This window comes from Talpa occidentalis, unplaced genomic scaffold, assembly GCF_014898055.3.
Source record: "Talpa occidentalis isolate TD23 unplaced genomic scaffold, MPIMG_talOcc4v2.1 talOcc4.16, whole genome shotgun sequence".
Taxonomy (NCBI): domain Eukaryota; kingdom Metazoa; phylum Chordata; class Mammalia; order Eulipotyphla; family Talpidae; genus Talpa; species Talpa occidentalis.
This window is the reverse complement of record NW_023601653.1, coordinates 55231800-55292747: the sequence shown is the minus strand read 5'-3', so window position 1 is coordinate 55292747 and position 60948 is coordinate 55231800. Positions and strand designations below refer to the sequence as shown.

At 38.5% G+C, this 60948-nt stretch overlaps 3 protein-coding genes and 1 non-coding gene across 8 annotated transcripts; 3 read left to right on the top strand and 1 right to left on the bottom strand.

Annotated features, from left to right (window-relative positions):
* Positions 1-1133: 1133 nt before the first annotated feature.
* PYROXD1 (pyridine nucleotide-disulphide oxidoreductase domain 1) lies at positions 1134-34579 on the top strand. 5 transcript variants are annotated; one of them, XM_037514255.2, is made up of 15 exons: positions 1134-1263; positions 2995-3075; positions 6906-7025; positions 10282-10410; positions 12463-12536; positions 15112-15272; positions 15991-16091; positions 17090-17225; positions 18020-18132; positions 18720-18842; positions 23147-23284; positions 23928-24220; positions 24991-25039; positions 25875-26004; positions 31059-32991. In XM_037514255.2, the coding sequence occupies exons 1-12, from the start codon at positions 1174-1176 to the stop codon at positions 24174-24176; spliced, it is 1515 nt and encodes a 504-aa protein (XP_037370152.1). In that variant the 5' UTR covers positions 1134-1173; the 3' UTR covers positions 24177-24220; positions 24991-25039; positions 25875-26004; positions 31059-32991. The 5 variants fall into 5 exon arrangements, with proteins under 5 accessions (XP_037370152.1, XP_037370151.1, XP_054552376.1 ...); XM_037514254.2 differs by having other exon boundaries at positions 24907-25039; XM_054696401.1 differs by lacking the exon at positions 31059-32991 and adding an exon at positions 33524-34579 and having other exon boundaries at positions 23928-25039.
* Positions 5881-5959, top strand: LOC119248507 (small Cajal body-specific RNA 18). The gene has a single exon (XR_005125939.1). It is a non-coding gene; the product is annotated as a small Cajal body-specific RNA 18 (non-coding RNA).
* Positions 24834-45185, bottom strand: RECQL (RecQ like helicase). The gene is made up of 15 exons (XM_037514251.2): positions 45088-45185; positions 43246-43293; positions 42167-42364; positions 40830-41009; positions 38548-38654; positions 37228-37426; positions 34656-34822; positions 33636-33717; positions 32241-32389; positions 32043-32160; positions 31428-31566; positions 28042-28133; positions 25870-26089; positions 25493-25622; positions 24834-25024 (listed from the first exon to the last, which is right to left on the bottom strand). Exons 2-15 carry the CDS (start codon positions 43259-43261, stop codon positions 24881-24883), a joined length of 1941 nt encoding a protein of 646 aa, XP_037370148.1. The 5' UTR covers positions 43262-43293; positions 45088-45185; the 3' UTR covers positions 24834-24880.
* Positions 45186-45300: 115 nt separating this feature from the next.
* Positions 45301-58244, top strand: GOLT1B (golgi transport 1B). Its single transcript, XM_037514250.2, has 5 exons — positions 45301-45464; positions 51216-51307; positions 52645-52823; positions 53953-54034; positions 55811-58244. The coding sequence occupies exons 1-5, from the start codon at positions 45440-45442 to the stop codon at positions 55847-55849; spliced, it is 417 nt and encodes a 138-aa protein (XP_037370147.1). The 5' UTR covers positions 45301-45439; the 3' UTR covers positions 55850-58244.
* The last annotated feature ends 2704 nt before the right edge of the window (positions 58245-60948 follow it).

Genomic DNA, 60948 nt, shown 5'->3' with positions numbered 1-60948 from the left:
CACAAGAGAATGCTGGGGCAGGAAGGCCTGCCAGTCTCGCCACCCCCTGGCGCCCCTTACTTCCATGTGTTAGGGGGAAAAGGATGTCCTAAAGCTAATTCCATACAGGCTTTGTGGACTCCACCCCCACCCCAGGCCAAAGCCAAAGACACTGGGAACTCCAAATCCCATCACCACCAAAGGTAAGGTGGCTGGGACCTGAGGGTGGGGTTAAGCAGCCTGGTTGATATAAAAGGCAGACACGCGGGCTTTGGGGGATCCCCATTTTGGCTCTCCACCAGCTCACATCAGCCAGCCAGCTCTGAGAGTGACTCTGGGTTTTTTCAGGTCGTCGGATTGGGTAGGACGCATTAAAGACTTTATTTCCCTATTTTCTCCCTGAGTTGTACATTTTCCTTATTTCCTTTTCCCTTGTAAATAAACCTTTTATTAACCTTTTGTGTGTGCCTGTAATAAAGTATTAATAAGTCCCTTTTTAAGCGCCGCGGGTGAGGACCCAGCCAAAAACCCCGTTAAATATCGGTGCTGCTCTATAACACATGTACCTGGTAAAATCCCCATAAAAGCCTGAAAAAGCCACCGAGGGCTCCAGGACTCCTCCTTAGCCCATCTGCTCCGATCATAGAGATCCTGCAGTGTGCCCTTCCTGCTGGCACTGCAGTATTGCTTTGCTGTAACAGGTCATGAAGAAAGAACTTCTACCAGCTTGCAGGTGAAGGGGTGGGGGAAGACTGATATTCCTGAAGGCACTTTGCACCTCTAAGAATTTAAGAGCCGAGCCTGCACCTAATGTCTCATAAAAAGAATGGTTAAAAACCCACAGCAGTTCCTGTATTCTAAGAACGCTCTGGGCCATGAGAAGAACACTTGTCTGTGTTTAAACAATCTGACCCGCCTTTCTGGGACGGTGCTCTTTGCTCTGCCTGTAATTTGTTTCCGTCTTTAGAGAAGTTCGGTGGGAAAATTCCTAGCAGGTGCCATGTCACAACGCGGAGCCCTGGAAACCACCAGGCGGCGCTGTGCTCCCGAAGCGCGGCCTAGGCCCGAAAGGCGAGGCGGTGTGACCTGCTGGGCACCCGTAGCTCGGCTTCGCGAATCGCGCCGGAAGCGGCTTCCTCCCCGGAAGCCCGGCCCCTGGGACGCCGCCGGGGCTGATGCTGGAAGTCGCCAAACATGGACGTGGACGCAGCGCGCGAAGTCCCGACGGCGGGCAATTTCGTGGTGGTCGGCGGCGGCATCGCGGGGGTCACCTGTGCCGAGCAGGTAGGGCGGGGGCGCCGCGGCTCCGCCTCTTCGACTCCGGGCTCATCCCTGCCCTTCCGGCCCCTCTTTCGCCGCTGCCTGCGCTCCCCCGGTGCCTTGCTCCCCAGAAACTGGGGTCACCTCGCCAGCTTAGACTCAGACACTGGGAGGAGGGTGGCGAGCAAGTTGTTGGGGGGCGGCTTGGTGGGGAACCAGGGCCTTCCGAGCCAGATCCTGGTCGTAATACTGTCAGAGACGTGAGGGCTTAGGACTAGAATGTGCCATCTTAGAAAACTCAGCCCCCTCTCTTGATTAGCTGTTTGACTTCGGCTGCCAGATGGTGCTGAGTCCTTAGTGCAGCGTAACTTAAGAGAGAAAGAAACCCTGACATAAATTTCCCAAACTTTGAACTCGCAAGAGCGTGGACATGTCACCACTAGTAATATTTTGTAAAGCAACCAGCAAGGGGATAAAATGCAACTTGGGGACTGGGTTGTTTTATTGACTTTAAGTGAGCATAAGCAATCACTGATGTCATAAGAGGGCAAAAAATTCAGAAGTTTTTTTTTTTTTTTTTTTAAGTCTTATTGAAGTAACATTGTATAAGGTTCAGGGGAATCATAAATTAACATCTGTATATACAGTAAGTCCACTCCTTTTTTTGACATTTTCGGCCTTTGGATAGGTATTTTGCATTCATTCACCAAGTAAACCCTTATGTTCTAGGCACTATGGTAAGGGCTGATTAAACAGAGCATAGTTAGATATAACAGAGCATAGTCAGATATAAACAGAGCATAGTTCTTGCTTATTAGGGACTCGCCTCTAGTGGGAAAGAGATGTAAATAAGCCATTACATCAGTGTGTTGCGTGTGGAGGTGACGGGAATGAGTTAGGGAGGAGTTGCTGTTTGAAAAGGAGGTATCGGTTTGTCTCAGTATAGAAGAATGAGTCAAAGTTCACCAGGTAGGTTAGAAACACCAGCCACCCAAAAGTATAATGACAGGTGAAAAGTATGGCAGTGACTGGGAGCATCAAAGCTTAAACCACATGCTGCTTGGGGAAACTAATGCAATGAGGCCAGAAGGTTGACGGAAACCCAATCATACAGGGTCTTATATATCATGCTAAGAATTTCACAGGAACTTACAAGTAATCAAATGATTTTGAGATGAGGGCCATTGTGATCACATGAAAATAGCTGAAAGGCGATTAGTTATGTGTCAGGGGCAAAGATACCTGTTTAATATGAGCTGGGAGGTTACTTTAAAAGTAATTTTAGTAGCATAATGTTTTGAGAACCTAGTCTAGCAATGGAAATAGGAGATCATTACAGAATGTATAGATGAAAGATAACAAATGTGATAATATTATGAATTATTAGTAAATTTGGATAATATGATACTGAAAAGAAGCCGATGGGACTTCCAGAATGTGAAGGTGAATGAGCATGCAGTTTTAATGGTGTAGTAGAGAACAAATAGAGATTGGTGGAGTTTAAGAACTGAACTATGAGTTAAAGTGTTGTCAAGAACTTAAAGGAGAGGTGGCTAGAGGAACGTGATTAAACCAAAGCAAGATAAACTTTGAAATGTTAAAGTAATAATTGAAGATGCTTTGTCTTCCCTATTTTATATCTGGTTGGACATTTGGAAGGGAAAGAATAAATAACATTGTCCCTATCTCACTCTCCATGCCCTGTATACTAATACCTAAAGTTATTTTTCATATTTTTTTTCTTACTTAAATAAGTTGGCTGTCCAGTTTCCATCAGAAGATATCCTCCTGGTAACAGCTTCTCCAGTAATTAAAGCAGTTACAAATTTTAAGCAGGTAAGAACCTTTACATAACTTTCTTAATAATAACTGTTATACCAAAAGAAAATACAATAACTTGTGGGAAACTGCTTAAAGTAACACATAGTCTTTTGCTAGTCCTTTTTTGCTGAATTCAAAGCTCAAAGTTTAGAATTACTCAGATTGCCAAAAGGACTCAGAATGATACTGAATCACTGTTCAGAAAATCATAAATAAGATTCTTTTGAGGAAAGATGCAATGCTCATCTAAATATGAATGCAAATATATATGCATGTCTTTATAAATATGTGTGTGTTTACAAATTAGAAGAAAAGAGCTTCTAGTTGAGTTTGCACTAGCAGATAATCAGTTTCAGATAAGTATTAAGCATTATAGAATCTTTCATGGTTCCATATTATATTACATATATTATGACATTTGAGTAAGATCTAAGATCATTTGAGTCACACATTATCATAGAAGGGGATCTGCAAACAATTTTTTAAAGATTTATTCATGTATACAAGAACCGGGGTACGGGCCAAAAATGCGGGAGGGTGAGAGGATTCACCAGAGACAGAGTGTGGAACAGAATAGGCAGACTGACTAAAATACACTGCTGAAAGGAGCAGCGGGTGAGACAGGCGAGGTCTGCCGCGCCATGTGGGAATCTCCCTGCCAGCCGGGATGGAATCCACGCTGCAGAGGTTGTGGACAGCTTCACAGCGCTGCACTCAATCCGCTGTGCCAAAGGGGAGGCCCTACAAACGTTTTTAACCCGGTACTTCACCTGCTTAAAAGTTTTGCACTACTCTTCTAATATATGTGCATTTATAAATTATATACATGTCCACATTGTCCTACAATTATGAATATTACAATGCCTGTGCAAAAATAAATTTAAAATGGAAAACAAATCTTCCCACATCTCAGTAAAGACTAATACCATAGTTTTTGATTTAATACGAGCTTTCCCTTATAATATTCTGATAATAGAATATAACTTTCTCATGCTATAAACCCCCAAAACCAAGGTCATTTCATGCCTTTTGCTGCTCCTTTATAACACTTAGAAATACATACGATATCTTAGTACCTGGTGCAGCCACAGGAACAATGGGATTGAAAGACCTAAGCACTCATGCTGGCTGTTCCTCTCTTTTAAAAAAGTATATATTCTGTTGTATACACTTAAAGGCACACACATAATGGTGCAGGGCTAGGTCTTACAAGTGTCTTTTCAGGAGATTTAATTCAGCATAGCGATGCAGAGTTGTAAGCCTTTGGTTCAGTTTTTGCCAATTTGTGCTTGGGATGTGGTGACATGCACTGAAGAGGTGTGAGCCTTACCCTCTAATCATAATAGAGTGTAGAAAACCCAGTTGCCTCATTTAAAAAGGATTCATTTTTAAGTACCCATTTCTAGTGTATCATTGGTGACTGGGACCATTTATACTATTTTGAGGAATGAATGGAAGGTAACTTGAATATAAAATAAATCAACTTTTCTCTTTTCAAAATAGGCTGCAAAGAGAAAAAATTAGGGTGGCAGTGAAAAGTATTTAGTTTTATTTTTTTAAGGTGGAAAACACCTTATCATGTTTACCTGTTGAGATTAAGAAACCAGTGGGAAAGGCTGCAGGTGAAGGACCGACAAGGAATGCATAATGAGAAAAGCATCCTGAGGAGGTGAGAGGCCAGGAGTGTGGAGCACAGGTGAGGGGATTCACCTTGGGAATGTAGAAGGTGGACAGTCAGTGGAGAAAATGCTGTAGGATTTGTCAGTATCTCGAGTCTGGTTGGGATAAGAGGGGTATTGTTTGCTGAGAAGGAAGTGGGTAGATAGACTATATTTGGGGTTAGTAACAGTGTGGAAGATTGTGGAAGCTGTCCCTGGCTGTGCTCACTGCACTGACCTTAGCAGGGACCATACTGCAACTTTGTTCCAAGGAAGAACAGTGTTGCAGTGCTGGGTTGCAAGATGATTTACTTTTTTTCACAGAACATCAATTTCCCAGGAAACAACAAACTGGGTATATTTGGAAGATGGGTCAAGTAAGCCTTTCACTTCACGGAAAGCAACTGGCTGTATTTGTTGCCAGAATGAGAGGACTAGAGTTTTTAAGCAAAAAATGAGTATTTTGGAAAACTATTCTTCACTGTGAGCATCATGATACTTAAACAATTTCCTGATGAGGTTGTGGGGGAGAATAATGAATGTGATTTTTCCATACTGTAGTGATAGGAAATGTGTCCTGCGCACATGTGTGGTGCTCCCAGAGCCATTCAGAGTGCAGCACAGATGCCGGTGTCAGGCTACACATCCACCTGACCTTTAACGACCACACCTGTCACACAAAGGAGGCCGTACCACTGTCTAAAAAGGTTGCCTGTCTGTGAGAGGCCAGACTGCCTTTGCATGTTCCAACCAAAACAGTGCACTGCTGCAGTCTGAATGCAGAGCAGAGGTGCAGCTTAGCTTCTCCTAAGGCCGGCCTTACAGAGATATGCAGAAATGTAGAACAGTACCCTTCTTCTCACCTAATTTTTTTCATGAAAAATATATGATGACCTGTGGGAGCACTGGGTGGTGGATGGGGACTGGTAGGTAGGAAGTGGGCGAGTGTTGTAGGGCAGGGTGCCCTTGGTCCCCAATCCTGCCCCCAGTGAGCCAGCAATATTTTCCTTACATGATTGTTCTACTTGCTAGGGGTCTGAAAGGGTTATGAAAATGTAGCAAAGTAGGGTTAGGGGACTTGGGGGTTAGGAATAAGGGGGAGAATATCAGGCTAGAGATGAAGGAGACTTAGGGAGGCCTCAGCAGCTGCCACTGTAAACCCTGGTTGATGATGAGACCACTGCACATCTGAGTTCACAATCTGGGAACCAGATGATGGAGTGGAGCTTGGACTGAGACCAGGATAGATACAGACAATCTGTTTAACATGTATTAGATTTATTGTTACTTTCAAGTGAATACGAAATATTTAAACTTTTTATCATTTTAATTTCTAATGTAGCAAATGTCACTGGGTTTAACCATACAAACAAACTCTTTGGGGGATCCTCAGTCATTTGTGTGATTATAATAGGGTCCTAAGATGAAAGGTTTGAGAACTGTTAGGGCCACGTAGTAGGATTTCCCTGCAGTGTTTAGGGAGCAGGCAAGGGCATTCTGCAGGGTGTGGTTCTTCTCTAGTTATTGGTGTAGGACTAGAGAAAGCAGGTTGTGGATCTACATTTGGGAGTTTGGGGCAGTTAGTTGTTAAAGATAAGAACAAATGATCCACTGTAGAGTCTTACCTGGATACAAAGGAAAGTGAGTCCAAGAGGATGCCGATGCCTTGAGGATAGGAAAGTTCAAAGACTAGATCACATAAGGTTAGCTAATGGGCTAGAAGGATGAGGCAGTAGGTACACTGTTTGATGAAAGTATAGAAGTAGGTAGTCTTAGCATTTGTTTTATAGGCCAGGAAACTAAGGCTCCGGGACTGACCTACCTAGCCCACAAGGGGTAGAACTAGTGTTTGAGCTCAAATCTTCAAGTGCCGCCTCCACTCAGTCTAGTCTAACCACTGCAGAAAGTGCAGGTGACAGGCTTTCTTGTTTTATGAGCAGGGACTAAGTACAATAATTCATCACTTGGCACTGTTGATAGATTCTTGGAAACCACAGACAATGAAAGCAAGTGTTCCAATAATGGCATTTCATGGATTATTTTACCGTATTACATTTTCATGGGGCAACATGGAGCTACCTGTTAGTTGATGACCTGCTATAGGCTATAAAAAGAAATGAAAGTATTTTTATTTAAAATTGATGAAAAATTCAAGGATATATTTTTTACCTCTTTGATCTAATGCAGGTTTCTAAAGCATTGGAAGAATTTGATGTTGAAGAACAACTAAGTACCATGTTAGAAAATCGCTTTCCCAATATTAAGGTTATAGAATCTGGCGTAAAGCAACTGAAGAGTAAAGAACATGTAAGAGACTTTTTTTTCTTTAATGACAATTTGTTAAACCTTGGTGAAATTTTTCCTGTCTTCATTAGGCCCTACCTGTACTATTTCTAGCACCCAACTCTGTAGTATGCATAGTTCAGTTACACTGATGCCTATTATTAGAAACATTTGTCCTTTTTGTGAGTTTATTGGAATTATATATTTAGTTGGTTGAGCATTTTAGGTTCCACATTTCAAATGAGCATTAACATTTATGTTGACACTGGAGCTGGGAAACAATAGCATTAACGTGAGGAACTTTCTTCTAGGAGCACTCGGTGTCATAGGTAATACAGACACGTAAACATAATTAAATGGACAGTAAAAAGTGCAGTCATTGAAATATTGTCAAAGCTCTGATATTAGGATTTTAGGAAAGCTTCACAGAGTAACATTTGAGCTGGGTTTGAAAGATAGGTGAACCAAGAGTTCACCAGGTGGAGGAAGACCTTCTAGGAGAAGGAGACTGTGTGTTCAGAGACCCAAAGGAAGTAAAGGGGGCTTATGGAGTAGTGAAGTTGTCACATGGATCAGGATGAAAAGAAGTAAGGAGACTGCCAGACTAGGCCAGAAAAATAGGTAGATTGAGAAAAGTTTTCTGTCTCGTGCTAAGAAATTTTATCTGTTTGGTAATCACGGGAGAAATAGTGAAGAGATTTTATGGGGACGATGATGTGGATTTTATGTAAAAGATTTCTTTTAGGAAGATAAATCTAATAGCAGCATCAAAATGGAGTCAGGGGTGGAGCAAGTAGTGATGCATTAGTCTAAAATGATGTAAGACATGAACCAAGAGGAGGATATTGTTGGAAAAAATGGCCCAGATGTGAATGAGATTTCTGTTGTGGACTCAGTAGGACTCAGTAACCTGTTGGAGAAGAGTGACACAGGCCCTCACAGGAAAGGATGTTAAGGTTTACAGTGTCTTCAGACGAGCTTTAGGTAAGATGGAAAATAGAGTTTGGAGTTTTTTTCCTAAAGCAGCTCTAATTTATGAATTTTCCGCTAAGGAGAAAGCACATATACAATACATTTGAAACACAAATCATTTGACAGGAAAGAAGAGAGGAAAAAAGTACTAATTTTTTTCTAAGAAAAAATAAAGTTTTATATCCTCAAACCAGAATAAGTTCTAGTATTTATAGTGGTAGTATATATCCCATGTAACATGCCTGTCTGTTTATTTGCAAATTGAGGTGGGCTCAAAAGTAAAGTAATAAATTGTGAGGGAATTTCTGTTACAGCATCTGATGAGTCATTTTCTCCTGTAACCACTTGAAAGTGTCCTACAGAAGAGAAGTCTGCCTTCTCTTCCCCATTCTTTATATTCCTTTGTGCATTAAAGGTAAAGTGTTTTACCTTCTTGCCTATTTCCAAAAATTTAACAGTAGCCAATGAAAAGAGGTTTTGTTTTTGTAGTAGTGAACTGTTTTAAAGTTGGCTACCATAACATGTTTGTCAGTTAAGGTTCTAATCAGATTACCTGAAAAGACTTGTATAAAATTCCTGTATGGTTTATACTGTACTGGATTATTGGTTTAGGTGTTTGTTGTGCAGCTGAAGAGGTAAACTGAGTAACAGATATCTCCGTGTCTGTGAAGTGCTCTGTTGTAATTTGCCAGGTTTTATAAATAAAACACAGAACAAATATTAGCCCCTAAACCTTTCCAGCAAAGTCTGGCATCTCTCAAAGTAGCATGCCCTTACATATATCTGCTTTGTAAAGGCTATTACTTATTTGTAGGTGTTCATTCAGGCCTGGCACATGAAAAGGTATTCAGTATCACTGATCATCTGGGCAATGCCCATCAAAATAACAAGGAGATAATCATCTTATACTTGTTAGACTGGCTGTTATCAAAAAGGCAACAAATAAGTGTTAGCAAGCATGTGGAGTAAAGGGAGACCTTAGTTACTGTTGGGGAGAATGTAAGTTGGTGAGCTACTATGGAAAAGTGTATGGAGGTGCCTCACAAAATGAAAACTAGAAATTTGATATGATCCAGCAATTTCACACGTGGGTATTTATCCAAAGAAAATGAACACACTAACTAGAATAGGTGTATGAACCAGATACTCGTTGCAGCATTATTTAAAATAACCAAGATATGGAAACAATTGTAATGTCCATGGTAGGTGAATAGAGAAAATGTCATATATATGCAATGGAAAATTATTCAGATGTACATGAATATATTAATTAGTGTTATACTAATATATATAATCAGATATTTAAAATAGTTGGATGTCTAGTAGGCATTTTTAGATTCCTCAATATTATTAAAAATTAATATAAGTGGGCCTCCCCGGTGGTGCAGCGGTTGAGCGCTGGGCTGTGAAGCTGCCCGCAGCCTCTGCAGCGCCAGTTCCTCTGCAACGCCAGTTCCATCCCCAGCCACCGGGTGAGGGTCCCATATGGCGCGCAAACCTCTCCTGAGGCTGTCTGTGGCCCGCTGCTCCCCTCAGCAGTGTATTTCGTCAGTCTGCCTGCTCTGCTCTCCACTCTGGTGAATTCTCTCACCCTCCTGCGCTTCTGACTATACCCAGTGCTTGTATAAATAAATAAATCTTTTAAAAAAAATTAATACAAGTAACTTTATAGCTGGAAACTGCTGGGATTTAAAGTTTAGATGTTTTTCGCTTACATGAAAAGATAATCCCCAAAGAGCATTTGCTTTGTTGGTAAAGTAGTTGTTATTTGTTCTTAAGAATATAGAATTAAGATTAGCATGTCTAATCTTTTCAGGTTAAGAAAACATTGTAACTTCTTTTACCAACACTGCTTTAACAGATACAAAGGTGTAATCTGACTAGAATCTAGATCTTCAGTGGCTTCCATTGAGATTAGAAAGGTTCACCAGGGCTCACCCAAATCTGTTGTAATTAGAATGCTCAATGTTAAAATATCTTAATGTTCATAGTACTTAACCTCAGGTCAACATACCTTTCCAAATACTATGAGACTCTCTAAGGTTAAAGTGATTTCTCCAAGGGAGAAAGGCTAGTTTTCATCAGAACCTCAAAATGGCTCAGGCCTTTACAGTCATGAGTCACTGGACTAGAGACGACGTTTAGATACTTAGTTCTCGCATTGCTGCAGCAAAGCATTGAGTATTATTGAGAGGCAACTTTTGATACTTTTTACTTTTGTCTTACTAAATTTTTAATTTAAAATGAAATTTTGCACCTACACCTTAATATATTTCCCTTCCCTCCTTCATTGCTGTGTGTTTTGCAGTGCATTTTTACAGAAGATGGCCGTCAGCATATATATAAGAAGCTTTGTCTGTGTGCTGGAGCTAAACCAAAGCTGATATGTGAAGGAAATCCATATGTGTTGGGGATCCGCGATACAGACAGTGCTCAGGTAACATTCTGAGGTAGGGTCATGAGAAAGGAAGTGAAGGTTTCTTATACTTTCCTGCATTTGATTCAAAGTGTTCTACTTATAATTTAACCAAAAGTATCACTGCCGATTTCCATTGGGTTTTCATTAATAATTTGTTTTTTAGTTCCTGTTGATGTTCTATGTTCTTTCCATTATGATACCCAGGTATCTTCACTATAGTAAAGGTTACAGTGTACATTACTCACACATTCAGCACCCCACCTTGGTTGGGAACATGTGGTTTGCCACCTAAATAATATAATGATCTTTTTCCAAATGGGTAAAGCATATTCAAAACTTGCGGAACTTATTCTTCACCAGAGAAATTAATATGCAGATCTTTGTGTACAGAATCAGACAGAATGTTAGAACAGAAAAAGCCATTTGGCTTACTGTTCTGCTCAGGGTCACTAATAAATTGTCCTAATTAGGGTGAAACTTTATCTGTGGAACCTTGTACAACTCTGCTTATGTATTTCCGGATTTTTTGATCCCTTTTACCAAGCAGCTTTTTCTATATTCCTATCACAATACTTCATCTTATCTCAAGTTTGTTGTCTCCTGAAGTGATAATTTTACATTTATGTAATAGTATTTTATATTTTTGAAAATTAACAATGTTTTCTTTCAGCCTCTTAAATAATCAGGAATTTAGAGAAAACTGGGAGGACTTCATTATCAGTTCACACTTGAGGTGGGAGGGTCAAAGAAAAGGACCTGTTATCAAAGACTGAGTCCCTAATGAGGTGCCAGCCAGGCTCCTGTATGTAAGGGATCCTCATGGTAATTCTGTGTGACAGTCACTACTCCCACTCTGAAAATGGAAAACTGCGATGGGGAAATTAAGTAATATGTCCCTGTAAGTTTAGTTATCAGAAGTACAGCTTAAACTCCACATCCAGTACATTTTACAGATCTCTAAAATTATTTACTTCCCTCAGTGAAAAACAAACTAAAATTAACTTGATCTTCCTTGTAGAATGTTAAAGGAGTTAGTTTTGATGATTATTTATTGAATATTACAATGAATTTTTGAATCAGTTTTGTGGGGAGTGAGGGATTGAGGCATCAACGAGGAGTCTTATAATGGTAATAACATTATTTTCCAATAAATGTGAAGATATTATGTGCCTGCTATTCTTAAGCGTTATCTGCATCATCTTTTTTTTTTTTTTTAAAGATTTGTTTATGCATACAAGAATGGGATATGAGTCAGAGGCGTGGCGGCGGGGGTGGGGGGGGGTGGAAGGATTCACCAGAGACAGAGTGGGGAACAGAACAGGCAGATTGACTGAAATACACTGCTGAGGGGAGCAGTGGTGGAGTCAGGAGAGGTCTGCTATGCCATGTGGTTATCTCCCTGGCCGGGGATCGAACTCGTGCTGCAATGGCTGCGGATAGCTTCATAGGTTGTGTCTTAACCCCTTACACCACAAGGGAGGCCCGTTATCTGCATCATCTTAATACTTAACAGAAACCTTACAAGACAGATGCTTCTAATTTCCATTTATAGTATAGGAACCTCAGGTGCAAAGAAGTTAAGCAACTTGCCCAAGGTCACCTAGTTGGTAACTGCTAGAGCCAAGGACTCTGTAGTCTGTGCTCTTAACCACTGTGCTGCTGTGCTTCTCATTCCTGCAAGTTCTACATGCTGAGTTATTCCAAGAAAAGTGTTCAGTGAGGAACTGGAAGGAAAGGCTGAATCTGTTAGTTAGGGTACAGTTCACTGTCATGTTAGTAAATTGGTCAAATGATTGGGAATGTGGTAAGCTAAGGACAGTGTCTTAAATTCTGAAGTACTCTTAAGTGTGATGATATAAAATGCAAGGAAAATCAGTAGAGGCACTGCCATCAAGGCAGTGTGGAATGAAACATTGAGGGGAAAATTTGTGACACTAATTGAGATGGTACATCCTGGCAGAGTAGGAAAGTGAGATTTATGTTGTTGTTCTTAGGAATATTGATGAAGCCTCTTGCTTCAAGTATTGCCCACTGTTATAAAACAACAATGTTGTTTTCTTTTGAATACAGGAATTTCAGAAAAAACTTATCACAGCTAGAAGAATAATAATCATAGGGAATGGTGGTATTGCACTTGAACTAGTGTAAGTATATATACATATTCTAATATTTAAGAATTTTTCTGTAATTCATGTGATTATTGGCAGACTAGAAAACATCTTGTTTGCCTGAAAATCATAAATATAACTGTTTTTCATGTGTTTTTAGGGAGAAAAATATTTTTTTAGCTTTCATGAAATTCGTAGTTGCAGACATGATTTGATTTAACCCATAGTTGTATATTGAAAAACAATTTAAGTGTGCATACCTTTGGAGATTTCTACCCCTACCTCACTACTTTTTATTGTTTACACCCATCCTGCTTCACTCATTAATATTAGCTGTCTGTCTTGTGAAATCTAAAGTGTTTGTGTCTGTATTTCAGGACATGTGGCACTCCCAGTTCTTGTTATTTGGGAAATTCAAGAACTGTGAACTTGTCAATAAAATATAGTCATTGTAAGATGATATTTCAAGTTCAGATAACTTTCTTAGTGATTTTATCTTCCAGCTGGTAGCTGACATGAATAGTCTAGCTATTTTTCAGGTAGAAAATTGATACCACCACAAAGAGAACAAATTTGTATCACAGTAGGGAATCCGCTAACATCCCCTCTTCTCTCATTTTTGTCCATTCCAACTCTCAAACTGGGTTGTTGCCCCTCTTTTTTAGAGACTGGTGAATCCCAGTTTGAAAATAAGGTGAGTGGCAGTCACTGCAATTATGGCATTTGTGGCATTGTATGGAGAACTAGAGGAACAACTAGAAAGTCAGCCACACTGGCCTGGAGAGGGGAGGCATGTGACAGCTGTTCTCCATCAGCTATCAACAAAAGCATAACAGAGCTATTACTTACATTGAAAAACTTTCTTACATCCAAAAATGCACAGGGCCTCACAACCCTTAGTCCTGTCCCTCATTTTCTTTAGGTTGGAGATTGAAGACTATATAATTGGATAAAGTCGTAATTGTATATTCAGTAAACTGACAATTTAAGGAATGTCCACATGGTAGAATTGTTTCAGTTTAGGCCCACTGAGTGGGTATTTTTATTCTCCTCATGAGGTGAGTCTCTGAGGCGAATTTTTCTCATAATTTCACAAAATTATATTTCATTGCTATCTTTGAAGTGTGGTTTAAAAAAGGAAAGCATTATTTTGTTCATGTGTAACGATACCTTCTTGTTTATGCATTTTTTTGAGGACATAGTTCATAGGGTAAGGAGATGAGAGGGTATCCTGTGAGTGCCATACCCGTCAGTCAGTGCTGGTAACTTGCGGTAACTGGCCTGCTGATCAAGAATCAGTATTTTAACCTATAGTGGCATGTGTTACACTTTTACACTACTTTAAAATACAGAACTATCACAGAGAAATTTCCAGTTTATAAAAATTAAAACATTTCACTACAACCATGCTTATATGTAAATTTAAATACAAGAACTGTATAAGTACCAAATGTTTGTGCATTCTACTTTCTGTTCATCCATAATGGTAGCCAACCTGAATAGAATAGCTGTGTTCTCCAAAAAATTTGAAATTCAGTAATTAAACATTCTCTGCTGCCATAGGAGAGCAGCAGTGATGAAGGCTCGATGGACAAGGCAACAGGCTCCTTCCGACGTCACATTTACTGAATCTTTATCATCTGCTTAGCCTTGCTTATATAAGCATCTGCTTATTTCTGAAAAGTCATATAATCTCATTGTGTCACTCTATATCGGTCTATTAAAGATGGCAAAATAAACACTGCACTATAAGTGTGAAAACTTAATAACTTTAACATGATACTCTTATTACCATTGCAAGTTTAAGTAAATCCTGAAATAGTCAGCTTGACCGTAACGCCCGTTTGTCCAGAATTGTCCCAGTTTTCATCAGTTGTTCCAAAAAACAAGTCTGCAGGTAAATTATAATGGAGTTCGAAGACTTTGGGAAATGAGTATTACAAGCACAGTCACAGTGTCCAAACCTTGTTCATGGTCAGGAATGGAAAGTGGCTTATATATATTCCAAGGCCATTCCTTTCTTCCTCTAAAATCCTTGATTTTCTGTGAACTTTGTGTCTTTGTCTGGGTGCCTTGGAAATCTCTGATGTGAAGGGAAGTACTGCAGGATAATGGTTCCTTTGTAACAAGGTTAAGATAATAGTTTATATCTCTAAATCTCTTCTTTCTCTTTCTGTAATGTTGTGTTTTGAGTATATAAGATATTTGTAACCAAGGAATATGTAATGATTCCATACATTATTACACTATAACCAGATAACAAAGTTTACTCCTTGGAACTCTGGGGGCGATTCTAAAGAGCTGTATTGTCGAAACTGAACATTTTGAAGTAGTGTTCATTGTACTGAAATTTTACCTCATACTCAGTACCTACGTATTTGTCCCTTGCATACTTGTTCAGTAAAGTGGTTAAAATTCTTCTGTTGCTTATTGTACTTTAATTTTTATCTTGAAAGAGTATTTATTACCTTGTTTCTATAATCATGCTCCCTCATTTTGCCTTAAAAATACTATATTTACTTTCACCTTAGAGATCATTGTTAGTTGCAAATAGGAAAATTTCTACTCCAACTTTTGAAACTGCTATGACTAAATTGAATGTTCTTTTTAGGTATGAAGTTGAAGGCTGCGAAGTAATTTGGGCCATTAAAGATAAAGCTATTGGGAATACTTTCTTTGATGCAGGGGCAGCTGAATTCTTGACATCAAAGCTCACTGCTGAAAACCCAGAGGCTAAAATTGCACATAAAAGAACCAAATATACAACTGAAGGTAAAAGTAGCATCCAACTCATTTACTCATATATGAAACGGTTTACTTTTTAACCATACAGAAAATTGTTATAAGAAAATTTAGCAATCTATTAGGAAGATAGTAATATATATAAATATATTTATATTTTTTCCTGTGTATTTATTTTATTTATTTATTTATTTATTTATTCCTGTGTAACTTAAGGGTTTTTTAAATAGATATTTTTAGAAAAATATTTATAATTAAAACTGAAAGTATAAAGTAAATTAAGCCAGCCCATCTACAAGTACATGTTATAAGTGGACAAAACCTAACATAATTTTATTAAAAAATACAATGAGATTTAAATATAATACAAACCTCACAGTGCTTTAGTTTAAAAGAACTTTTTTTTTTTTTTTTTAAAGAACTTTTTTTCTTTAACCTTTAGCTTCCTAAATTCGGGAATTTTATAACTAGATAGTTAAAAAATGTATTTTGAAAATCGGATTGTTAATTTTCTTATTAACTAATGTATATGATATCCAGCACTCACTTGAGTGTTTATACTCAACACTCAATTAAAAACTTAAAGCTTTACATTAGAAAGTATTTGAAATAACAATTAATGAATAGAGATAACTGTGTTTAGTCATGCTGTATGTATAAATGAGAATCATATTGCCTAAATTCTTCAGACACAAGCATGATTCTCTGCTCATGACTTTTAAATCATTTGAATTTTTGAACGCTTTAGGAAGGAAGAAGGAAGGAGAAATGAAAGTGAATGCTAACAATTTAGGCAGTGCTTTGGGACCTGACTGGCACGAAGGCTTGAATCTTAAAGGAACAAAACAGGTAAATTTTCGTATGCTGATTAAATAGGTCTAAATGCAACTTGAAGTTCTTAAAATTTTTGTGAAAGACTGGTTATGAAGACACAGTCACATAGTCACTAGGTCACTTTACTTACATCCCTAGTGTTATAAAAGGACTTCACAGCAACTTGACCTAGTTGCCCACCAAAGACTGATGGATAGTAGAGTCATCTAAACCTGACTCTCAGCCTCCTTTTGAAATCTCCAGGGCTGGAGATCTCCACACACAGGCTCCAGACTGTCCTGTTTTAAATTAATGACTTCTCAGAGGTTACCACAGATGCATTGTGAAATGTAAGATTATTTTACTAGATTCTAAATAAAATACACATTTCATATCCTAACTGGAGAAGCAAATGACTACTTTTACTGATTTTACTTCTGGAAATTTTAGTTTGTTATCAATGGTTAAAATATTTTGATATTTAAGTATTGCAAGATGCATACCTGCAGTTCTGATTACTATGTATGATTTCTTTACAGCCTTGGGTAGCTGGAAGGGAGGCTGGATGCATGTGTATCTAATATTCCTGTTGGAAATGAGGCAAAAATCAGTTCTTCTTGAGCCTTCAGATTCTAAGATTAATAGTAATTTTAACCAGGAAACTTCAAGTTATTTCCATGAACAGTTATTAAATATGTCATACTTACCTGGCATTTTATTAAGGTTCTGGGATTTAACATTTAGTTCATAAGACCTGTCCGCAGAAGTTTTTATTGTCTCAGAGTTGTAATTTAAAAATATATAGCCATGTAGTTATCAATGAATCTTCTATTAAAAGGCACTCGAGCTACTTGCCACTGGAGCCACTAGATCTCTCTGTTCTCAATGATTAATCTCTATGCCCTTTATGCACAGAAATTGAAAGGCTTATTTTGGGCCATGTGGTGTGTTTTCATTTTTCTATATGTTACTACAAATATAAATTTTCCACTATACTTTCTACAAGTATAGTGACCAGTATTTCTTTATTTTAGTTTTCTCGTAAGATTCACATTGAAACTGTGTGTGAAGTAAAAAAAATCTACCTTCAGGAAGAATTTAGAATTTCTAAGAAAACGTCTTTGATTTTTCCAAAAGACCATCATAATCAGTCAGTTACAACTGAGACAGGTAAGTAATGAAGTAAGAAAATATATATTATAATCATTTTCACAAGGATAATTTAATCTTGCTGTATTATTTAAAACTTCAGGTTCCCATACAAAATTTAAACGTAAAAATAAACCATAATTTAATAATGTAAGTTATTTCATTTTCACTATTTAATTCTTTAGATTTTATAGTAAATTACACAGTTTTATATTTCACAAAGGACTCATGGTGTTTTGACCATTACAACCCTGTGAATCAAGCAATATCTTACAGGTTAAAAGAAAATTAATAAAAATTAAGTAAAGAAAAACCAGTATTCTCAGAGGTGAAGTGACTGTCCCAAAATCAGATTGAAAAATCTGTAAATGTGGGACTAAGAAACAGATTAAATTTCTCACCACCTCTGAGAACTACCATGGATTTGAAAGACACTCAACCAAACCAGTGTGAGATAAGGCTAGTAAGGAAGGCACTGGAAAGCGAGTGGCCTACAATCTGCTACAATGTTAATATAATAGACTTCTAAAGTAGTAATTTATAAGTGATCAATAAATTTACTTTGTTAGATTTCTATGTTAAAATTTAAAGAAAAAAATTTGGGGAATACCATTCTTTTGTTAGTCACATCCAAAACAATGACATAATGTTGATGGCATTAAATAGATTTTAATAGCTGTGCTTTATAAAATGTTATAAGCAGTGCTGCTTTAAAGTTACCTCTGCTCTTTTCTTTGTTATAGTCATTGTGTGTTTGTGTGTATGTATATGTATGTACAGATATATATATGTGTATATGTTTGTTTGTTTTTAAGAAATATGGCCTGTATATGTGGAATTGACCAATGGAAAGATCTATGGCTGTGATTTCATTGTCAGTGCTACAGGAGTAACACCAAATATAGAACCTTTTGTCAATGGCAATAACGTAAGGTGACATCTTTGTCCCATTATGAATATTTTAAAGTATTTATGAAGATCACTAGTTCTCAAGCATGAGTACTTACTGTTTTAGTACAAAATTTTAACTTGACTGAAAAATACTTAGTTTTTCCTAGTGTCTTGACTTACAATATTTGCTGCTCAAAGTCCTTAATCAGAGATGAGAATCCCAGCATTTTAACATTAATGGAACATAGTGCAGTTTATGTATCTAAAGGTTGGTAAGAGAGTGACACCTGCTATAATTCTTAAAAGTGATTTGTTTAGAGAAACTATATTGTAGTTCTTTTTTAGCATTTGAAGCTTATAAAAATATCTTTTTGCAATTTTGTGTGGGGTAGTCATATGGTTACTAAGTATTCTTGATGTTGAAATTCTTGAGAATTTTATGGCTTTGTCTAGGTTAATTGGAGTTTCATTCCCTGGCTAGCTCAGTAGTCTAAACTTTGCAGCTGTTTTTCGTTAAACAACAGTACGCTGAGATACAAAAATTTGACTTGTTGCATTAGTTTAGAATACAAAAGTCATGTTTCATCTTTCTTACCACCTGTGCTTATGAGGAACCTTGTTTAGTTTGATCTAGGAGAAGATGGTGGCTTGAAAGTGGATGATCACATGCACACCTCCCTTTCTGACATCTATGCTGCAGGTGACATCTGCACTGCGGCCTGGCAGCACAGCCCCTTCTGGCAGCAGGTAAGCCAGCACATGGGCTCACATCTGTACCAGACATCCCAGAAAATAAAGGAGTTGCTGTGGGCAAATCCAGCTTTCTAGTTTTCCAACTTGTCTACTTGAAGTTAAAAAATAAATAAATAAATAAGCTTTTTTTTGTGGCATCATTAGCATTCTTGCCTTTGGTAACTTATTGTATAGTTATCTTTTAACTTAAAAAGAATTCTCAGCTATTTGTCATTCTCAGATGTTCATCAGCACTGTGCACTGGAACTAGATGATAAATGTGCTGTACTGCTGCAGTGTCCAGTCAGGTAACCACTAACCACGTGTCTATTAGTACTTGAAATGTGATTAATGTGACTGAGGAATTGAATTTTAATTTTTTTTAATTTATCTTTAGCTACATGTGGCTACCATATTGGACGCTGTAGTTTTTGACTTAAAAACAAACCACAGACATAAACCATATAGGTAAAGCATTCTGTTTCTGCTGACCCTGTTCTGTGTCTATGGGAATTATTAATGAAAAAAATGTAACTATAGCAAACATCCTTTCCTGAGCCTAACAGCTCCTTCCAGCTGCCTCTAGACTTCTTCCTGCCTCCACAGTGTTACCACCTCCTAATGATGGATCCAAAATTCAGCTTGGACAACTCAGGAGTTCGCAGTGTTGGCCCGTTCAGAAATCTGCCTATAACTTTTAACCACCTAATAATTACTGAATAGCCAACTGTTGACCAGAAACCTTATCAGTAACAAACATACTTTTTATGTTACATGTGTTATTTACTGTATTTTAAAATGAAATAAGTGCGAGAAAAAAAATGTCATTCAAATCATTGGTGTACCTGTATGGTACTGTACTGAATTTATCAATACTGTACATTTACATTGTCTGTTTACAAGAAACACCATTTACAGGTGGGCCCATGCCATGCCAATCCTTGTCCAGAGTCAGCTGTACTACAAGAATCTACCCAGTGGCCATAGTGAGGTTGTCGTAGGAGGAATAGAGGCAAGGGTAGATGTTATGAGGAAAAGGACTAGAAAACACTATATGGGAACAAGACCAGCTTCACAGGTGGAGATATATTTCATTCAGATTAACTGTGGATTGTGAAATAGTGGAAGAGCTAAATATGTTTTAAAAGTCAGCTTCACTATTTTATGTTTTCACTCATAAGAGAAATAACATGAATAAGAGTGCATTCAGCTTGTCTCTAAAATGCTTCAAATTAGCATGTTTTCTCTATGGTCATTCTATTTATGGCATATCTATCACAAACTCTCAATTAAGAATTGTAATTGGTGGGATTTTTAAAAAACAGCTTTTACTGAAAGCTTTTACTGAACGTATCATTGGTTTACAACACTATATAACATCTTGATAAATGTTGATACCACACCACTCCCATCACCAAAAAGGTCTGATTGCTATTCACCACTATTCAATTGGCTCCCCTCTACCCACGTCTCCCACCACCGTCGCACCCCCTCTGGTAACCACCATTCTATTGTCAGGGTCTACGGTTTTGCTTCATTTCTTTATATTCCATGAATATAAAATTATTCTGCTTAGCATAATCATCTCACGGTCCATTCATGTTACCTTTTTTTTTTTAGCAAGTAATAATGCTTTGGCTTATATTCACCATCGTCTTTATTCAACCATCCATCAGTGGACCGTTAACATTGTTTCCATGTCTCGGCCCTAGTGACTACTGCTACAGACAACATAAGGCAGCATATATCTTCTTAAATTACTGTTTTCATATTCTTTGAAGTGGAATTACTGTGCCATATGGTATTTTTAGAGGAACCAACATACTGTTTTACATGGTGGCTGCACCAGTTTAAATATCCATCAGCAGTGTACAAGGGTTCCATTTTCACCTCATCCTCATCAACACTTTGTTTCTTGTCAACTAGTCAGATCACCTGTAAATGGTTTTGATTTTCACTTCCCTAATAAGCATTTTTTTCACATACCTGTTGGCACCATGCATATGTTCTTTGGAGAAGTATCTATTCAGATCTTTTGCCCATCATTTCATTGGGTTGTTTACTTTTGGTTGACTTGTGTGAGTTCTTTGTAGATTTGGATATTCCGTTTCTTTATGGAATGAACAAGGGATATGTCTCCATCTCTGTGTCTTTTATTTCTTTTAACAATACCTTGTTTTCAGAGTACATGTGGAAATGCAATAAATTTTTGTATATTAAATGTGTAGACTGCCACTTTACTCATTGTTTCTCATAGATTTTTAGTGGAATCTTTAGGGTTTTCTAAATATGTCACCAATCATCTACAGATAGTGCTAGTTTTACTTTTTTTAAAAAATTTTTTATTTATGCATACAAGAGCTAGGGTGTAGGCCAGAGGTGGCATGGGGTGGTGTGGGGGCCAGGGGGGCGGTGAGAGGATTCACCAGAGACAGAGTGGGGAGCAGAAGAGGTGCATCTACTGAAATACACTGCTGAGGGAAGCAGTGGGCGAGACAGGAGAGGTCTGCTGTGCCACGTGAGTTGGCTCCCTGGCCAGGGATCAAACTCATGCTGTAGTGGCTGGTGATAGCTTGATAGCGCTGAGACATTAACACTTGCACCACCAGGGAGGCCCCTAGTTTTACTTCTTTTCCAATTTGGATTTACTTTTTCTTGCCATAATGTTCTGGCTAGGACTTAAAAACTATGTTGAGTATTACTGATGAACGGTGGACATCCTGTCTTGTTCAAATCTCCAAGGAAAAGTTTCCAGTTTTTCACTACTGAATACGGTATTAGATGTGGTTTTTCATATATGGCCCTTATTATTTAAGGTATACGTCCTCTATGTACTTTGTTGAGAGTTTATCATAAGTGGGTATTGAATATTATATTCTCTAGGATAAATTATATCCTTAATGTGTCATGCTGACATATACTGAAGATGTCTGTTCTGAGTGAATCTAGTAAACCCCTTAAGTTGCAGAAACATTTATTTTAAAATGTCTAAGACACAAACTTAAAGGTCTTTGGGACTGGAACACATTAGGGTAATAGTCCAGCTGTATAATATCACAGGCCACTTCTAACAGTGATTCTGTAGTTTTTACTGTTCTCAGTATACTCTTAGACTCAGCTCCCTTATCATAGACTGCCTCTTCATTGTATCTACTTTGTTTACAAAGGAGAAAGTAAGAAGAGGAACTAATGTAGTTGTAAAATTAAAATGACTTCCCAGAATCAGCTGCTGAAATCTGCTATGATATTTTGGGGGCTGGGCACCAAACAGTAATTGTCCTGGCCAGTGAGGTTTATTTGTATGGTAGGACTAAACTGTCTAGCACTAAAAAGTGAGGGTTAGAGAAAGGGACACACTTGTAAGTTACAATTAAAATTTTATCCCCACCTCTTATAACCTGAAGTATTTTAGTAATTTTTAATAAAATCTAGGTATCTTGAATTTGATGTAGTCCCAGCTGTTTATCTTTGCCTTCACTGTCACTGCTTTGGGTGATGTGTCTGTACAGATGCCTTTGAGGTACATGTCATGTAGTGTTTCGCCTATATTTTCTTCTATGTATTTTATGGTTTCAGGTCTTATGCTAGTTCTTTAATCCATTTTGAGTTAGTTTTTATGCATGGTGTGAGGTAGTGGTCAACCTTCATTCTTTTGCATGTAGTGACCCAGTTTTCCCAGCACCATTTATTGAACAAACTTTCTTTGCTCCAGTGCATATTCTTTGCTCCTTTGTCAAATATTAGTTGACCATAAATCTGTGGGTTTATTTCTGGATTTTCTATTCAATTCCATTGGTCTGTGTGTCTGTTCTTGTTCCAATACCATGCAACTGTAAACCAGAGACATACTACCCGAGGAGGGGAGGGAAGGACTAGAGTCAAAATAAGGGGGGAGGTGCAATTGTATGGGGACTATAACCAAAATGAAAATGCATACATTGTGCAAAGATGAAAAAAGATGTAAGAATTATATAAAATAAAATATTAAAATAAAGAAAAAAATTTAAAAAAAGAAAAAAATGTAATGATGTAATGCCTTAACCTTTGTTACCGCTGACTTTGTGGAATATCACAAAATAAATTTTTCTGGAGACTCAAAAAATATCTAAGTATCATCCTATAATTTTAGAGTAATTTAGATAGAATTGCCATATATCAAAGTCCAGTCTGTTCGTGTAAATTGGTGATTGCTTCTGTGGCAAAGATGAGTCAAGCAGTTCTCAAACTCGCTAGTTCTAACAAATCTCATGGACTGTAAAACATTGAATCCCTGTAAAGAATTTTACGAGGTTAACATGGTAACTTTATTTGTATTTCAGATGAGGCTGTGGACACAGGCTAGACAGATGGGCTGGTACACAGCCAAGTGCATAGCTGCAGATGCTTCTGGACACTCTATTGACATGGATTTCAGCTTTGAACTTTTTGCTCACGTGACAAAATTTTTTAACTGTAAGGTAAAATTAGCAAATTAGTATCTAACTTTTGTTTGTACTTGTCATTGCTGATCTTAGTTTTGATATTATCTACCTTTCCACTATACTATCTTGATATTATTTACTTGTCATTGCTGATCTTAGTTTTGTTATTATCTACTTTTCCACTCTATTTTATCATAAAGAGGGAAGTCTCCTCCAGATTTGTTCCCTGTTGGAGTAGTTCTGAATTTTGAAATTCATTCTTTGTGAAAGGAGCTAACAGCTGTCATACTCAAGAATGAATCAGGTGTTTTCCCCCATACATACTGTCTTAATCCTCTTAATTACTGAAGCAGGATTTTTTTCCTTCCTAACTTGTAGATAAGGAGAAACAGATGCAAACATACACATCCAGGGAGATGAAATCACTTGCCCATTAAAGATAAAACTCTTTATTTCAGTTCATTATTAAATTTTTAAATCATAGCTCCAGGCTAATGTAGTCCACATCCTATATATTTCTATATTTTTGATATTTGTGTGGTTGTATCATCTGTAAAATAAATGAATGCTGTTTAGCTGTTATCTGTGGGACCCTCACTAGTGAGAGGTTTTGTGATAAGTGCATCTCATGCTTCCTTTTGGTACTTATTATGGTAATTTTTCTATCCTCTCTGTATAGGTTGTGCTGCTGGGAAAATACAATGCACAGGGTTTGGGTTCAGATCATGAATTAATGCTGAGATGTACCAAAGGACAAGAATACATTAAAGTCGTCATGCAAAATGGGCGGATGATGGGAGCTGTGTTAATTGGTGAAACTGATTTAGAAGAAACATTTGAAAACTTAATCTTAAACCAAATGAATCTGGCATCATATGGAGAAGATCTGTTAGATCCAAATATTGATATAGAAGATTATTTTGACTAAAGTGGGCATTACAAGAAACACAAATAACACAAAGTCACAACAGAGTAAGTGATGCACTGATTTTACTGATGACTAACATTGAAGCTAAAAATACAGACGTGATAATGATTCAGTGAAAGTGATAAAAAGATGATGGAATTAAATAACTTATAGATTTTTTAACACAAAATTGACCACTTGTTATGTGAGAATATAAATTATTTTCAAATAAATGTATTTTAAATTTAAACACATTTTGTGATTTGGCTGGAGTATCTTTGGTTAGTAGACCAGTCATTCTTTGATTATAAAATATTGAGACAGGGATGTGACTTCAAGAACATTATAATTTTATTTTATTTAAACAGATGTAGCACTATCATACTTGCTAATATTTATACTAATACATTCTTTTAACTAATGTTTGTAGTTGATGCCTTAGTCTCCTTTTTTTAGGTTCCACACCTGTTATTCTAACCTGAAGTCACTCACTTTCTATGATGAGCCTGTATGAATTTTCATTACAACAACATTTGATATACAACTAGGTATATCAACACAGAAAAAGCTTTAAGGTAGCTGTGCGAACTTCTGTGTTTTTATATTTAAGGATTTTGCATAAAACACGATCCCCTTGTTTTATAAAATTATATAATTAATGATCTCAAATGTTAAATACCTCAGAGGAAAGTTCTGAAAATACAGTTCCACATGTATAAAATATCTCATACATCAATTTTTCTCTTCTTAGCCCCTGTTTTCTTAGAATCAGATTGAAGTATGTTTGCAGGCTTCTGGAAGTTACCTGGATTTTTTCCTTCTTTCTTATTCTTAGCTCCTTCAGAATGACAAGTTTGAGAAGATTCAGTCTACAAAATAATAAAGTGAGCACTGTTAAAAATTCAGCTATTCTACTTTAATAATTTCAGTAGTCCTTATGTAAGTGTCTTGCTTTTTTATCTTTCAGTTTCTACTTAAATTTGAGCCCAATTTAAAATAAAAGTGGCTGGGCTGTGAGAGAAACCTTTAAGACCACGTGAAGTGTCCCTAGTCATAAGTTCATAGCATACTGTGCAGGCTTTGTAAAATTTCATGTATAAGACAGGCAGACTTCCCAACCAGTAGTGATCATGACCAGTATCACAAGGGTGGGTTGCATCTCAAAACTAGAAAACAGTTTTCGTATTTGTGTGTGTGTGTGTCTAAGTAAATGAAAGGCTAGTCTGAACCCCACACCCAAAATCTACACATAACTGATCTCGTGTTCAGCTGACCAAGGAGAGTATTAATTAAAGAAAAGCAGTTGTAGGCTTTCAATTCAGTCAGTAGTGAGTTACCTGGAAACAGCTCTGCTTAGGCTTCTTTACTTGCATGGTAATAACATGTGCCTCACCATTCAGAAGATGAGCTTTAGGTCCTATTTTCAAGTATGAAATAGTAGCATAAGCTGTAAAACTGTAATCTTCTCTGCAAAAGATAAGAGTAACAATCAGGTTTTAAGACATCATAGTAAAAACCTAAGTTAGTAAAATATTTAGGTGTTCAGATTATCTTAAGTAGTGATTTTAAGGAACATTGATATATGAAGCTTATGCCCTAAGAATGCAAATATCTTTATAGAAAGTACTGTGTTGTGGGGGTTTCTTTGCAAATTACAAAAAAGTGGATATAACATCATTAAGACAAGAAAACCAAAAAATGGGTTTGTTTATACTTAAGATACTGCTGTAGAAGAAAGTGCGCGATCATTTTCTCCAGGTCTTCACGAGGAAGTGTGGGAGGAGCCACGCCTGCTACTCGAAGTTTTGCTGCCCCCTTCCCCAGCCAGGAATCTATCAATTTCAGTGGGGTGAGTTTTTCATTCAGTTCCTCTGCCTGCTTCAGGATCTTGATTAGGTCTCTGCAATGTTCTGTTACATTCTTTCTTTCAAATGCTGTCATGGAGGAGACAGTTATAGAGAGTCACGTTTAGAAACTGGGCAAGGAAAGGCTGTCCTAAGTGGTCTGACTGATTTAAATCTAGCCATCATCATGAGTCACTCTAAATCAGTGGATTTGTTAATGTCCTAATTAAGGCCAACCTCTTCCTCAAGTCTCTGGGACTTGAGGAATAAATAACCTGGTTAGGGCCTCCCTGGTGGTGCAGGGGTTAAAGCCTCAGTGCTATTAAGCTATCACCAGCCACTGCAGCAAGAGTTGGATCCCTGGCCAGGAAGCTAACCCATGTGGCACAGAAGACCTCTCTTGTCTCGCCCACTGCTCCCCTCAGAAGTGTATTTCAGTAGATCCACCTGTTCTGCTCCCAACTCTGTCTCTGATGAATCCTCTAATCCCCCATACCTCTGGCCTACACCCCAGTCCTTATAGGCATAAACAGATAAATCTTTAAAAATATAAATAACCTGGTTATCAGAAGGCCTTGTGGTAGCTCCTGGAACCAAAGTGTCTGGCAGACATGACATGGGCAGTTTGTAAGGCATACTTCCAGGAAAGCCAGTCTGTTCTTCAGATTTACCTGATTTATGCTCATTAAGCACTACTTTACAGACTAGTGTGGTTTCCAGGTACTCTGATTTAGAGACAAGAATACCCTGGGTAGAGATCCCCTATTTTAAGGAACCAGCACTCTGATTTTTATATCAGTCTTGTTAGTCAGCAAAAGACAGTCACATAAACTCGCAAACAGGTTTCTCTTGCTGCAGGTTGTCTGCTTACCTCCACCCACAAGGCATCAGAACTCAGGAAAGCTTTGTATTAGGAACTGGTTAGTCCAGCTCTCCAAATCCAGCACATACACACAGGATCAAATACAGCATCAAAACTGCTAAGTTATTGTTGAGGAGCTGCTGCCTGGATCAAAAGTCTACTTTGCACTAAATTTCACTTTCCAGCTATGGTATTAGATTATCACAAGGTTAGTCCTTTTGATATAAATAGCATTCTAATTCAGAGTAATTTACAATTTTCCCTGCATTTCTTAAAAATTTCATTTGCATTCAGTATAGCAACATAAAACAAATCTTTCCTCACAGTTAGTCCTCACTTAACGTTGTAGGGTCTTGGAAACTGCAACTTTAAGCAAAATGAACAACAAATCATCAAACCAATTTTATCACGAAACCAATTTAATCATGGCCCAGTTGATACAAACGTGTTAAATCCTGTGGTGTATTTCTGGTCACAGAAACATCACCAAACTTATAAACAAAGACCCAAAACACTTTTAATATTAAACAGGAATTTATTCATTCCTTTTCCAACCCATACATTCTTGGGTGGCCAGAGCCTACCCCAGCAACCCAGGACACCAGGCAGCATCCCATTCATTGCAGGGTGCTACACTCTCTCAGTGGGACAATTTTGATATGCCAAGGACCCTACCAAGTGCCTAGAGAAAACCCACAGAGCCATGGCAAAAACTGTAATCTTTATATAGGGGCTCTGGCCAAGAATTACTATTCTAAAGAAGTGCCCTAGTGGCATTTGTTTCGACGCTCTGGTGCAACTTCTGAATCTGATTCACACCTTGTATGATATTTTTAATCCATTTGGGGGTATAATGTGCCCTCATGTAGTCCTAACTATATATTAGCCTATAAAGGTTTAAAAAACAACTCACAGGGCCTCTCTGGTGGTACAAGGGGTTAAGATGCAACCTATGAAGCTATCCACAGCCACTGCAGCATGAGTTCGATCCATGGCTGGCAAGGGAGCTAACCACATGGCACAGCAGACTTCTCCTGACTCACCCGCTGCTCCCCTCAGCAGTGTTATTTCAGTCATTCTGCCTGTTCTGTTCCCCACTGTGGTGAGTCCTCTCACCCTCCACATCTCTGGCTCAGTTCTTGTATGCATAAATAAATAAATCTTTAAAAAAAAAACTCACAAATGTCTTTACAGCAGTTATCACACATTTTGTTACACTCTGCAGAGTTCCACACTTCATCAAAATGCTGAGCTATCAATACACGCCGACATCTGCAAACACATTTGGAGATAAAAATTATTAAATGAACTGATAGTTTTAAGATCCCTATTTGAAAATACAGGTTTTATTTCATCAGTCCCCATTGCTATCATAACAACACAAACTTAGTGGCTTAAAAAGCATAAATTTATCTTCAATTGCTGTAGTCTAAGACAGGTCTCATTAGCGTAAAATCAGGTTGTCAGCAGGGCTAGATTTCTTCTGGAGCTTCTAGGGAAGTATATATTCTGCCCTTCCCAGTTTCCAGAATCTGCATTCCTTGGCTGATGGCCCCTCTCGTCCATCTCAAAGCCAACAGCAGTGGTTGAGTCTCCACATCATTCTGGTCTGGCCTTCTGCCACCTCCTCCCACATTTGATCCACCCAAATAATCCAGTACAATCTCTCTAAAGTCAGCTGATGAGCATATCTGAACAGCTTTTAATCTACCCACCACATATAATTTTTTTCCTATGTACTTGAAACATTGCTTTTGAGAAGGGCAAGACTTCTTAAAAATTACAATTTTGTTGATAGCAAGACAGTTTGTGTTTTAGAGTACCAATTTTAATTTAAGCCCCAAAATAGGCTTCATGAGCATCGACTAAACAATCAAGGAAATTTTCACTTTCTCACTTTAATTAGATTAGTGTAGCACCTACCAGAAAGCAATACCATTTTCTATCTCTGTTATGCCTCTCATTTCAACATTTTGGAGCACATTATATGTGATGGGCAATAAGAATACAAGAAGGGCTAAAACCAAGAATCCATCAGGGAACTTATACGTTCTAACTAAAGCCACCCTAAAAAAATAGAAATGTATTTTTTTTTTAATTTTTTTAAAAAAATTTTACATCATTGTTTATTTTTAAACAATATTTCTTCCTCCCACTCCCTCAGGTGTAGTCCCCATAGAGTTTCCTTCGCCAATGCACCCGTGCACCATCACCTCAGTCCCCTGTGCTCCTCCCTCCCTCCCTCTGATCCCTCTTCCTCCTCCTCCCCTGAAGTATGTTTCTGGTTTATAATTGTCGTTTTTGCTTTGTTGTGTTTTGTACTATTAATTTTTTTCACTGATGTCTTATTTGGTTCCCCTATATTCCTGCTTTAAGTGAAACCATCCGGTATTTTTCTTTTTCCTGCTGGCTTATTTCACTGAGCATAATTCCTTCTAGCTCCATCCACATTGCTGCAAATGGCATGATTTTATCTTTTTTTGATTGCTGAATAATATTCCATTGTGTACATGTACCACATCTTTTTTTTTTAAAGGAATCTTTTTTTTAAGATTTATTTATTTATTTATACAAGCACTGGGTACAGTCAGAAGCACGGGAAAGTGAGAGAATTCACCAGAACAGGGAACAGAACAGGCAGAAGGACCAAAGTACACTGCTAATGGGAGTAGCAGGCAGCAGGAGAGGTCTGCGCACCACGTGGGACCCTTGCTGGCGGCCGGGGATCAAACCAGCGCTACAGAGGCTGCCGGCAGCTTTGCAGCCCAGCTCTCAACTGCTGTGCTACCAGGGGAGGCCCTTTACCACATTATCTTGATCCAGTAATCTATTTTTGGGCATTTGGGTTGTTTCCAGGTTTTACCTATTATAAATAGGGCTGGAATAAACACAGGTGGTCTTTTGAATCAATTTTTTTGTGTCCTTTGGATAGCTCCCTAGTAGTGGAGTTGCCAGGTCGTATGGGAGCTCCATTTTTAGTAGACTGAGGAACCTCCAGATAGTGGAGGTCCTTTCCATAGTGGTTGGACCAGTTTGCACCCCCACCAGCAATGTAGGAGAGTTCCTTTTACACCACATCCTCGCCAACATTTGCTTGTTTTTTTGATATGTGCCATTCTCACTGGTGTAAGGTGGTATCTCCATATGGTTTTGATTTGCATTTCCCTGATTATAAGGGATGTTGAACAATTTTTCATATGCCTGTTGGCCATTTGCATTTCCTCTTTGGACAAATGTCTTTTAAGTTCTTCTGCTCATTTCTTGACTAGATTATTTTGTTTTTGTTGAGTGGTATGAGTTCTTTGTATATCTTTGTGATCAGTCCCTTATCAGTTGAATGGAATGCAAAGAATTTTTTCCCAATTAGTGGGGTGTCTCTCTGTTTTGGTTAATGTCTCTTTTGCTGTGCAGAAGCTTTTCAGTTTATGTAATCCCAGGTGTTTATCTTTTCCTTGACTATCCTTGCTTTGGAAAGCTTGCAATGGAAAGCTGGAGGTTCTTCAATCTACTAAAAATGGAGCTACCATATGACCCAGCAATTCCACTACTAGGGATCCACCCAAAGGACACAAAAACAGTGATTCAAAAGAACACCTGTAGGGCCTCCCTGGTGGTGCAGGTGGTTGAGTGCCACACTGTGAAGCTATTCCCAGCCTCCGCAGCATGGGTTCAATCCCAGCCTGCCAGAAAGAATCCCACATGGTGAGGCAGGCCTCTCCTGTCTCGCCCGCTGCTCTCCTCAGCAGTGTATTTCATCAGTCTGCCTGTTCTGTTCCCCGCTCTGTCTCTGGTGAATCCTCTCACCCTCCCACGCATCTGGCCTGTACCCCAGCACTTGTATAAATAAAATAAATCTTAAAAAAAAAAAAAAAAAGATCACCCGTACCCCTATGTTATTGCAGCACTATTTACAACAGGTAAAACCTAGAAACAACTCAAATGCCCCAAAATAGATGACTGGATCAAGAAGATGTGGCATATATACACAATGAAATATTATTCAGCAATCAAAAAGATAAACTCATGCCATTTACAGCAGCGTGGATGGAACTAGAAGGAATTATGCTCAGTGAAATAAGCCAGAAGGAAAAAGAAAAATATCGGATGCTTTGGGTGATGAGTCTTTAAAGATGTTATTGTGATATATGTCTTTTAGAGTTTTACCTACATTTTCTTCTATTTATTTTATGGTTTCAGGTCTTATGTCCAGTTCTCTTATCCATTTTGAGTTGATTAGAAATGTATTTCTTAAAGAGATGCTTGACTCTGCTTTCAAAGATTATATCCACCCATCCGGATAGTGTGTGTTAATGAAGTCCACTCTTAAAATGCCTACTCAATCACCTTTTCAAAATTATTAAAACATGTATTATAGTTGTATACTAGTGACCCAAAATAAAGCTTTTCTTGGATTAAGACAGATCCTGCAGGCTTGTGTCCTGGTTCCCACCTCTCTATACAGGTTTGCACTTGATGTTACACAGTTCTCAGCAAGTACTCCAAATAACAGCATATGCTGTCACACTGCTAATCTTTCACAAAGTTACACAAAGCGGTGTGGCTTACTTGCTCATGTTCTGACAGTACGACACCATCTCATAAAGCTTCTGTTGTCCTACATTTTCCATCACCACCATTGAGCTTATTCTGAATATATCTCCAAAGCCATAATACAAAATACAGTCCGCTTTCATGTCATCTCGACCTGCAGCGTGAGACATCTTGAGATTGCATAGTTATTTTAACATTTCAAAACATGCAATGATAATAAATGTGCAATTCGCTGGCAGTGCTTCCATCTAAATATATCACATCTAAACATTCCAGACAAATGTCCAAGTTTTTTTTAATTTGAGGATAGTTGTTACAAATGACCAAAGAGACTTACCAACCATGAGGTTTATTAAGTAAAAAAAAGTCCATAAATAAAAATCCAGTTATTTAAGTTACAGATTTTAAACCAAAATAAAAATTTAGGCAACAAAAATGGCCATGAAGCTAGCTTAGAGAACAGCTTGTAGCACTCCAAAACAAAGTAAAGTTTCTGCACAAATAAGGACGTAATTCCAAAAGAATACCACTTACTTGTTCTAAAAATACTAGATAAGGTTGAAAATATGAAATCATTGCACATCATTTATAATGAGTTTTCTTACAGAAGGCTTTTTAAAAACTACATACCTGCACGTCCACTCTCTTGGTAGTAATTTTCCATAGATTTACTCATTGAATGATGAATCACAAATCTCACATCTGGCTTATCAATTCCCATACCAAAAGCAACAGTTGCCACTACGACCTAAAACATTTTAACATTTTATACATTAAATAAAATGCTTTTCAAGGTGAGCTAAAAACTATTGAAGAAATATACGTAACCTGAATTTCACTTGCAGACCATTTTCTGTGAACCTTGGTTTTATCTTCTGGCTCCATGTTGGCATGGTACGCACCTGCATGAATTCCCAGTTTCTGTAAACTAATCGTGACTTGCTCAGAGTCTTTCTGAGAAAAACAGTAGATGATTCCTGTAGTAAAAGGTCAATTATTAGGTGCTGATAGTATATTCCTAAAGATAATTTGCAACAGGCACTCAAGATCAATGCAATGCACAGGAGGAACAATTTTTTAAAAAAATCTAAGGTCTTAAACATCTGTCAATTTTGTTATAATAAAAGATTTGATCACAAGCTCACTTTATGGAAATGAGCTGAGTTGGCTCCTATACCTCTTATTTCTCTCCAACTTTACCTCCTACTACATGGTATTTCTCAAAATGAGTCCCACAGCTCCCTAAGATGTTAGTGTGTACATTGTGCATGAGTTTGGGAAACACAGCACTGAACAAAGTTAAACAGGGCTGCTCAGCTCCTCTAATGTACTGATAAAGCCCTGTGAGTCTTTAACAAGGTCAGTAGCTGTAGCCTTTCTCAAACTTACTTGACCCTGGAACTCCTTTTAACAAGAGTACCTATTAAGAGCTCCTGAAAATCTACAGAAAAGTTCTGAAATGCTACTTGTATAAAAACTCTTTTCTTTAGTAACACTTGCCTGATCATTAATCCTGGGGGGGGTGTGTGTGTGTGTGACTGCACATTTATGTTTATCCCATTCAATATATACTTCTTTTATTATAAGGGACTGTATTTTCATATCCCTTTAGAATGTCAGTGCTTTTAACCTTCCATCTTACAGAGGGTAATTACTAAACATACACTTTTTTTTTTTACTTGAATATTTATTTATTTATGCATACAAGAGCTGGGGTGTAAGCCAGAGTTGGGGGCGGGGACGGTGAGAGTCACCAGAGACAGAGTGGGGAGCAGAACAGGTAGATCTACTGAAATACACTGCTGAGGGGAGCAGCAGGCGAGACAGGAGAGGTCTGCTGCGCCATGTGGATCAGCTCCCTGGCCAGGGATCGAAGTCATGCTGCAGTGGCTACAGATGGTTTCATAGTGCTGACACTTAACCCCTTGGGCCACCAGGGAGGCCCCTAAACATATGCTCTTGATAGTTAACATTGAGTCATTAGATGCCTTCTATAAAATGACTAAGCAAAAAGAATCACGACATTTTATGACTCCTACAGTCCCTGCTGTTAGCAAATAACATACCAATTTCTAAGATCAAAAAGCTAATTAATGTCATCACATTTTCAGGTATCTCCCACCATGCATTGGTAGTCTTTGGTGCTAATGGTTTGTAAGTATATTGTACTAGAGCTGTATTTCTGAAAGTTCAGTCTTCAAAGTTGGTTTGTATTTATGTTACCTGATTGCCCTTTGTATCTCCCACTGATGAGCTTTACAATATCCTCAATAAAATCTTCAGTGTTTGAGGGCTTCGGCCGAACCTAAAAAGATGGTAACTGTTAAAAAGTAAATTGCTAAGGACCGTCCAAGCAGTCATTTACTTACATCTCTCAGGTACCATTCTTTCACGAGCATGGCGTTTGTTTCTACTCTCATACACCTCCTCTGCCTCACTCCAGCAGCCCACTGAACTTTTTTCTTGATTTTTTTTTTTTTAATTTCTCAGAAGGAGGCACAGAAGCAATGAATACTTGATAACATGGAGACCTTTTCTATGATGTTTCTTTTATAAAAACATAACCAGGCATAAATAACTATTCAATGAAAACCCTGGAAAATGTTGAATAGTCTTAAAAGGACTAAAAAGGAAATATCACTATTAGGCTATTTAACTTTCAAAGCCACGTATCAAATGCAGTCTCTGCAGAGAGCAGTCCCATGTTGCTCAACAACAGGGATACCTTCTGAGAAAACTGTCCTTAGGTGATTCTGTCATGTGATCATCTTAGAGTATAATACACAAACCCAGATGGCACAGAGTCCCACACAAATAGACTGGATTGTCCTCAGTGTGATCACTGTGGTTGTGCATGTGACATGTGGATCACCAAACGTGCACTGCATGGCTGCACAAGCAAAGCGGCACATTAGTTTAGCTCCACTTACTAATGAGCAGCACATTAGCTTAGCTCTACTTAGCAATGACTTGCAATGCAGATGTTATTAGGGGCCCTGGTATCAATGCATTTCTCGCCATCCTTGCACAAGAAGGAATGTAAATTTAATGAGGGAGTATCTTCTACTTAACCTAACAAAAGATTAAATAATATAGGAGATATATGAAAAAGTATTAATAAATATGCATATAGTTACCTCCTGATCTTAAAAAATTTTAAACAGTTAACTCATAAATAAACATAGTGAAATGGTATCCTCTCTGCTACTATCCATCACAAAAATACTTTGATATGTTACATACCTCATAAAAAAGATTTGGCCGATTAAAAGAAGCTGTGAAAGTCAAACACTTTCCAACACACAATATTTTCTGAGCATCCTTCAGAACATGATTAGTTGCGGTTGCTGTCAGCCCAATTAATGATGTGTTGGGGAACTGCCGCTTTAAGATCCCAAGTGCCTTATAATCTAGAAGAAAAGTACAAAGTGGCCTTCTCTCTGTCCTCTAAGGAATAAAGCAAATTGCACTTTTTAACATGATCCAGATAACCACGACTCCTGTCACTGCCATCACTCTCTGTTGGTTAATCCCAGCAGCTGCCCGCTCTAACAGGCAGCTTTATTATACTTTACACTAGCTCTTCGGAAGCACTGTTCTTGGCCACGAGTGCAAGTCCCTGTTGAAAACAGAACAGCTGGGTGTTTCCTGCAAGCTGTGCACTTCAACAGTTTCCTGCACATTCAACAGTGGATGCAAGAGACAGTGGGGTAGTCAAGGTGTTGGAATCAATCAATATTAGAACAGACAAGAGATAAAAGCAGCCTTCAACCAAACCCTCCACTACCTCCAGCATCATCCCAGAGTGCCAAGTTCAACTCCTAAAAGCTTGGTCTGGGCATTGGTTTTTACATAACCTATTTCAAAAAACCACTCTGGGCTTATACATCTAAACCACTCTTGTCCTACACATCTAAATCACTAGATAAGCTTTCCCTCCTCAAATACTTAATATATCTGAAGAAAAGTGAAAAATGAACAGAGTAGAAATTGCTAAACGCTAAGGCAGAAGGCCACAGTGAAAATCCAGAGACAAAGTAATGCTTGGGAAGTTGTGACAGGTAATCCATGGGCTGGGTCATGAAAAGTGAGCAGAAGTTCACCAGGAAGGGAAGAAGATGAAAACCATCCAGCATAGGAAACGCTGCCAACACACCAGCGTGAGATTACTTGGCAGGTTCAGTCACCCGCAAGCAGTTAGGTGGAGCTAAATCACAGGGTGTGGAGCCTAGTGAATCTCTCAGCTCTGGTAAGCCGAGAGCTGTACAACCTGAGTGGCTTCGAGAGGGCGCCGGCACTACTGGTCCTCACGCTACTTCGGGACTAACTAGTGAATTTTTTCTGATCTTCAACTCAGCCTTCAGACCTTCCTTTCCCCAGCTCCTCCCACAATCATGGAAAGTCTACTTCCTAAAATAAATCCTTTCCCTTAACATTCATAGTTGCTCTGCTTCCCCACCCAAAACCTGTTACATGGAAGAATATAAATATAAATATAAATTTGAATAAGACCTTGACTAGAGTCAGCTGATTCTAAAGAGTGAAGACTTTATCTAGTAGGAAATGAGTCATCATGTGATTTTTAAAGGAGAAAGAGATATAAATAGACTTGTATTTCAGAAGTCACCTTCTGGTGGCAGTGCAAAGGATGGGTTGGAATAAGCAAAAGACAGAGACTACCAATACTTTGGAAGAGAAAGAGTTGTTGTCCATGTCTAATGGCATCTGTTTTGTGGGAAGTTGGAGGCATCTGCTAGGCATGAGGAGTTAGGGCCTAAAGAAAAGTTAATGATATAAAGAGCACACTGGACAAAATGTTAAAAGGAGATGAAATAGGGACAAGAAGAAAGGTACATGAAGAAAGGTGAACTGAGGTTGCAATGAATAGAGTTATGCCATTTTCCCAACAATGTTTAATAGCCAAATAGCAAGAATGGGGAAGCAGAAGTCCAAGTGGACCCTTTATCTCGGTCTAGCACTGCTTAAAGCAGACTGGTAACACACCAGGCAGTGCAGGAGAAATAGAAGAGGCAACAGCAGAGTCTGAATGGGTAAGAGCGACCATCTCTTGGGAACCAGAGCCACAGACAAATATAAGGAGAGGCCCCACAAGCTCCAAAGAGGTGCCAAAGCTGCTTCACAAGGAAGAGGTTGAAATCAGAGACCAGGATTAACTTATTTTTTTTCACAGAACAAGAGTCTCAGAAATCTGCTTCAATTTGGGCTGTAAAGTGAAGTTGAAGGAATAAAGAAAAGGGTTACTAAAAGGACCCATAGAACTGTAATGCTGAGGAGTTGGTTCGACAGATCCCGAGGATACTCAGTATGCTGACTAAATACAACAAATCTGGGGCAGATGCAAATCCTCAGTGGATGTGAAGGAGAACTGGAAGGTCAGAAAATGCCACAAAGATGGGCAAGAACCATACAGTGCAGAACGCCATGTACGACAGTGCTCTCAATAGTGTGGAATAGGATACACCATGTGGTGTTGAAGCACATAACTGAAGCATAACTGAAGCACTTAACGTCCCATTTCTCGTAAAGTATTCCAGTCATTAAGTGATGCCTAAACTGTACTTGCTAATAATCACACATTCCAAAGGATAAAGGAACTAAGACTAAACATGACCCAGAAGGGAATAAAGACATTAAAAATTCTGCTTTTTGGCTCCCCTGACATAGAGGTTAGAGAAAATGAGTAGTAGTAACTACCCAAGAGGATAATTTTAATTAAAGTAGGGATTTTCATCATGAAGCTGAGAAAGAAAATAAGGCCTAGCATGAAGGAGTCTTCTAGATACAACATACATACCAGGCCTGAAGTCATGTCCCCACTGACTACAGCAGTGAACTTCATCCACAGCAATTCGGGTTAACCTCCTTGCTTCATAGGCTTTCTCTAGCCTTGACATAAACATTTTGCTTTTTGCAATTTTTTCTGGAGTCACATAAATTAGCTTGAGCGTGGAGTTTTTATTTACCATTTCAGCATGAACCCATTTTACATGCTCCTGTTGAAAGAAAAACCAGACACAATGACACAGACAATACCCAAAGGCAGGAGCCCGGGGCTGTTCTAGCAGCAGATGCTTAGAGTTCATTAAAAACCAAAACCACGTCCCAGTGCTAAACTTTATGGCAGCTGTGTAAACAGCATTTTAGTTATTTACTTACATCCAAACTGTTGATGATAGGAAAATAGTCTCATTTGGCAAAAAGAACAAAATATAAATGTGAAAAGATACTCCAAAAAGCATTTATTCTGCAAGGGCATAATTCTAAATTGCTCATAATAAACTTTAAAATGTAAGCTAAATGGCTATAAAGGTGGGTCTTATTCATTTTAATATTGTAATTACTTCATATGTCTGTGCATGAAATTTATTCTTGGAGGGTAGGTTGGTTTAAGGTGGCGGCATAAAAAGAACCTGTACTTACCTCCCACAAACACAATATTCTACAAGTAAATAAGATAAAATCAATAAAATTAGGAAGATTAAAATGTATCAACCACACAACCACACAAAAAAGGGCAAATAAGAACATCACAAAAAAGGTACAGACCAATATCCCTAAAGAACAAAGGTGCAAAAAGCATTAACAAAATCTTAGTGAAATGAATTCAACAAAAATACATTAAAAGAATCATATAGCATGAGCAAGCGGGATTTATTCCCGGATGTAATGATGGTTCAACATCTGAAAATCGATCAGTGTAATCCACCACATATAAAAGAAAAGATAAAAAACCATGTGACCATATTAATAGCTCCTAAGAAAGCATCTGATTAGGTTCAGCATCCATTTATTATAAATGAGTAAGCATGGTAGTGTTCTAATAGGACTTCATGAATGGGCACTGAAATTTGAATTTCACATCATTTTCACGCTTCACAAACTAATTCTTTTGTTTTTTTTTTTTCACTACTCAAAACACAAAAGCCATTGTGAGCTTATGGATCATATAAAAATAGCTAGTGGACTAGAACTGGCTGCTGAGCAGTAGTTTACAGCTCCTGAGGTAGTTGTCAATCTATAATTTTATGCAACTCAAACCATAGCTAAGGCTTCTACTTCAGTGAGTATACATTCAAAAAAAAAAAAACAGAACCAAAAAATCACAGACACATACCTTAGAACTAGAAGCATTTAACATGGTGGCTGAAATTTCTAATTGTTTTAAAACCATTAATTGGTCTTCCATAAGAGAAATCAATGGGCAAATCACGAGTGTAAAACCTAAAAGAGAAAAAATCTTCTTTAAATTTTACATCACCATCAAAATGACTCTTGATCACACCTTTGTTACTGTAACTTGTGGGTACCACCTATCAGTTCAGACTGATTTTTAATACAGCTTTAGCAATACACTACCACTGCTTACTCTCCTTAATAAAAGAAGTAGACAGGAATAAATGATCATAAGCCAAATAAGCTAAAAATAGGTTAAAAACTCTTTCCTAATTCATTTCCATAAAAAAGAGAAGTGTTATTTTGAATTTTTATTTAATTACCATTTTTTACAATCAGCATTGGTTATCTCAGTAAAATAATTCAAATCAAGTCAAATACTACCCAGTTAAAGCAGGAAAAAGTTATTCCAAAGCTTTCCGAAGTCAAAATAGCAACCTGTGTTATGAATAATAGTTACAGGATAGTCTTCCACTTACTGCAGACAGATTTATTGTGAGTGGAAATCAGTGAACATTTTATTGACCTGATAAAGTTCTGGCAATATATCCCTTTTCTAACTAAAATACCTTAAAACTACAAGAGCTATTCTACATTGTTAAAAAGCGTATGACCTTATGTTTCTGTAGTTTGTTCCTTAAAATACCATCAGGCAGAGAGCAGACCTATTTAAAAAATCTACTCAAATTAGGACCATATCGGGGATTCACCCTCTCCATTATCCTGTCACCAGTTCTTTTACTTTCACCCACGTTACTGGCACTTTCTCATACATTTCAACAGTCAAGTCTCTCCTGTCTTGATATAACCCTGCACACCTAATTTAGGGTCATCTCTTTTTCCTTTCAAAGTAGTTCTTTCCACAGAGTGTCTCTGTCACTAGCCCCACTTCCTCTGGCTTCTCACAAATGCTGATGCCCTGATGAGAGCGCTTCTCTCCAACACTGGCCTTTGTGCTGACTCAGTGCTGTCTCTGAGTTCAAATAACTTCCTCAGGAAGGACTTCTCTGGTAGCTGCTAGACCAGATCTCTGCACTCAACTCCCCATTAAAACCTTTACCTCAAAATCCTTACTGCAACTGCATGTTTCTCCAGCTATCTGAAAGGACACCATTCCTAGGAAACCTCTGGTGAGTCAAAATGGCATAAGGCAAAGAAGTAATTGTCATTAACGTGGAAACAATTTTAAGCATTCCCCGACCCTAAAATCACATATCAAATCATACCAAATAACACATGAAACCTAAAAAAACATCTAGTAAAAGCAGGAATTATGTAATTAAATACAAAGCCTATAGAAAGCATCCCAGGGAAGGCCCAGGCAGGGTCCCTCACTGCTCAAGGTGCCGCTGCCTTCTAGAATGGCAGCCTGGAAGCCAGGCTGACACGCACAGCTCTACATCTTTAGTCAGATTTGTTTTAGTGAAAACACGTGCTCTGGTACTGGTAAAAGTGGCATAAGGTGAACTTTTGAAAAGCAGGGGACAGCTGTACCCCAGTTCCCTAGGGCAGGGGGCAACACATTAAGTGCTGGTTGCTTGTCTTTCCAAATCAGATTTTAATGGACACAGCCAACTGTTTAAAATATTCTGTGGCTGCTTTCTTGATACAAAGGCAAGGTTCAGTCATTAGCCCAGCAACATTCAACCCACAAAACCTGTTTAATATCTACTGTCCAGCCCTTTAAGGAAGTGTGCTGACCCCTGCTGTGTACCCCAGGCTCCCCCCAACATCGGGATCACTGGAGAGCCTGCTGAAATGCAAGCTAGTGGGCCCTACACTGAATTAAGTGTGCAAGTTTATCAGCTCTCCAGGGGGAGAGAGCGCTGCTCCAAGAGTTCTGTGAGCTGGGACCGAGAGCACTTTGCCCACACCTGTAACTCCAGTGCCTAAAACCACAGGAGACAAGGTGGTTGTCTTCAACCCCATGAAGACGAACCACAATCGAGGACTACTGAATCCTTTTCTAGTTGTTTTTTCTCCTCTAACATGATTTTTTGTCATTTTGGGGACCAGATAAAAGCATTAATTGCTTTCAGAAATGTTTCCCTTCCCTCTTTAAGGGAACCCCGTAATAATGCCTTTAATATTAAAAACAATTTAAGAACGCACTTGAGTCTTACACAAGTATGGTTAGGATTTTTTTTTTTAAAGACTTATAAATATAGTAAAAGCACTAACTAAGATTTCTTAGATTTAAAATGAATGTGTATTAATACATACCATCTGAACACAATGCTGGCAACTGGTAGCACAAGCTCTTTCCACCCCCTGTGGGCATTACAAGAAACATGTCCTTTCCAGACATGGTTACATTAATAGTTTCAAGCTGAAGGAGTCTGAACTTCTGCAGTTTAAAGACATTTTGTAGAACATCTTTAATTTTGCCAGACCATGGAAAATCTAGAAAAAGAAATAAGATGAAAATATCACAACTATTTAGGAATATAGCTGAGACATACATTTAAATGGCTGCTTTTTTTTTTTTTAAGATTTTATTTATTTTTATGTGAAGAACTGGGGTGCAAGCCAGAGGTCCGGGGTGGGTGGGTGGTAAGGATTCACCAGATAGAGTGGGGAGCAGAACAGGCAGATCTACTGAAATACAGTCTTGAGGGGAGCAGCGGGTAGAAGAGAGATCTGCTGTGCCATGTGGATAGCTCCCTGGCTGGGGATCGAATTCAAGCTATCAAAGTGGGCCACTGTGTTGGTAGCACTGAGACTTAATCCCTAGGACACCAAGGAGACCCAAAATGGCTGCTTTTATAAGAAAGACTGAAACAAACATATGTAAGACTTTTTCTAATACTGACAAAGTTAAACTTTGATTCTAAGAATTTTGAAATCAGTTTAACTCACCAAGCTAAACAAAAACAAAGTTAATGATATATCATAAGAAAGATTACATGTAGAAAAACTGGAAACACTTGCCAGTTGAGAACCAATCTACCCAAAAGAGTCGGTGACTGATGGGCCATTTGAACAACAGTCCGAGTGTTGATCATGGAATTCATAGTATCGTTAAAAATAAATCTCAAATATCATAAACAAAGTTAACAATTATCTGGAATTTGGGTATAAATTTCTCATTGAGAAGTGAATCACTGGAAAACAAGGCCTACAGAAGCACTGCACTGCCCAGATAGAGTGAGAATTTTCCACTGTAATTTACAACAGACACGATGCTTGGCAAGACCTTGAATCAAGATCTCTCTAGAGAGTTTGCTCTCTAGGGAGAATGAACTAGACTTTGGCAAAGAGTTTGAATAATTTTCTCTTGTTTATTGTTTTTAGTTAAAACTTAAATAACTTATTTTTCCAAGCGTTGACTAATGCTATTAGGACCAATTTGGAAAAAAACAATAAAGTCTGTATAGAAAGAGATTGATTCAGATAAAACATGGGTAAAGAGATGGTCTGCCTGCTAGATTCCTGTTCCACTTAAGGAATGGCTAGTTTCACTGATAACAGCTTTCAGTACAGGCCAAGGCAGAATGATTTAATTCCAATATAAGGAACTATGAAACAAAACTAGCAAAGGAAAAAAAAAAAAAGGAAACCTTCTTTATTCCAAGCAGCAGGTGAAGAATCACATTCGTTGCTTTCCCCAGCATCCGAATCCTCTAAACTTTGCTTTATTCTATTTGTCAGGAGGGTTTTCTTCTGAATAAGCTCTTGCTGTCTTTCCAGAAGCTCTTGAATTTGAATGTCCACTGCATGTAGCTCACTGGTTATAGCCTCCAATTCCTCAGTCAAAGCTATGAGGAAAGAAAAAGATACAATGATAGACAATTACACTTTCAGGGTTCTTTTGTTAATTTTTGGGTATTCCTTACCACCTAAATTATAGACAAAATAGGATGGCAGAGTGCTTAAGAACAAAGACAAAAATAGGATGGCAGAGTGCTTAAGAACAGGTATGTTAGAGTGGAACAGACCTGAGCTAAATCTTTCTTACCTGCTGAGTGACCTCAGGCAAAGGTACTTAACTAATGCTCAACTTTCCCCCTGTACAATGGAGATACTACCTCGCTTTCACAAAGTACTGTTATAAGGAATTAAGTGAGATAACATACTGGAAATTCATGACTACCTAGTACACAGTTAAGCATTTGATAAAAGATAATTTTTATTTTTATTATTTTACTATGTTGGGGAACAGTCTCACAATCTCCTAAATCACTTAAGTAATGTGACCAGACTCAAACAAAAATGAGCTATTTAAAACTAAGTCCCTAGCTACTTAGTTATTATTTCACAAAAACATTCATATTTGGGTTCACATGATGGCACAATAAGGAGTTGGTGATTATAATCAAGAGGATGTAACACATAAAAAGAGAAATTGATGGTGCTATTGGAATTGACATTACAAGCCCATTGTGACTAATTTATTAATATGCCTTAACATATAATTCTAATCAACCCTAGTATTCAAGTCAAAGTGAAATTCGTTTTGATGCTACATCAACAGAAGCTATAACGTTTTTAAAAATGTCCTTGGTGCTTGTATCAAGACTTTTTTTAGAGCAGTTTAAAGGTCACAGCAAAATTGGGAAGGTACAGAGAAAAGTAATATTTTTTTCAAAAATGTAACTGGAAGTAGATCTCCAAAATATAAGTAAGCTTTTCCACTGACCTGAAACAGATGCCATTCTAAAATTGAACTGGAGATCCAAATTTCTTTCTGGAGAAAAAAAAAATCAACAAATTTTAAAATCAGTACCACAGATAACCTCCCCAATCACAATAATCTGTCACCACTATGCATAAAAAAATGTTAGAAATGTTAGAAAGTAGATTATCTACTGCAGTTACCTTTCCAATTAGCAGCCCCCCCCCCAAAAAAAATGCTTGTTTTTTGGTAAGGTTCCAGATTTTAGAGATGCCTCGAAAGTCACATAAGTAGATAATAACAAGTACAATGTCAGTAACACTGAAACATCCACCAAATTCAAAGTGATGTAGTAAGAAATGAGTAAAGCTTTGAGGTTCAACAGTTTGAATATTCAACTACTGTGTGACCGCAGCAAAATTACACACACCCCCTTTCTCAACCTTTTTCCCTAGCTGAAAACTGGACTTTATCATAAATAATAAGATGGACAGCTTCCAGTGCCCCAGATTAAGCGAAACCCATTAACATGCTCAAAATAATCCTTTAGCATTTTTATTGAGCATTTGCTCGGTGTTAAAAGAGAAATGGTATTGTATGGAGGGGTTTGCTTTCAAGAAGGAGAAAATATGAACAACAGGGATAAAACGTTTTTAAAAGAACTCTAAATATCCTGTGGATGACTAAAAGTGAAGAGTACATATAAGAAAGTAATAGGAAATGCGGTTTGAGGGTAGGAAGTTCAGATTACCCATAAACCCAGTGAACTCCTACCCCATTTTGCAACATTTTCTAAAACTAACTTAGAATGTTCTCCAAACACAGCTTCGTCATCACTCTTCCTATGTAGAATTCTGGAGCCATCACTAGGCTAGAAAGATAGAGAGCTTATTTTGTTGTTTTTGTTTTTGCCTTGCTAAGGAGTTTAGAATAACCCTACAACTAAAGATTATTCAAGTAGGAGAGTAAAGCAAGGACTTTAATTCTTCTAAACATTTCTTCACCACTGCGTGGAAATCAAGGTATCCTTCTCTAGACTGTAAAGCTCTCTCCTGCAGGGGAGACAGTAAGTCTCTTCATCTTTGCATTCACATAGTCTCGCCAAGCGCCCGGCATAAAGTAGACTCAGATTTGATGCAATGGAAAGCAGCGGCCCTCCCTACCCTTAGGAAAGAGCAGCATCTTTAACAATTTCCCCCACAGTTTGAAACGACTTTGATTATGCCGCTGAAAAAGTGCTCATCGGCTCCTTCCCCACAGGATGAGCTTTACAAGTAAAAAAAGATACCTCAACAGAAAGTCTGCTCAGAAATGAATGACAGTAGGTCTACCCGTGAGAAGCATAAACCAGGCACTCACAGGAAAATGTTCACGGGGTGACTGCCAGCTTTCGATCCTGGAGAAAATGCCACTGAGGTACAAAGCCATGGAGACTAAATAGGACACTCGCACCCCCCTCTCCAGCCACCTGCAATTTAATCACACCCTCGCTTACAAGTACCGCATCCCCAGGGGTGTTTCCCAGTAAATAAACTTTAGGGATCAAGTCTCCTGCTTGGAAAAGGTTGCAGGGGGGAGGAAGAAAAGAAGAAACGAGTTGACAGGAGAACGTGCCCCTCAAAGCCCGAGCCCCCGAGCCCTGGGCGACGATTAACACCCCCCAATCCCCCCTGCCAAGTAGGGGGGATGGACGTGATCAGAACAACCCGGCCTCGCCCCCAAGGAGGACGAGAAAAGGTGAGCCCCACAAAGCGGTAATAGGAGTCACCCCCGAACGTCTCCTTAAGGGGTTAAAGAGTCACCAGCCTGACCCGCCCCCTCCGGCTCGCCAACCCCCGGCGCCCGGGACCCAGGACCGCTACGCACCGCTTTCCCCGGGCTCCAACTTCCCGCCACCAGGCTTCCCTTTCTCGCCGGCCCGGAGCACCCACCCTTCCGGGTCGGGCCCGTCTTCCAATGGCAAGTAAGTGACTCCTCTAATTGGTCAGGGGGTGTGGCCACAGAGCACGTCACCGAACAAAACCACAGTTGATTGGCGAATTTTGGGAGCCGGTTGAACCAATGGGAAGCGGCCTTGATTGGGGGTGGGGGCGGCTGCGTGTTTCCGGAAGACGTGGCGGCTCTCGCCTGGGCTGTTTCCCGGGTTCATTCCTCCCGACTTTGCTTCACACCCTGGGTGCCCCGAGCTGCTGCCGCCTCTGCCCTCGACGCCGCAGCCATGATCTCCTTAACGGACACCCAGAGTAAGCACCTGCCCGGCCGGGGGCCCGCCGGGAGCTCCGCGCGTCGGGGCTGGGGCTGGGGCTCGCCCGCCCCTCTGCCGGGGTCAATGAATGAAGCTCCCCGCGGGGGCGGCGGCCTGCGAGACGGAGCTCGGGCTGCGGGGACGCGAGGCCTTGCAGTGGCGGACCTGGCCCTCGAGGGGGGTTCTTTGGGGGTTTCTGGGGGTCCCCTCTGAAGAAGGGCGCTTTCGCGGAGCGGGTTAGGCGCCGGGGTCGCCTCTCCCCACCGAGACGGTCGCTTTGTTTGCTGACGGCCTTAGACAAAGTTTGGGGCGCGGTGCCCGCGGCCCACTCCTGGGGACGGTTCTGCACAGGGCACACTTAGGGTCCTCCACGAGTTGTTTTAAACGTCCCCTGTGGTAGGCTCTTCTCGAAAATAGTCCTTCTCTGAAGTGTTTTGAATATTCGCCTTTTGCCACCACGGAGAGAGACCTGCCAGATTCCTTGCAGCGACTTTGCTCGGCTACCCGGGAGTCTTTCTACAATAGTAAAAAGCCACTTTGTGTTCCGTGAAGTAGCTTCTTTGGTTCATAGTGTATATTGTGCTTTGTTTTATTATTTTAGCACCCCTCTCTGCCTGCCACAACGTTATCCAGGCCTGTCTTATCTCTAGACTTAGCGTTGCTATGTCTTTCCTGGCCTCTCCTTTAGTTGGCAACCCCTACTTGCTAATTTTAATGATTTTTGTGTCTGCATCTCTGGGCAGCCCTCTCGCGTTCCTGTATCTGCCGTGCATTTCCTTCAGATTCTGCTTAACTTACTGTAAGTGTGTTCAAGATTGTAAGAATCAAACAGGCTGTTGAAGTGAAAATAGAACTTTATTTAAAATGTCCCGGAAATGGAGTCTTATTGTTTCAACTCTTGCTGACTTGATCTTCTTGAAGTTTGTAAATTCTGCACCCACTGTCACCTCAATAAGGCTCCCTTCCTTCCTAACGACCGAGTCTGCACCTTGGGATAACCTGCCCATTACCTAAATGCCCAGTATCAGAGTCAGCATCCAAAAAGGATGCCCATCCAGAACAAGATCACCTGTTCTGATCAGAGAATATGAATATAGTCCTTTTGTTGTTTGTTTCTTTACTTATAATAATTAGTGATTGTATAGAGGCATCTTTCAGTTTACCAAGTGCACTTATGTAATTACCTGTATTTCTTATAAGAACTCTGTAAGGCTGAGAGGAGTATCTCTTTTATATATTAAAAGAAATTCTGGGCCTCCCTGGTGGTGCAAGGGGCACAGTGCTGTGAAGCTGCCCGCAGCCTCTGTGGCGGAGTTCAATCCCTGGTGGGCCAGGGAGCTACCCACATGGCACATCAGACCTCTCCTGACTTACACAGTGCTCCCCTTAGCATAAGTGTACTTCAGTCTCTCTCTCTGTTCCCCACTCTGTATCTGGTGAATCCTCTCACCTCCCACACCTCTGGCCTATACCCCAGTTCTTAAAAAAAAAAATCCAATAAAAGAAATTCCATTTCCCAGAAGGAAACTGACAGAAACCAGATCTGTTGGTCGCTTGATCCCTGGTCTGCTGGCTCAAAAACCTTTGTTGTCTTTGCACTTTTGTTGTCCTTGTGATACCCTATTCACAGCTAACAAGACTTGATATAAATTTTATTTGTGATGTTAGAATGATGGACTTCTTCCATAGCAAAAAATAGTTTCACTAGTAGGTACTTATCCTGTAAAATTATGCATTGATTTTTTTGTTTGGAGATTGTGTATGCTATCCAGAGCCTCTTTTCCTTATGATACACAGTACTCTCAATTGAGGCCCCAAATTAAAGTTGGACTGTGCAAAGAAATTAGCAAAATTGTATACAGAAATTGCTGGAATTTATTTCTAATTCTTGTAATTGCTCAGAGGAAATATTTAATTTCCACATAGATTTCCTAACTGTAAATTATTATTACTCCTATTTATCTGACTCTGTGATGATTACATATATAAAAATATAAACCTTTACCCTCTTTGTATAATTATTTTCTTTTGTTGGATTCTTACAGGGATTAATGCCTGATTTACATGCTTCCAAAATCCATAACAAAATAATTATGTTGAGTATGGGCAGAAAGGAAGTATTCTCCTCACTTAATTAAACTAAGGAAGATGAAATTATACTCTTTGCTGCTTATTAGTCCAGTGTTTTAGATGGACAGTGGATTGGAACACAAAATAGTGAACCTGAAGTTCTATGGATTTCAAGTGTGTGTGTGTGTGTGTGTGTGTGTGTGTGATTAACTGCAGTAATGGGCTTTCAAAGTGATTAGTCAAGCTTGTCCTGGGTTTCTGAATCCAGGAAAGAGTAAGCAAGCACTGATCAGGGTAGAGTAGATAGCAATTGATTTTTTTTAAGAGATTCTTTAATAGTACTCCCCATCCCAAAAAATACACTTGCATGATTTATTGAAGGGGACAAGAGTGGAGCAGTTTCCCTACTACCTCCAAATCCTTATTATGTTACATTGCCTGAAAATCTACCAGGGTATTCAGTTGAGTTCACTTGAATTGATACTCAGGGTCTTTATTATGACATTTTCTATTTTGTAAGGCATAATAAGAAAGATAATGCCACTTTCTTTTTTTTTTTTTTTTTTTTTTTTTGTGGGACCCTTACCAGCGGCCAGGGAACAAACCGGCGCAGCAGAGGCTGCAGGCATCCTCACAGCCCAGGCTCAACCGCTGCACCGCCAGGGGAGGCCCCACTTTCAAATTTTCAAAATAACATATCAAAGTGTTAGCAGCAGTTGCTATTGCATTAAGCACATATCTCAATAAAATTTCCATACTACACTGTTTATGTTAGACAAATTTGTTAGATTGCTTTTATCAAATTGTCTTTTAAAACACACCGAGGTAAGAGTTATGAAGGTTTGAGAGCGCACAAGAGGAGAGTAAATGTAATTTGTTCTGTATTATTCTGGTGGTGAGCGAGTGGTATTATGTCGGGCATTAACAACCAGGGGACTTATGAATGTGTTGACATAGGGAAAAAGGGAATTCTGGAGATAGGAAATGACACAGTGAGGCCTGTTTGAAACTTTTGATCACTGTCTATTTTGGCTAAAATGTTCTAGGCAGCTGTTTGATGCTAGATTGCACTGGATAAAGAGTAGAAGTATTTTGATCTCAAATTATAGCCATAAGCTGTGGAGTCTGAAGACTGTACTTGAAGTCTAGCCTCATTCCACACCATTACCCTGCCTTTCACTACCCCACCCCTAAAACACACACACTCTTGCTGATTCTATGATTAAGTGTAGTTGCTTAATCTGAGTCTTTGATTGGCCATACAAAACATAGGACTGGTGCTATTCTTTACCTTACAGCTGTGTTACAGGAATTAAGATATTTATAGAAATACTTAGTTAAATGTAAAATTATATTCACACATCCTTTTTCACTGCACACAATTTTTAATAGTTCTGAGTTATGTTAGATCACAAGTTAATCTTTTGAAACTTGAATCACTGAAAGATGTTTTGCCCAGATCTGTATATTCCAGTGTCCTTGAGTTTCATTTAATCAAACATTTAACCTAGGAAAAAAAAACATCCTGTAAGAAGCAGTATGCATTTGGTTATGCACATGGACTTTGTATTCAAATAGACGTAGGTTCAAATGCTTAACCAGAAGTGTGACTTAAGGCAAAGTAAGTCAATTCTGTAAAACTCAGTTTCCTCCACCTCTAAAATGAGGTAATGAAACTCATCTCACTGCAGTCTCAGGAGGATTGCATTATATAAGGCATGTAAAGTTTCTCATAATGGCTAACTTGCGGTAAATTCTCAACACACACTTTTCCATGTAATTCCCTTCTGATCAGTAAATACCTCAATATGTTTAGGATCATTTGTGAAAAGATAAAAATTAGTTATATTCAAATAACTCAGCTGCCAATAATTAAATCCTTACTGGTCAATAGTTATTTCATGGAATTTTACTTGTTCTTTCATCCGTATTTTCCTCTGGGAAATTGTCTGACACCTAAATTTTTTTTTTTGGTAAATTCTCCTAAGTCATTTAAATATGAAGTATCAACTTCAAGTTCTCATAGGGATTTACATCTGTAAAACACATCAGTGTGGGCCTCCCCGGTGGTAGCACAGTGGGTTGAGCGCAGCACTGTGAAGCTGTCCATAGCCTCTGCAGCAGTGCAGGTTCGATTCCCGGCTTGCCAGGGAGATACCCACATGGCGTGGCAGACCTCTCCTGTCTCGCCCGCTGCTCCCCTCAGCAGTGTTTTCGGTCGTCTGCCTGTTCTGCTCCCCGCTCTGTCTCTGGTGAATCCTCACCCTCCCACGCCTCTGGCCTGTACCATAGCTCTTGTATAAATAAATAAAATCTTTTGGAAAAAACACATCAGCGTATTTATAGGCAGGTACCTGAATTCTTTAGAGTGAGTGAGGAGGGAAAAAAGCTAGAATGGAAAGCAGTAGTTAATTGTAAATTGAGGAAGTGGAGGAGATAGAAAAGGGTATACAAGAGAAATTTTCAACTTATCAGAACATTTATACAGCTTGAAAAAAAATTAAATAGCTATGACCTAGATTTGGCTTTCTGAAGCCGAGGCAAAAAAGTTAAGTAATGGGTCAGAAATCATTGTGTTTCCAAAAATATGATGGTTTCTGCTCTGGTTCATTATTTTCTGCAGCTATTACACCAGATAAAACAAAGATTGTTGACTATTTCATGAAAACAAATCTAAAAAGACCAAGAAAGTGATAAGATGAATTGTGCTGTGTGGCATTAGAAGAAAAGAACAGCTATGACCTTAGAAAGTTAAGACTCTCCAGGCTAAAAAAGATAAGTCTCAGAGAATGTAAAGTCCATGAAATTATTGCTTTCATATATTTGGTGAACAGAGACCTCAGCTGATGCTCTGTCCCCCTCTGCATATTCAGTAGCTGTTACCCTGGCCAGCATGTCGGACATGATCAGTAATTCTCTGTTTTTGAATGAATGAAAATCCAGAATATTGGTATTAGCTGAAACAATGTTCTTTGAAACTTTGGAGAGATGGTTGTGGGACTTTTAGACTAGTGGATGAATACATTCCTAGTTTAGATATATACATTTAGATACAAAGAGAAACCTACAGTGGGCCATCATAAGGTGACAGTGTTTCCTAACCTGAAAATTAGTGAGGAGACAGCCACTCAATTCTGGAAATGTTTCCTGTTGCCATGATGAGAAACTGTAACTGAGAGAAGCATGTCGTGCTGACCGTCGTCGATAGCATCTCTAATGACTTAAAGAAGGAATCAGTTTTAAAAGGGGAAAGAAGTGATAGAAGTGATAGTCAGAGATAGGAAAGACGAATAAGCCCATACATGTATTTATGGCCGATGTCAGAGGACTTCTTGGGAAGGAATGTATACATAACCAAATGTTTAAGAGTCCTGGTTTATCGCCCTCTGTTATGAGTATGTTTGTGAGAAATCCTTGTCTTATACAAGGATTACAAATTTCCAAAATATTAAAAAACCCAAGAAATTTCCATTCACATTTTAATTTTGAGAGAATTTGCTGATGTTAATTTAGTTTGTTAGAAATTTTAATGAATATTGCTATGAAGTTAACCTGTAGTGTTGGAGACTTATTTTGTTACATCAGCCAAAAGATAACAGAAATAATTTCTTACTTTGTTTAAAGAGATCTTAATGTAACTTATATTTCTCTGTCTTTAACCATAAAACTTCTTTTGCAGAAATTGGAATGGGGCTAACAGGATTTGGAGTGTTTTTCCTGTTCTTTGGAATGATTCTCTTCTTTGACAAAGCTCTACTGGCTATTGGAAATGTGAGTGTTTCAGTATATATTTTAACTAAATTCATCAGGAAATTTTAACTATAAATGAGTATTGCCTGCTATTAACTTTTGGGGAAATAATTCACTGTTACTCATGTGAAGATTTCTATAACATTCCCTTTTTCCATCAGAAACAAAACCTTTCTGTTTACATATGAGATAAATGCTAATGAGAGTCCTAATTGCATAACTACTCTATGAAGTGTTTGGTATGTGATTTACAAAGATTAAATGAAGTGTGCCTCTAAATGGGAATTCAAAATAGATGGTTATAAAGCCCCCATAATTTGGCAAATTTGTTAATATGTTTTGACTTTAAACATTTGTGTTTTCACATTTGATTCAACAGCATAAAATTAACAGATTTTTAAAAAATTGTTTAAACCTTTTAAAATTATGGCTCTGTATTAATGGTTGACTTGCTTAAAAAGGTGTGTATATTTTTATTTGGAATGTATACTCTGTTGTCCGTGCATGGAGGTTGTACAGAGTTCTTGAAACAGATAATAAACCTTCTAAGAGGACCATAAAGTTACTGGATAATGATTAAAACCTTTTGAAGTGTATATTACCATTGTGCTTTTAATTGGAAAATATAAAGTATAACCAAATTATCCAGAATTTATGTTTCATAAATAAGAATATAAACAGCATTGGTATCTCAGAATATGAAACGTAATCATTAAGCTTGATAAATATCGTGGGAAATATTTTTCAGTAAAGAAAATTAATGAAGAATGGCATGTGATTTGGGAATAAAACCTGGGAAAAGCAAGCTTTTAATTGCTCAGTGTTGCTTATGCTGGAAACATACCAAATACATGTACATTTGAGAAGGCATGACTATTTTTACTGCGGCTGCCACTAAGTTATCAGTAGAAAACTAGAATCTTCTTCCTCGCTTTGCAGTTTCTTCTACTAACATTTGGCCATATTTGTATTTCTGCCCTCTATGTGAACTCCCATAGCCCATGATGAAGCAGGGTTTCTCTGATCAGAAGCATGCCCACCTAGGAGTGACATATTTATGGGCAGCCTCCCTCTTTATTCCTCGCCGCACATCTACTTGACTAAGCTGTGCCCACCAGCAAAACCTGGGGAAACCGCTGCAGGCGCAGGTGCCCACCAGTAACATCTAATCTGTCTTCGTTTCTTTTTTTCTCCACTTAATCAAAATCGGACTGGGCTAGAAGGCAGGAACACAACTGCAGCTTTAACAAAACACATAGTTCACTCCTTGCTTCTTCCCATTATCTTTAGCTCTGGCCTTACTTTTCAAATCTATGCAGCGTGTTTAACTACTTTTTCTGTGTTGGCTTTTCTTCTAGGTGTTATTTGTGGCTGGCTTGGCTTTTGTAATAGGTTTGGAAAGGACATTCAGATTCTTCTTCCAGAAACATAAAATGAAAGCTACAGGATTTTTCCTGGGAGGTGTATTTGTAGTCCTTGTTGGTTGGCCTTTGATAGGCATGATCTTTGAAATTTATGGATTTTTTCTCTTGTTCAGGTAAGGCTTCATTCCGTCTTTTCTCTTTCAATAAACACTGTGTCAAATAGTTATGACAAAAACTCAAGATATTTACATCAGTGTAAGAAGACTGTTTCTTAAATGGATTTTTTTTAAAGATTTATTTATTTATTTATACATACAAGCACTGGGTACAGTCAGAAGCGCGGGAGGGTAAGAGAATTCACCAGAGCCAGAGCGGGGAGCAGAGCAGGCAGAAGGACCGAAGTACACTGCTGAGGGGAGCAGCAGGCGGCAGGAGAGGTCTGCGCGCCATGTGGAACCCTCCTCCGGTGGCCGGGGAGCAGCCGGGGATCGAACTGGCGCTGCAGAGGCTGTGGGCAGCTTCGCAACCCAGTGCTCAACCTCTGCGCCACCGGGGAGGCCCTTAAATGGATTTTTTATGTTGAATCTTTTATGACAGTTGTAGATAATTCCGTCAGCTACAAAAATGTTCATTAGGTGCCAACTGCCTATGTAAGGGTGTAAATTATCTTGTAAAGTATTTTCAATGCATAACACTCATTTCATTGGCATTTTAAGTCAATGTCTTTATTGATTGATGGGTACATAGATAGCACTTTAATATACAGAATCTGATACCGCAGTTATTGCCACATGATAACAGTGCCTTAAGTGCATATGCCTGTTATGAAATTATGTTCAAAATAATGGCACCAGAGATTTTGATCAGTTAAAGTTTTACAAATGCCAGTTTCCTAGTGAATAAACAATGGTGTGCAAGTCAAATTTATTGAACTATTTATTCAGGGGCTAGAGATCTTTTGTCTTCTATCTGCCAGGAACCATATTACCCACAGGAGACATAAAATGAATGAAGTATCAAATCCATGTTTGAGAATCGCTCATTTGTACTATGGGAAACCATCCGTACCCATACCAGCAGAATATAGTAGCAATGCTATTGAACGTGTATATGCGGAGTAACACAGGAGCACACTAAAGGAAGGTGTCAAGCTCCGGGAGACAGAAGAAATATTAGCTGAAGTTTGAAGTATCTGCAACTTTCAAAATTTGGGCAGAATCCTTTTTCTTTCTTTGTCACTGGTTAGAGATTGATTCGGTAACAGAGAATGTGTTGGTTCTAAGAACTTTTCTTCTCTCCCAGGGGCTTCTTTCCTGTGGTCGTTGGCTTTATCAGAAGAGTGCCAGTCCTTGGGTCCCTCTTGAATTTACCTGGAATTAGATCAGTAAGTAGTCATGTATTTAGCAGTATATTCAAATAATTGCCATCAAGATAAAATACTCTTTGTTGCTCTTCTGGAAATATGAGTGATAGGTGATTAATTGATCAGTTTTTTATTATGACATAGATCACCACATCAGACAGAACATGATTACCAGAGAAAAAATAAGCATTGCAAGTACTGTAAAACCTGGAACTTTTAATATTGTGCTGTTTTTGAATGTAACGTGGATTAATATTCTAAGCCACCATTTCCTTTGAGATTTGAAGGCGCTTTTCAGTGAATTTCACATGATCTTTAATATTGGAAGAGCAGTCAGGTAAAAAGAAAACCGTTGCTTCTTACATGTATTTTCTTTCTTAGACTAGATCACCAAATGGGTTACATTTTGACAGTTAAATACAGCACTGTTATACTGGGCGTCAGATGATGAGCTCCCGTCCCTGGCTCTGTGGACAGTTTGAGCAGTCTTGTCAAATCTCTGTGTCTAGAGTGGGCCATCAACTTTCTAAAGTTGTTCGTAGGTTCTTACAAACCTTACGAACCTTACAGATGTTTCTAGAGAGATGGCCCATCATATTTACTGAATTCTTAGACAGCTAAAGGATGACTGATCCACACCAGTCCTATTCAAAGCTACCTTTGGACAGAGACTGTTGTGCTTTCTCACCACTTACATTTACTTGAAAATTTAAGGATTAAGGAATCCATGAATATTTTCATAGCAGCTTTTAGTTTCCGTGTGCCTAGTTACCTGTTTGTGAGCAAGTGCAGTGTTGGGACACAGGCTGCTAAGGGGGTATCCTGTTTCATCTGCATTAATCTCCACCCTTATGCAGTAGTTACTGTTTATGCTTAGAATGGCTTTTGAATTAACTGGGACTTCTGTTATAAAGTTATAATAACTTCCAGTGTTCTTAATGTAAGGATTCTTGAATATTTGCAAAAATGGACACCTAATACTATACATTCTGTTTCCTATTATTTACTTAATTATAATATGTAAAGTAGAAACTGACCAGTGAAATTGATCTCTAAATTTTGAGAGTACAACCACTTGGGTTTGTAGCTTTTAATATCTTCACTAACTACTTTGTTTCAATATTTGTTTGCATCACCATCTGGAAAGCTGAAGAAAGCCCAATTACTTTATATCTGGGGTGGAGCAACCAAAGTAAATAACCACTTACATTAATGTTTGTTAAAAGATGTACTCAGTAATTATGAATTTATGCTTGCATTATTATTGCATCATTGCCACTTTCAGTCTGAAGTCCAGTATACACATTTAAAGTGTTTGTAGTCAATCGCTATTGTTAATTATTGAACTTAATGGAGTTAAATCTGTTTGTTCAAAGTCTACATAGGCCCAGAAGAGATGCACAGTTATGGTCAGTTGAAATATCTCGTTGGGTTCATTAATGCATGAATGGGCTGACATTTCAGCTTTTTATTTTTGTGTTGAGCTAGCAGTGTTAACTTCATTTTATCTAATTTTTTTCATTGTGTTGTGCATTTCTCATGTTGCACCCTTAAAGTCATATGTATAACATGTCATGCAAAAACAACCTGTAGAAAAAAAAATGTTATATACATTTATGTGTCAGAAGATAGTGGTGAGTAGTACTGGGTTCATCATCGTTCGCCATACCTTAAATTTCCATAAATGTTCTTACAAATCTGACTTTTTAAATTGATATAATGATATCAATAAAAAATTGATATAATGATGTGTACTGCTGTAGGCATTCTTCTAATAATCTGTTTTTCTTCTTGCAGTTTGTAGATAAAGTTGGAGAAAGCAACACTATGGTATAACAACGAGTGACTTGAAGACTCATTTAAAATATTGTATTATTTATGAAATCCTTTGAAGAATATTCAGCACAAAGTTAAATTACATGAAATAGCCTGTAATGTTTAAAACAAGTAGCCTACAAAGTACCAACAGCAGTTAACAAGGAAGCATCGAAAACAGGCTTCTAATCAAGTCATCTAGGAGTCAGCAAGCAAACCGCAGGGGATGAAATCTGTTACAATGCATTATTGAAACTCTTGAAGGCAATTTTTCTTGTATTTCCAAAAGGTGCAAAACCCAGCCATCTTTAGAGATGGGGCCTGCTCCTTTTCTATCCCTCTGGAGGTGCAGGCATGCCACGGGCATGTGCTGTTGAGAAATGCCCGCTGCAGTGACAGGAGTATTTCCAGTGTCTCTGAAGGTGACTCGTGAATCAGATGGGATTATGTCATGTTAGCGTATTAACCAAGGAAAACCCAGCTTGGAGGTTTAAATCACCTTTTTTTCCCTTTTTTTTTTTTTTTTGGTAAACTGATGGTTAAAGTAAAATTTTTATGGTTGACAACTTAATGCCAGATGGAAATCTCAATGAAATATTCTTTGTTGGAACACGCAGAGGTCATTCTTTACTAGCAGCTGACTAAAAGCTCTTTTTTGGTCAGCTGCATACTCCAGAAATACATTTAGTGCTTGGGAGTTTGTCGGTCGTTACATATAAATACCCAACAGAAAGCACTCTTGGCCTGGTCTGTTACATAGCTTATTTTATTGAATACTCTTTCATTCTAGATACTAAATGATGCAAACCAAATGGATTTTTCCACATCACGGTGTAGTTTTTCTTCCTTTTTGTAAATTTTAGCAGTTTATTATTTTGCTCTTCATAAATAAAAATAACTTGATAATGTATCAAGGTATCAAGTTATAACATGTTAAAAGGTTAACCTTAGAGCTGTTTTTTAAGGGCTGGTTATTTAAGGCTGAGTTTGCCCTTTTTCATCATAGAGATCAGTATGCATGAGGTGTACATCATATGATCACTCTTTGCCTTGAGTTCATGGAGAAAATATCTGTTTTCACATGCTGAAGTTATTTAACTGTAGTGAAGCTGGCTATCATTTCTTAAAAACATGACACTAAAAAAAAACAGTGTGTGGTGTTTGTCTATCACTGCTGCTTGTCAGGCAGTAAAAAACTGGTGGTTTCTTCATGAGTAAAGGTGACAGCTTTTGTAGTAGTTCTAGGAATGCATCTCAACAGCCATTATACTATTTGTTTTACCACTAATGATTGCACTATTAACTTAAAAAAAATAGTGATACAGCTTTTTAATGTATAAAATCATAATTGAAATTTGTGATTTTTATTTACAAATGTGTACAAAATAAATGACAGCTTGTGTTGTTTTTAGTTCAATCTCTTCATGCGCAGAAACTCCCAAACTTGCTCATGTAAAGACGGAAAGATTTGGCATACAGGCCAGTGGTTCAGTCTTGTGGATTTCTGTCTTTTTGGTACTGCGTTTGACTTACAATCTGTGAAAATAGGTAATATTGATGAAATGAGACTCCTACCTCAATAGTTCATGGAATCATAAGAAACCTAGTGTTGTGTCTAATGTTCTTCAAGGAAGTAATATCCTCACTTGGGGAGAGCGTCAAATATATACATATTTGGAGGATGGACTTATGAACGGTGTCCTGTCAGACTCTGTTACATGTGTTTTTGACTGACCCATGTGATTTATAGTGGCAAGATGATTCCACCCTTTTAGAGCAGGAACAATATCTGTTAGTGTAAGGAATTCTGTATTATCTAACTCCTTTGTAGAAGTGAATTTCTATCATAATGCTCTTTGCACAATAACAGACATCTCTCTCTCAACAATCTTCTTTCAGAAAGCATCATTAGACAGGTGTGTGTAAAGGATTTGATAATCTCCCAGTCCTCTTAGTAAGTTGAGAGACTGGAGCAGTTTTCAGTTTTAACTGAAGCCACAGTCAATCTCCAGTGTGAGCTTGGGCCGCCTGGCAGCACTGCATATTTCTTTTTCAGAACCATTGATGAGCCTCTATTTCTAAACCTACTAATCCTGTGATGGGAAGCATTGGATATCCTGTTGTTTCTTCCTTTCAAAAATTAGCCTTCTGTCTTTTTGACAAAAATATACTTTGGTTATTGCTATAAAGATGGAGGAAAAGGTCTAATACTACTTAGCCTTAACTGTTTTTGGCATTGTTCAAATGTATTTTCTGTAACAGAAACTTATTTGGAATGTTCTTTCTTTTCTCCTTATAAATTGTAATTCCTGGAGTTTCGCTGCTTTAAAAAGTCTCAGCCAAATTATATGATCTAACAATTGAATATTGTAAATACACTTGTCTTACCTCTCAATAAAAGGGTACTTTTCTATTAATTGGTGCTTGTCTTAGCTGCTGTAGCAAAATCCCGTAGATGGGGTGCCTTAAACAACATTTCCTTCTCACTGCCCTGGGGTCTGGGAAGTTCAAGATCAAGATGCTGACTGATTAAATTCCTTGTCGGAGTGGTCTCCCTGGTGGCCTAGCGGTTAAGTCTCAGCAATGACTGTTCCTGTCTCACCCGCTGCTCCCCTTAGCAGTTTATTTCAGTAAATCCACCTGTTCTGCTCCCCACTGTCTCTGATGAATCTTGTCCCTCCCAACCCCCCCTCCACCGTTGGCCTACACCCCAGTTCTTCTATGCAAAAGAAAAAAAAGTTCCCGTTGTGGGGACCCTTTTTTTGGCTTGTAAGTGGCTGCCTTCTCTATGTCCCCCATGGCCAAGAGAGCTCTGCTCCCATCAGAAGACACTAATCCCATCATAGAGGGCCCTGGCATAATCTCTGAACCTATTTCCTCCCTGCAATACCATCATATTGGGGATTAGAACTACCAACAGGAATTTTGATGGGAGGCAAATTTAGTCCACAACAGTGGTCAAATGTATATTTATTATGGAATTCTAAAATTTAGCATGGCACAGTAGCCACCTTATTTTTGAAAAATGAGCCTTAGGCAATTCCATTTTGTGAAACATTAATCACATTCATTTCCAAATTGCTTGACTGTAATCGTAAGATAGAAATGGACTTTAGATAACCCAAAGAAGTGGTCAACGAATTTAGAAATTGGTACACATGTGCTTAAATATCCTTTATCAAGGAAGGAATATATAATACTTATTTGTTAACAAAACCACTTAACATCTGCATTGTCAATTTTGTTAAGGCCACAAAACCACTGGCCAAGTATAGGACTAAAGTATCCAAGAAGTATGTGTTGAATCCAACAATTAAACTGCAAGTCTCAACTCTGGTGAACTGGAAGTCCTGAAGGCTCTTATTCCACCATCCAGCATAGCTTTCTAACCTCGAGGCCAAAAGATCCAACCTCTGCCCTTCTGCCACCTGGACCCACGTAGGAGATTGCATACGGAAGCAGTGAGCCCTAACTCCTTCCTCTACTGACTGCTAACACTCCCTCGCAGCTCTCAAGAACTCATTAAAAAGGTCAACTCTGTCATATCTTTCTGGACCCACTAGGCCAAAACAACCAATCCTTTCTTGTCCTCTCAGAACTTTGAACCTGTTTTGGTATTTGTTGAATTATAGAAAAAAGATTCTAAGAATTAGCAATGAAAGAAAGTAAAAGGAAGACAATGGGCAATGAATGGAGAGTTCCGCTTGGAATAGCAAGCCTCCTGCCCCTGAAGATCTTCTAACTGGCAGCTCTTTGGGGAAATTATTTCTTCCACCTGTTTGTGAGAGAACTGGCCTACTGGGTGGAGGAACCCTGGCACAAATAAAGCCAAAGTAGGAGACCAACCCAGTAGCTTCGTTCATACGATGCCTAAGCCCTAATGGCCATATTGTGCAGGTAAGCTTACTCAGGCGTTGAACAGTTGAACAATCGTCCTAACCTTGGGAGAACACAGTTTAAACAATGGCAGTCATTACTGTTTAAATGGGGCTGGGTCACTGTCCGATAGACTACAAGAATTCAGCTGACAGCAGCAATGCAGGCAAAATGGTCTCCACCGAATGTGCCTTTAAGAAAGATTAAGGATCCTGCTGGTTCCGTGCCTGTTGCTGGTCATAATGTCAGCAGAATAAAATATAATGGTTTTATCCATCATTTGATTCTTATAAAACAAATTTTCTTAGCCCATTTCTAGGCTCAGACTTGTAAAAATCTTTAAACTTTGTGATATAACAAGAACATTTTATTGGGAGTCAATGCCCTTTTGGAGCAAACAGTCAGGCACGTTACTTTTGATGAGACTATGGTATTGATCATCTGTCAAAACACTCTGTTCAACGTATTATACTGAAAATGGCAGCTTTGACGTAATTCTTGAGAATTCATTAAACTGTTGTAAACAAACCACATTTGCTTTTCCTTAAACTTGTAAATCCAAAACACGACATTACTGGCAATTCATTTTCCTGTCCATCTTTCTAAAGCCTGTCTGTGTTTTTGGAATGGAGAAGGGGGAGAGGAATTTTACTTGTTAGGTAACCAACAATTGGGTTTAACTTATGAATTCATTTAAACACATGGGTATTTTTATGTATTTTATTTGTTTGGAAGTTGCTACAATTCCTTGAAATTAAACCCTAAACTCCTATCTACTGTTTAAATAACATTAAATTTTTTTCCAGTTTTGGTGTTAATCATATCCTATTCACTTTTCAACCTACTTCAGTCTAGCATCTGTCCTCAAAAACTGTCATATTCCCAAATTCTGTGCACATTTCTTGGCTGGCATCTAGCTCAACCTTTCAACATTTCTTGAATATTCTCCAGGCTCCCATAGCCTCACTGCCTCTTCTGATCCTCCCTTCTCTCTGATACTTCACCTCAGCTTCCTTTGCTGGCTCTCCCTCTCTTATTTTCTGGGCTTATTTCCCTTATTCTGTCTGTCCCTTTCTCTTTTCTGTAACTTCATTTACTCCCAAAGTGCTATTCTTCAATCCCAGTTTTTCCCTGCCTTAAGATTCTGAAAGGGGTCTTCCTGGTGTCTCAGCACTATCAAGCTATTACCAGCCACTGCAGCAGGAGTTCTATCCCCCCAACCCCAACGCCCCAGCAGCAGCCCT

Bases quoted from the DNA above. Each gene is read 5' to 3' on its own strand.
- RECQL (XM_037514251.2), bottom strand. The intron at 32,161-32,240 runs GTTACGTATATT...AAAATGTTTTAG, and splicing joins GGTCTGCAAGTGAAATTCAG to GTCGTAGTGGCAACTGTTGC. The intron at 25,623-25,869 runs GTATAAACAAAC...TATCTTTTGCAG, and splicing joins CTTCTACAGCAGTATCTTAA to AGAAGATTACAGTTTTACAG.
- GOLT1B (XM_037514250.2), top strand. From the start codon at position 45,440: ATGATCTCCTTAACGGACACCCAGA. The intron at 45,465-51,215 runs GTAAGCACCTGC...CTTCTTTTGCAG, and splicing joins CTCCTTAACGGACACCCAGA to AAATTGGAATGGGGCTAACA. The intron at 51,308-52,644 runs GTGAGTGTTTCA...CTTTTCTTCTAG, and splicing joins CTCTACTGGCTATTGGAAAT to GTGTTATTTGTGGCTGGCTT.
- PYROXD1 (XM_054696401.1), top strand. From the start codon at position 1,174: ATGGACGTGGACGCAGCGCGCGAAGTCCCGACGGCGGGCAATTTCGTG. The intron at 17,226-18,019 runs GTAAGTAATGAA...TTTGTTTTTAAG, and splicing joins GTCAGTTACAACTGAGACAG to AAATATGGCCTGTATATGTG. The intron at 18,843-23,146 runs GTAAGCCAGCAC...TTTGTATTTCAG, and splicing joins ACAGCCCCTTCTGGCAGCAG to ATGAGGCTGTGGACACAGGC.